Source organism: Ascaphus truei, chromosome 4 (genome assembly GCF_040206685.1).
Source record: "Ascaphus truei isolate aAscTru1 chromosome 4, aAscTru1.hap1, whole genome shotgun sequence".
Classification (NCBI taxonomy): Eukaryota; Metazoa; Chordata; class Amphibia; order Anura; family Ascaphidae; genus Ascaphus; species Ascaphus truei.
This window is the reverse complement of record NC_134486.1, coordinates 342,692,172-342,764,260: the sequence shown is the minus strand read 5'-3', so window position 1 is coordinate 342,764,260 and position 72,089 is coordinate 342,692,172. Positions and strand designations below refer to the sequence as shown.

General features: G+C 44.2%; 1 protein-coding gene across 2 annotated transcripts; it reads right to left on the bottom strand.

Annotated features, from left to right (window-relative positions):
- Positions 1 to 42,358: 42,358 nt before the first annotated feature.
- On the bottom strand, positions 42,359 to 64,773 carry KLHL31 (kelch like family member 31). 2 transcript variants are annotated; one of them, XM_075598175.1, is made up of 3 exons: positions 64,565 to 64,773; positions 47,940 to 49,143; positions 42,359 to 47,104 (listed from the first exon to the last, which is right to left on the bottom strand). In XM_075598175.1, the coding sequence occupies exons 2-3, from the start codon at positions 49,109 to 49,111 to the stop codon at positions 46,372 to 46,374; spliced, it is 1,905 nt and encodes a 634-aa protein (XP_075454290.1). In that variant the 5' UTR covers positions 49,112 to 49,143; positions 64,565 to 64,773; the 3' UTR covers positions 42,359 to 46,371. The 2 variants fall into 2 exon arrangements, with proteins under 2 accessions (XP_075454290.1, XP_075454291.1); XM_075598176.1 differs by lacking the exon at positions 64,565 to 64,773 and adding an exon at positions 62,180 to 62,314.
- Positions 64,774 to 72,089: the final 7,316 nt, after the last annotated feature.

The following is a 72,089-nucleotide window of genomic DNA, read 5'->3' as shown; positions in this document are numbered from 1 at the left end:
CCAACAGGACTTAATGATGACTTTGAGTTATCATGTTTTCTTTAAACTGTTTAGGATCTAATAAACATATTTTTTCTATTTTTTCCATATTTTCTTTTTTAATTTTCTCCCCATTTTTTTCTTATTCTTGTTTTTCTGGCTCTAATTTCAAAACAACTGTTTTATATACCTTTTTCTTTTTATGTTATTTCTTAAGTATGCTGTGTTGCCCTGCATTGCATTTTTCCATTCTGTATATCAGCATTTTGTGTATGGTGGTTATGTATTTATAGAGTTGCCATTCCCATGGTATTGATGGCTTTTTACCTGTGTAGTATATTACAATTTCTATTGTCTTATTGGGTAACAATATTCTTGATTGTGAGTTCTCAACGTTCTCTTGTTGGACCACGAGATGGATGTTCTGCTGTCTCACATCAGTACATGTTTTATTTACTGTTTTCTCTTTTACAGTGTTATGCTGTCACTGGCTACTGAGCGCTGAGCCTCGCTCTCATTGTCTAGCGGTCACTTGGTGTAGCCACTCCCCTCCCTTCGGTTGCCTGTCCGTACCTCTATCTCAAGGACCTGGCTGTGCTATCTACTCCCTGGAGCATCCTGATTGACTCGAAGTTGCCATGGAGTCGTAATGCTGTCCTGACGTATAGAAGCTCTTTGAAGTAATACCCAGTGTACCCCTGGGTTAGAAGATGCTGAGTCATGAAGTTTTACATCATGACATCACTAGGAATTCCTTTGCATTTGTTTGGTGGGTGTTGCTTGTTGGGATATGTTGATTGGACCAGCTGGAGGGAGGTGGGTGGGTGTTGTGTGGGTGTGGGGGTCACCTGCATGCTTTATAAGGGTCTGTATGTTTCTGTATTTGCATCCCTGAAGAAGGTGTTTGTTTACCGAAACGTCGGATGGTTTGTGACTGTGACTAGCCAATAAAATGATCTTTTTGTAATATATTGCATTTTCCTTGGTGTGCTCGTCTACCCCTCTTGTTCTATATGCAGTAACACTGACTAGGTTCTTTCTGCCTACAGCACCCGCATTTATTCTTGTTTATTGCTTTTGTCCCCATGTAGTTGGGGCATCCCATGTTGCATTTATCTTGACTCTTTTGTGTTTAGGGTTGTTTGCACAATTGAAGTGTATAATTCGCTATTTGGCTATTAGAGCTCTGTTAGTTATTATCACTTCAAGATGTCAGTCAGTGCAATATGTTACATACTATTAAGACAGTCATCTTGTTTATTTCTAATGAATTACTCTTGACCAATAGCGAATTAGCTACTGCTTTAGAAGTGCTGTTAGCTCTGTAGGGTATCAGCATTCCTGACGAAACTTGTCTCGACGAGCGAAACGCATAGAATCCAGGAGGACAGGTGAAAGAGAGACACCCGATCAGAGGAAGAAGGATCTCCACGGAGAGCGGTTGCTGATTCCATGTGGCTGCATAAGGAAGCAGCTCCAGTACCGACGAGATCCTATGATCCATGTGGGAGGGGTGGTGAGATTCCCGTCGCTCCACATTTGTACCACACTTTTTATGTGACCTTAAAAATTGCACTAATTGTAAGTGCACATCCTGGAGGGATTCTTTTAAACTTTATTATACATAAAAATCGTGCGTTTTCTGTGTTATCCAGGGGTTATGTTTGATCCCCTTATTTAATAAATGGAATTCTTTTTGCCACCATGAGCCTCCTCCATTATTTTTAGGCAGTGCACTGCCTTTGTTCACCCATCTTAAGCAGGTAAAAGGTCTGGAGTTGATTCCAGGTGTGGCATTCGCATTTGGAAGCTGTTGCTGTGAACCCACAACATGCGGTCAAAGGAACTCTCAATGCAAGTGAAACAGGGCATGCTTAGGCTGCAAAAAAAAAAAATCCATCAGAGAGATAGCAGGAACATTAGGAGTGGCCAAATCAACAGTTTAGTATATTCTGAGAAAAAAAGAACACACTGGTGATCTCTGCAACACAAAAAGGCCTGGACGCCCACGGAAGACAACAGTGGTGGATGATCGTAGGATCCTTTCCATGGTAAAGAAAAACCCCTTCACAACATCCAGCCAAGTGAAGAACACTCTCCAGGAGGTAGGCATATCATTATCCAAGTCTACCATAAAGAGAAGACTTTACGAGAGCAAATACAGAGGGTTAACCACAAGGTGCAAACCATTCATAAGCCTCAAGAATAGAAAGGCCAGATTAGACTTTGCCAAACAATATCTAAAAAAGACAGCCGGTTCTGGAACAGCAGTCTTTGGACAGATGAAACCAAGATCAACCTGTATCAGAATGATGGGAAGAAAAAAATATGAAGAAGGCTTGGAACGGCTCATGATCCGAAGCATTCCACATCATCTGTAAAACACGGTGGTGGCAGTGTGATGGCATGGGCATGCATGGCTTACAATGGCACTGGGTCACTAGTATTTATTGATGATGTGACAGAAGACAGAAGCAGCCGGATGAATTCTGAAGTGTATAGGGATATATTGGCTGCTCAGTTTCAGCCAAATTTAGCGAAGTTGATTGGACGGCGCTTCACTTTATAGATGGACAATGACCCAAAACATACTACGAAAGCAACCAGGAGTTTTTTTAAGGCAAAGAAGGGGAATATTCTGCAATGGCCGAGTCAATCACCTGATCTCAACCCGATCGAGCACGCATTTCACTTGCTGAAGACAAAACTTAAGGCAGAAAGACCCACGAACAAACAACAACTGAAGACAGCTGCAGTAAAGGCCTCACAAAGCATCACAAAGAAGGAAACCCAGCATTTGGTGATGTCCATGCGTTCCAGACTTCAAGCAGTCATTGCCTGCAAAGGATTCTCGACAAAGTATTAAAAATGAACATTTTATTTATGATTGTGTTAATTTGTCCAATTACATTTGAGCCCCTGAAATAAGGTGACTGTGTATGAAAATGGTTGCAATTCCTAAACGTTTCATACAATATTTTTGTTAAACCCCTTGAATTAACAGAATGCAAACGAATACAAGTGCGCAACTATATAACTCTAATGTAAAGTATTCCGTTAACCCATTAACCACCTATGTGATACAATAGTTGAAAAAACAACCTCTATATTGAAGATAGGCGTCTGCAGCTATAATGATAGGGATGGGAACACCCCTAGAACAACTGAAATACAAAGAAAACAAAAGCGCAGACGCACATAGTGAAGTATGTAAAATAAATATATATATATTGTTAGGGTAAGATATCTGCGTACATCAGATCAAAAAATATTCAGCATTTCATGTACAATGACATGGGTTACCCGACGTCACACAGCCACCGCTGGATCGAAGGATATCCAATATGCTGCCTTTAGAAAGATCTTTACCTGGGATCACACCGCCACGGCACTTGGGGAACACCCTCCACTCGTCTCCAGGGTCCAGGTAAGGAGCCCTTGCAGGTCAGGGCCGCTTACGCTACGAAACGCGTTGGATAGATTTTATAGCTCTTATGTCTATCTTGTTCATAATCTGCGTGCTGATATTTACTTTGAGTCTTTCAAAAATGTGTGGAATTTGGCAATACCGAAGTGACGCGATATTTCACTTTACGGCCATCCTCACTTTGCGGCCGGTCGTGAACTACATACGGGACACTTGACGAACAAGCCCGGCGGTGGTTTCAATAGCTCTGACCCCTGAGGGCGTCCCAACGGCGGTAAGCCGGACTGAGAGGCGGTTTCGACGGCCCTGACCTGCAAGGGCTCCTTACCTGGACCCTGGAGACGAGTGGAGGGTGTACCCCAAGTGCCGTGGCGGTGTGATCCCAGGCAAAGATCTTTCTAAAGGCAGCAAAGTGGACATACTTCGATCCAGCGGTGGCTGTGTGACGTCGGGTAACCCATGTCATTGTACATGAAATGCTGAATATTTTTTGATCTGATGTATGCAGATATCTTACCCTAACAATATATAAATATATTTATTTTACATACTTCACTATGTGCGTCTACGCTTTTGTTTTGTTTGTATCCCCTTGAATTAAATCTGAAAGTCTGCACTTCTATTGCATCTCGGTTGTTTCATTTCAAATTCATTGTGGTTGCGTACAGAGCCAAAATTATGAAAATTGTGTCAGTGTCCAATTATTTCCAGACCTAACTGTATATGTTAGTATAATGATTGAAGATTAGTGGATCTGATTATTGCATTTTATCACTAGCACTAGCTATCACTATACTCTATGTATATTTCTTATACTTTTTATATATCACTCATCCCGCTCCCTCTTCCTGTTCTACTACTTTACTGTGGTTCAAAACGGTTTAGAGTGCCTCTACTGTATGTCACAAATAGCCCACACATAATTATTATCCCAGAAGCAAGGTTTAGGAAATGTAGAGTGTCTCTCAGATAAGATTTATAATTAAACATATTTCAATGTCAGTTATCTCATCCACCAAGGCCAACATTGGTCACATGGTGCATTCCTGAGGGGTGATCTGGTATAATAGGAGTAACTTCAGACAGTTGACCCGCAAATGCTCTGCTCAGCCACCCTGATAGCCATTCCACTGGTCATCCAGGGGCATGAAGCACAGTGCAGGTGCTCCTCCAGGAGAATTTGGAGGCAGGGAATGAGCTGACCAGGACATATCAAGTGGTCGGGCGCTATGTAGCACAGAGGCTGCTGAAGCTGTGTGCCCCCTCTGTGTGTACAAAGTCACTCGTGAGTTTATCTCCATTCCATCATTTTCAAGGCTTTCGGTCAATTACCCAGTGCTTCATCTCAATATGCGCTGCAGGTTCCAGAACATGAGACAATAGGGTTCCAGGTTGATGGAGTAGTGGTTCAGCAGGATTTTTTTCACCTCTTTATAGTCGGCATACAAGTCTAAAGGGATCCCTCTATATGCTTACTTCCCAGTGAGCTGGAGCGCAGGGTACAGCACTGTACATAATATTTTAAGTACTCCACCGAGGAGATTTTTGGTGCCTCAAAAATAGGAAGATAATGGGCCATATTTACTAATTGTTATAACCCTTTAGAGCACCTTCCAATGCCGGGGGACACCTTACAGCCCATTGAAGTGCATGGAGCTTCAACATCTTCCAGTGTCCTCAGGTATCGAAAGTTGTGTTATGGCATAACACCATTTAATAAATACTTTATGGACCTAAGTTCTGTACTCTAGATTTTAATTAAATGGATCAGAGAATGCCATGTAATTTGTGTGTCTTTATCTCTGGATCACACCTATTACTTGAAGGACCCAAACTCACATCAAAAGTTCTTCTCCACATTCATTGAACTGTGGTGGAGGTTTGGTGCACAATCATCTCACTGAAAGAAAATGTACTTTAGTGTGATCTAAACCATGTGAATAAGTATTTTGTCAGCCTTTTTGTAATAATTTTTGCACTTTTTGTTAACTGCTATGAATTTGCTTGTGTAACTAGGCGAAATAGAACTTGTGGAATTAACTGATGAAATAAATAGTTGATGTCATGTACTTGCAATGTTATCTCAGGCAATAGTTAAACTGAGTGTGTTATTGTTCTCCTGGAATAGATATCCTCTTTTTGGGTGTGCCCTGGGAGTGTTTCCTTTTTTGTGTGTTACATGTGGTATAGATGGGAGATTGCGTAGCTGCTTGGACAACATCCCAGAAAGTCTGAATTTTTTTAACTGGTTTATTGGAGTGTAGTATTTGGAATTATCCCGTTCTGTGCCAGACATTACAAACTGGGAAAAATTACTTGTTTTATATTCCCTCTCTATTTGTCTCCCTCCCCCTCTTTCTTTATTTTTCTCTTTCCCCCTATCACTCCCTATTTTTCTCTCTCGTTCTCTCACTCTCTCGCTATCTCTCTCTTTCTCATGGTCTCTCTATATATAGTATGTTATAAAAAAAAGTCATGCCCATCAAATTCATTCTCAGCTACAGTATGTGTGGAGGCAAACAAAAACCGTGCAACAGTGCAACATTTCCAATTATGTCTTGGAAGGGAAAAATATATTGCTTACATTAGTAAATTTAATCATTTAATTTCATCAATACTCTCTCTGCATATTAAGTTGCTTGCCATACTGAACCCCTGTATAACTTTCCTCCCTTAAAAAGATTTCCAATATTTCCTTAATTGTATCTGCAATAATGAAAATGTTTTTAAGTATCAATTATCATTTAACCAATTTTTAATCCAGATGCAGATATTTCTATATAGATCTATTTCCTTTAATTTACACAGTTACAGTACTTTCCTTCTGGAACCATACCAAAAGCCTTTGCAAAATCTAAATAGACCCATTCACTAATAAGGTTAGTTTTGATTGAAATCCACTGCATTGTTAAGGCATCTACTGTATATATCTGTTTTTCACTACATTGTTCAACTTGATTAAGATTCTGTTAGGCCAAAATGTTATTAGTGATATGCACGTAACCCCTCTTTATCTCCATTGATGTATCAATATGTATATAGTAGGGTGGAGGCCTGAGGGCTAACTTCTGCTAGGAAGCTCCCAGCACGCTTGCTGTGCGCATAGTTCAGGGAGAAACATGAAGAACACCCATAGCATAATTTGTATAAGTTTGTATAAAAATTGATGAATGAAAGTCCCCCTCAAATAGTGTTTCAAACATGTTGGGCACATTTGGGCTTTCATTCAGACCACCGGGGACTGGGAATTACTCATTTATTGTAGCCCCCACTTAGTATGCATCTAGTGACTCACTGAAGCAGATAAGAATGTGCAGCTCCGGACTTCTAAGACATCTCGCTGGCTTGGTGCCCTGATGTCTGTAAAAGCCCGGAGTTGAAAGGACTCAGTGTCCCCAAGGTGTTAGTTGGGGAGGGGATCCTCAAGTACCCCTATCCTAGTGTAAAGTCCGGGAAGTTTAGCAAATGGTGGCTAGCCCAGACTTAGTGTCGCCAGGAAGTGGGGCTGGGTCTCATATGCTAAAAAGCAAAGGTGCTAAGTTAGCGCATGCTCTTAGCAGAATGAGAAGCCCCCAATGCAAGGTTTCCAAAGTATTGGCAACTCCAGGATAGGTGGGAAAACTTATTCCCACTGCTGCTCCAGTTAGAGATAGGGATTTGAACTCTATAAGAATCCATTCAGCCCATCGGGAATCAGATTCATGTAAGATTTCATCAAGCTTCGTAAGAAACATCCAAGATTTAGTAAGCTACAAGGATTCCAAGTGCCATTACAGCGGTGACCGAACGAAAGAAGCAGCTCCATTGGAGTACACAGCAGTTGCAGGTTGCGCTGCTGACCGCGGACCGTTTCAAGGCATTTTGCAAGCAACTCCCGCTCCTGGGAAATTGCTCCTAGAGACTCTGGTTTTCAAGATTTCGTTTTGAGAACATTTTATTTCGTTTGGCCCCGTTCCAGTAAGTGTATTTTGAGTGCAATTGTGTAACATTGTGTGTATGTCCATTCGTGAAATAAATTACAATTTATTTTATCTCCTTGCTATGCTCAATCATATGATCCCTGGGTATAAATGTGTTAAGTGCTGGTCTCCCATGACAGTGCCCGCCCAGGTCCAGAGTACCGGCAAATCTGTGATAGGCTGATAGGAAAATTCCCACGCGCTGATTGGCTGTAGCGTTTTGTGAATGGACTTAAAATCCTATAAGAAACCTAGCAGCCAAGCAGGTCAAGAGATTCTAAGCACCAAGACAGCAGTGGTAGATTTGAATTGACTAAAAGATGCTCTGAGAGATATAGACACGAGCCGGGTTCAGAAATTGAAAGGCAAGAAATTTTCTAAATCCCACTTTTCCGGCCAAGTTTTCAGAATAGAGCGTAGCGGTTACGGCTGGAACTACAAGGCGAAAAGAGTACCAGGACGTTTGGTACTATCTCCCGGTCAAGGGATTTTTGCATCTCCGGAGCAGATACAGCGATGACGTCTGGTAATGCATGCCGAGTTGAGTTCCAGGACTTTTGCCAGGACTTTTGCGGGTACATCCCGGTCAACCAAAGACTTTGTTTTAAGGAATCTCTGAGCTAGGAAAGGTTAGTTTTTTTTTAGCCCAGATCCCCCAGTAAGTGTGTTTCCCTCTGTATAATTGTAATCCACTGTGTGTATGTCTGTTTCAATGGAATAAATGACAATTTGTTTTACTCCTTGGTTTTGCTCAATGAATGATCCCGGTTTAAAGGTGTAATTTTCAAAGCGTCAGGGGAGTTCGTCTCGAAGTCATAAAAAATAGAAAAACATATCATAGTGCAAAAATGTTTAAACAGTGAAAAAAGTGAAGTTTCTTCCAAAATGACTACTCACATTTTAAGTAGTCAATTTAGACAGTCATCCAACTTAAGGGGTGGATGCGCCCTATGTGTAAACAGCAGCCACCAATCACAACCTCCAAGGGAGAAAAAAGAGAGAGACCATATAGTGTAGAGGTAATGCAATTATATTGTCAAAACATGATTCAAGGCTTACACGTCATACGGTCGATGTGGGCACTCATAGGTAGCTGTTGGTGGATAGCCCAGCGGCTCGCGATTCCTCTGGGTATCTGGTCACCTCTGCTCTCTCTGGAGACACTCGTATTCACACCGGAGCTTTCTTCCCTTCACTTCCGGCACGCCGAGGGACTCGCAGGCTCCCGCTGCGTCACTTCCGGTGCGCCTAGGACTTCCGGATCGGATGGTAACAGTGAATTGCAAGTGCCTCCCTTCTCGTGGCTGTTGGACTGGAACACTCTACGCGTTTCGTCGCTCTCTCTGGCGACTTCCTCAGGAGTGACTAATAGCTGCTAACTGAACTGTTATATACCCTAATGCCCTCCCTCTAATTAAGACCTCGTTCTACAATTAAAGTGATATTACATAAAATCGATGGTTCATATACATTCAATTGAGGTGGTATCATATGTAATAACAGAGTGGGTTGGTATAGTGTCATACACTTCATATGTCTTGTTTATCATTTATACAGTGTCAAATCAAACTTAAGAATAATACAAGGAAATATACATGGCATCATATGAAATATAAAAAATTGATAATAAAAATATAAAATTATTAAAAAACTATCTGACTTATAAATCAAGTATAAATCAAGTATAAATCAAGTAATAAAATTACGGCGATTGCGGTTGTGCTCAAAAAAGAGAAAAAAGAAAAAGAAAGAAAAACGGGATTAATACAATATCATATTATATTGCAATCAACACGTAATTTTATTACTTGAAAGCAATCGCCGTAATTTTATTACTTGATTTATAAGTCAGATAGTTTTTTAATAATTTTATATTTTTATTATCAATTTTTTATATTTCATATGATGCCATGTATATTTCCTTGTATTATTCTTAAGTTTGATTTGACACTGTATAAATGATAAACAAGACATATGAAGTGTATGACACTATACCAACCCACTCTGTTATTACATATGATACCACCTCAATTGAATGTATATGAACCATCGATTTTATGTAATATCACTTTAATTGTAGAACGAGGTCTTAATTAGAGGGAGGGCATTAGGGTATATAACAGTTCAGTTAGCAGCTATTAGTCACTCCTGAGGAAGTCGCCAGAGAGAGCGACGAAACGCGTAGAGTGTTCCAGTCCAACAGCCACGAGAAGGGAGGCACTTGCAATTCACTGTTACCATCCGATCCGGAAGTCCTAGGCGCACCGGAAGTGACGCAGGGGGAGCCTGCGAGTCCCTCGGCGTGCCGGAAGTGAAGGGAAGAAAGCTCCGGTGTGAATACGAGTGTCTCCAGAGAGAGCAGAGGTGACCAGATACCCAGAGGAATCGCGAGCCGCTGGGCTATCCACCAACAGCTACCTATGAGTGCCCACATCGACCGTATGACGTGTAAGCCTTGAATCATGTTTTGACAATATAATTGCATTACCTCTACACTATATGGTCTCTCTCTTTTTTCTCCCTTGGAGGTTGTGATTGGTGGCTACTGTTTACACATAGGGCGCATCCACCCCTTAAGTTGGATGACTGTCTAAATTGACTACTTAAAATGTGAGTAGTCATTTTGGAAGAAACTTCACTTTTTTCACTGTTTAAACATTTTTGCACTATGATATGTTTTTCTATTTTTTATGACTTCGAGACGAACTCCCCTGACGCTTTGAAAACTATCCATGAGAAGACAAGTGAAACAGTCTTTTTTCAAGGGTTGTAGTTTATTTTGAGGTTTTTTCACCTTATATATGCACTTTAAATAGGCACGTGCACTATCACTGTTTTTGCACTGTCACTGATTGTATTTATCACATTACCACTGTCACAATAGTGATCATTATTATTATCATATTTTGGGTTTGTTTTGAGCGCTATTGTTTTCCACGCACTTTAAAGGTGTAATTGCCTGGTTCCTGCGACACTGGAGACTTCTTGTTCATCTCCAGCTTGGGTAGACCGAGGGTCATCTGGTTGGGCAACGTTCGCTCGAACCCATTTAAAGTCCTTATTTATGACGGTTCCAATTTTCTTCATGCAATAGCCCGGTCCAGGATGTTTTGCCTTGTGAACTTTTAATGACTTTTCTTTAGGCACCATAGGCTTTTTGGACATCTTTGCCTTTGGCACGCAGACAGCTGCTGCATTTCTCTTTCTATTCTCTGGGACAGCAGCAGTTAGTCACTTGTTGCGTAGGTACTGTAGAATTGGGCCTGATCCATGGCAGAAGTTTAAGCACAATACAGTGTCTGAACAGAAAGCAGTTGTTTTAGATACAGATCAGCCATTGTGGAGGTCACCTTTTATGCATTGTATTCCCGATTTGATGGTACAGCTGTTAAAAGAAGGTGTAAACATTAATGGTATATGATAAATACTGTGCATACATTACATTAACTGTGTTTCGTTTAATTTCTTTTCAAAAGCAGCAATGCCAGAACAGTTATTTCAAAGAAGATCAGCATGAGAATATAGCAGATGTACTTGAAAGGACAACAAATTAGCCATATTCCAAGCCTGGTTATTCCAATAGCTTGAGCCTTGACGTCACTCATAGCTGTGTCTGCTATCATGCCCATGGAAAGACTAAAGTTATAAAGAGGATTCACATGGTCAGAACAGAGTAAGTACTGTACTGTATAGACAGTCTAACTGTATATTATAGAATGAGACTATTATTGTTTCTGTTTCCTCCTTTTTCCATTATCCCCTCTCCCTTCTTACTCCCTCATCCCGGTCCCTCTTCCCCTTCTTCCTCTATTCTTGCGTTAAGTTTTGGGACATTTACGTAGAACAAAAAATCTTTATCCATTTTCATATTTAATTTCAGTTGTGTGACAAATACGTATGCACACTTGTAATCGTTCATATTTTGGAATGATTGTAGGGAGGTAAAGCAGTTTGTGGATGAGATCAGCAATACAAATGATGAACGTTGTGGTGCCACAGTTAAAGAAGTTCTGCAGCAGGATCATAACCTGACAATGTCCGAGTCCAGTATTAGGAGGATGAGACGTGAATTGGGCTGGAAGTACAAAAGTGTCAAGTAAAGTGTTTAGCTGCAATATTATGTAACGGGTATTCCCCCCCCCCCCAATCGCAGATTTAGTGTGGGTGCAAGGAACATACGGTTACCATAGGTGTGGTGCATTACCTGTTGGCTCGCAGGAGGGCTGAGCTTCCGCCACGGGGAACCTGGGGCAATTATACTAGGGGTACTCACTTACTACGATGCAGCGCCTCCACCTGCGATGGCTCCCACCAGAGGGGGAGTGGTTCCTCGCAGGACAATCAATAATAACATACACGGTGAGGTATAATAACTAAGGACTTTACTAACATGCAAACAACATATATCACTACAATACAATAATATAACCTGTGTCCCTCTCTAGAGGAGACACCTACTGCGTCGCGCAGGACGCTTCCCCAACACCAGGTGATCCCACCCAGTGTCCAAAGAACCCCACCCAATGTCCAAAGAACCCCACCCAATGTCCCGCACTCTTGGAGAGAACGTGGGTGACTACGCAGTCACAGTTACACTAAGGGCCCGTTGGTGCACTTATGACTGTATGGTACCTGCCGAGCACTCCGGTACTCGGATCAGCAACTGGCTTCGCAAAGGGTTAGACGTGTGATGAATCCGTCTGATCCTCCAACCGAACTCCTTTGTACGCAGACCGCCAGGGCGGTCTCCCTCTGGAATAGTCTCTGCGGACCCCAACGTGGGTCCGAACCGCTTTACAGGAACCGCAGCGTCCGCTGAGTCCCTAACTAACACTTGGTACTAACGTGACAGGAACCCTAACCTAGGGCCTGTCCCTGTGGTACCGCAACCTAAAGTGGCTTTGGGGAAAACTCCTAGAGGCCTACCGGGGTTAATAACCTGCCCCACTCCCCTAACTCTTCCCAGCCTTGACTGTACTTACTAAGACCTAACGAGTCCCAGCGCCTACAGCAGCAAGCTGTAGCTCACTGGATGCTGCAGCCAACGTGCTGCGCAACAAGGTGCCTGCCTGTCAGACCTCACAGCACTAACAGCCGTGACTCTGACAAGGCAGCACTCTACACTAAGGGCAGCGTCCCTATCTTGGGCCTCCCTAAGCATTTACCCACTAAACTAGTGGGGAGTTGGGGCCTACCTGGGGTGTAGGTACCTATATGGGGCAGGAGCTGCACTCGCTCCCCGCACCCTTCCTTCCCTCACAGCTCCCTGACTCCAACTCTCTGTAACCTTTCTTTCCCAGCTCCCACTAATGTAAGTGGCAGGGTCCCTAACCTGAGGGCTGTCCCTGGCAACACTCACCTTACTGGGGAGCTGAGCTATCTCGGGCCCTGGGGGTGCTGGCCTAGTACAGGGAGTCCCTGACTCCTGTACCCTACCTCCTTCCCTGGGCTGCTCCGGTCTCTGACTGCTCCCTAACGTGCTCCAAGCCCGCCAAATGTATCTCTTCTTCAGAGGCTTCCTAAGCCCTATTGGCTCCCTGGTGTCACGTGGGGCGCGCAAAGGCTCTTGGGATATGTAGTCCCAGCTCAGAGCCTTCCCTGGTAGGCTAGGGGTTCGCGGGCTTTTCCTACCCTGCACTGCGCTTGCGCAAGCTTCCAGATGCTGCCTGTACCTTCTCTCGGCTGTCCCTACGCTCGCGCAACTTTGCCCTGTCTCTGGGGCTCTCCCTGCGCATGCGTGACCACTGCGCATGCGCGAACTAAGGGACAATGGCGGCGCCCCTATCCGCCCGGCTCCAGGAGCGCCGGGAGCCCTGAGACGCGCGTGCGGCCTTGGCAACCCGCCGCACGCGTCCCCGGCAACCCCCAAGCCGGGACCTGACCGCCCTCTCCCCTGCCATCGCCGGACAGAGCCGCCATTGGACGTGGCGGCCCCTGCGATCGGCAGTCAGGTGAGGGGGGTGCTGAAGTGCTGGGGAGACCTGGCTACATCCTCCCCTGGTGAAAAACCCAACGTCCCCGCTTGGGGAACGACATCAATCGGCATAAGAGTTATATAATCAACATGCATTGCACAGAAAATACAACTTATTTCGACTTTACACTTCGGGTTACATTGCACTTCACACCAATTAACCGAAACGTGCTGAGACCATTTGTGGGGTGCCCCTAACTGATCAGGTGGGGGTACCTCACTTTTGCGTCCGTGAGCCTCCCCGGGGTGAATCTCTCGGAGAGCACACTCTGGGATAACAGTCACTGGTTCAGTACTACTTCCTCCCCCTGGTGGAAGGAATAGCACAGTGTCTGTCAAACCGGCCTTTACCCGGTCATCCACAGCCTGGAAGCAGCAGGCCAGGCGGCCAGAACCTTTCCCGTGGTCCACTACTTGGCGGATGGGCCGCTTCTTCTTGGGTGCAAAGGAGGCAACTTCTACTAGCTCCCGTGCCACACAGTCCTTGTCCCTACGTATGTACACAGCTTCCATTGAGAAGCGAGAATAGGACACTGTCTCTTTACTCAACGTCTCTGCTTCACCTGGCAGGGGGTAAAGGGTAGATACCTTACCACTGCGGTGATTCGCGGTGGCCAACAGGTCCTCGGGGACGCTGTCATTTCCCACCTCGGCTGTATCGGGACCTGTCCACAACACTTCTGGGACAGTCCACTCACTGACTCGAAACTCGGGAGCGTTGGATCCCAGTCCTGGGACCATCATTTGGGTTAGAGCGCACGGGCTCATACTCAGTTCAGGAGCCATAACTCTGGCCTTTTTCACGGCCACCTCCATCGGAGCCTGTGGGGGGCAAGGGGGTTCCTTACTACTCTGCTGGCTTGCGATGGTTTTCTCTTCTTCTGGAACCCTGTCAGGTATCTTCTGTGCTTCACTTGACACCACTACAGAGCTGACTGTTCTCTTCAACTGAACGGTATGCGGTAGATACTGGTCCACTCGCACGGCGGGACAGCTTTCTTCTAGGGGGAACACCTCCGCCAGGATGCGATGTCGAGTGGAGCCATTCTCTCGGGTGTCCAGACTTAAGAAGCTATCATGCTCTGCGGTCACCTGGAGGCTCACACCCGACACCCCTGGGGCAGTCAACCCACCCTTGTCGTCGCTAACAGGTACTGATCCCACGCCTGGGACCAATGGTACCTCTGTAGGCCGGACGGGCCGTTGTAGGGCACACGGGCCCACAGCACCTGAATACTCTGTAACTGAAGTAGGTGATTCTTTGGCCCCAACTTCACTGCTGTGGTCCGCCGGCTGGCGCATCACCACGAGTGGCTGGCGGCTGAATTCACTGAAAGAAGATGGGGGTACAGACACCTTACCCTGTGATTCCTCTGTCTCACTGCTGGGGTGGTTTGCCGGTAGGCGCATCGCCACCAATGGTTCGTCCTTTTCCGTAGCTGGCTGGGCCTCAGTCCTTCCCTCTTGGTTGCAACGGGGGACTAGGGCAGCCTTGTCTGTCAGCTCCTCCACCTCCGTGGTTGAGGTAGAGCAAGTAACAGCATCTTCATCTCTGGGTTCTGCCATCTGAGATTCCTGCTTGGGATCTGGGACTGTAGACTGCAGCAGCACAGGCTTTAGAAACTGTGCCCCGCAGCCGGCACACTTGGGGCCCCAGGTCTGTTTGCCACCTGGGATGTCACACTGATTACAAACACATCGTATACACCCCTCGTCCTCCACCACGGCCACCCGATATTCTATTGGTAGCCTAAAATGGTTAAAATCCATACCACCAGATAGACTCAAGTCCTTTTGTAGGCACGGGCACACCAGAAAGGATATTTTCCCTCCTTTAGACCGCCATGCTCCATATAAATGAGGGTGTATTTCTCTGCATTCTGTACTGTTTTTTAATGGGAACAGCAGTTGTTGATGGCTGCTCACTTTGCTTGCTCCCCCTGGTGGAATGTAAAGGAGGGGCTCGCTCTATCACTGAGTCACTCACATTTCGGGGGCGGAGCTCTGGTTTTCCCGCCAGTCCCGGACGTATTTCTGCAACACAATTTGATGCAGGCTTGCAGTCAGCAGCACATGTGCTCTCCTGCTTTGGCGGGAAACGCCATTTTAGGTGTGACTCCCTTGATGAGGGAGCCTCCATTTTGATCACCGTTCTGGTAATCTCACTAAGGCTCTCTGAGTATGCAAGAGGGTAGCCTTCTGGTGGGGCCTCTGGGAAATGCAATGTCAGAGGGACATTTTCCCGGCATATTTCCTGATCTGTTACTAGCCATAGTCTACAACACTGGTCAGTGGGGTCGTACCGGTGCTCTATCCTCTTCCACCCTTGGTCTATGCCCAGGAGTCTCCCTAGGGCCTCACAAATTTCCCTCAACTTCACGGCACTACTGGGAACATCCCCTACTACAAGCACATGTCGCGGGGATACTTCTGTCCTCTTGGTTCGTTCGTGGGCCTCATGGCTTGCAGGCCCAAACATGGTGAAAAATCTAATTTGGCCAATTTGAAAAAAATGAAAACAGGGCACCCCAGGTCTATCTCAGCAGCGCCTCCAAATGTAACGGGTATTCCCCCCCCCCCAATCGCAGATTTAGTGTGGGTGCAAGGAATATACGGTTACCATAGGTGTGGTGCATTACCTGTTGGCTCGCAGGAGGGCTGAGCTTCCGCCACGGGGAACCTGGGGCAATTATACTAGGGGTACTCACTTACTACGATGCAGCGCCTCCACCTGCGATGGCTCCCACCAGAGGGGGAGTGGTTCCTCGCAGGACAATCAATAATAACATACACGGTGAGGTATAATAACTAAGGACTTTACTAACATGCAAACAACATATATCACTACAATACAATAATATAACCTGTGTCCCTCTCTAGAGGAGACACCTACTGCGTCGCGCAGGATGCTTCCCCAACACCAGGTGATCCCACCCAGTGTCCAAAGAACCCCACCCAATGTCCAAAGAACCCCACCCAATGTCCCGCACTCTTGGAGAGAACGTGGGTGACTGCATAGTCACAGTTACACTAAGGGCCCGTTGGTGCACTTATGACTGTATGGTACCTGCCGAGCACTCCGGTACTCGGATCAGCAACTGGCTTCGCAAAGGGTTAGACGTGTGATGAATCCGTCTGATCCTCCAACCGAACTCCTTTGTACGCAGACCGCCAGGGCGGTCTCCCTCTGGAATAGTCTCTGCGGACCCCAACGTGGGTCCGAACCGCTTTACAGGAACCGCAGCGTCCGCTGAGTCCCTAACTAACACTTGGTACTAACGTGACAGGAACCCTAACCTAGGGCCTGTCCCTGTGGTACCGCAACCTAAAGTGGCTTTGGGGAAAACTCCTAGAGGCCTACCGGGGTTAATAACCTGCCCCACTCCCCTAACTCTTCCCAGCCTTGACTGTACTTACTAAGACCTAACGAGTCCCAGCGCCTACAGCAGCAAGCTGTAGCTCACTGGATGCTGCAGCCAACGTGCTGCGCAACAAGGTGCCTGCCTGTCAGACCTCACAGCACTAACAGCCGTGACTCTGACAAGGCAGCACTCTACACTAAGGGCAGCGTCCCTATCTTGGGCCTCCCTAAGCATTTACCCACTAAACTAGTGGGGAGTTGGGGCCTACCTGGGGTGTAGGTACCTATATGGGGCAGGAGCTGCACTCGCTCCCCGCACCCTTCCTTCCCTCACAGCTCCCTGACTCCAACTCTCTGTAACCTTTCTTTCCCAGCTCCCACTAATGTAAGTGGCAGGGTCCCTAACCTGAGGGCTGTCCCTGGCAACACTCACCTTACTGGGGAGCTGAGCTATCTCGGGCCCTGGGGGTGCTGGCCTAGTACAGGGAGTCCCTGACTCCTGTACCCTACCTCCTTCCCTGGGCTGCTCCGGTCTCTGACTGCTCCCTAACGTGCTCCAAGCCCGCCAAATGTATCTCGTCTTCAGAGGCTTCCTAAGCCCTATTGGCTCCCTGGTGTCACGTGGGGCGCGCAAAGGCTCTTGGGATATGTAGTCCCAGCTCAGAGCCTTCCCTTGTAGGCTAGGGTTTCGCGGGCTTTTCCTACCCTGCACTGCGCTTGCGCAAGCTTCCTGATGCTGCCTGTACCTTCTCTCGGCTGTCCCTACGCTCGCGCAACTTTGCCCTGTCACTGGGGCTCTCCCTGCGCATGCGCGACCACTGCGCATGCGCGAACTAAGGGACAATGGCGGCGCCCTATCCGCCCGGCTCCAGGAGCGCCGGGAGCCCTGAGACGCGCGTGCGGCCTTGGCAACCCGCCGCACGCGTCCCCAGCAACCCCCAAGCCGGGACCTGACCGCCCTCTCCCCTGCCATCGCCGGACGGAGCCGCCATTGGACGTGGCGGCCCCCGCGATCGGCAGTCAGGTGAGGGGGGTGCTGAAGTGCTGGGGAGACCTGGCTACAATTATATAATGCAATAGTATGCACATGTGCATAGTTCAGTATGCACATGTGCGATTTACAGTAACAGTACCTGCACAATTTTATCTTGTCATTACGGAGTGTATCCAATGATAAGGAAGCCCAACAAGATTAAGAGAGTACAGCAAGGGCAAGATTGGATCGATATTGGGGAAACTTTTGACAATGTATATTTTTGTAATAAGATTTGCCACTTTTGCCTTTTTTACAAAAAAAGTCTATTCCTGAATCCTCGTCCCAAGCACCCACTCAAGTTTCATGTGTGGGGTGCAATCTCTAAACTTGGACCATGGTCCATAATAATATTTGACGGTAATTCTCAGTTTATCATTTTTGGTAAGGTAATTTAATGTACCGTATGAATGTACTGTATGACATTATGTCCTTTTTTTACTGTATGTAAAGGAATCATGGATAAAAAAAAATTTCAAGAGGAAAATATAGACTTCATAGCTGACCATATTCAGGCTCAGTTCCCATCTTGTCATCGGTTCTTCCAGTATAATGACCCAAAACATAGTGCCTCTACTACCCATATTCACACACGTGGAATTAACTGGGTGAAGACGCCACCAGAGTAAGTGCTGAATTGTAACTGTTCCTTGTTGATTTCTACTGTATGGATATACATCATCTTTTTTGTCCCTGATGTTGCAGATCACCCGATTTGAACCTCATAGAACTGGTGTGGCATGAGATGAGGAAAATCTGGAGAACAAGCATTGGAGAGCAGATGGCATCTTCCGTGATCGTGCCACAGATCCTGGTTCCACTATTGCTGTTAAAGATTAGGATTTTGTCCTGAAATGCCCATTTTTCTCTGCAACATTGTAAGTAATATTTGTGCTTTTGCTGTGTGGAACTAAATATACTTACTTCACCATATTGGCTATCTTTCTCGTTTTTTAGGTTCATTCCAGTTCCCGGATTTTATTTACTGGACTTTCATAGTACGTTATCCATACCGGTGTTTTTACTTTAAACATTTGTTTGCATTGGTTTGTGCCTTTTTTTCTTAGTACAATATATATATATATATATATATATTTATATATATATATAATGTACTATGTGTGTATATATATACACTGTGTAGTAATGGTTTCCCTTAGAACACGTGTATATTCAGTGAATTAATACACTTTTGACACAGTAATCCTGCACTCGAAATCCTTGTTGACTCAGATGAGGCACACACACTGTATCTATCAGTCTCTGCACTTTCAAAAAATGGCACCCTCCGTTTCCCGTGGCTCTGTTTATCTTGCCTCCTTGTTGGAGTGTTACAGAGCACACCGCTATCATTAAGCGCCGTTACAGATTTATTGGCAGTAGTGTTACCAACGCTATGTGCTTATATTAGGATACTGGTCACCTGGGTAAACTTTGTATGCAGGGACGTCCCTTACGGAGTGGTAGTTTACTCTGTTTAAAATGCTTTTTACTGCATGCTATGTTTTTTCGCCTTGTAAGCCATACGTGACCTCTTATACTCTGTATTACAAACAAAATGTTGGCATTGGTCGATGCCTGGATAGTGTTAAATCCGCCAGGGAAGGATTATACATATTTTCACACCCACATAGATTATCTTTTTATGGATCAAATGAACGTGAGTAAAATAAGGAAAGTTAATATTGGCAATATTACGTGGTCAGATCACGCACCAGTAATTTTAGAAATTGATTTGGAGGTGGGTTTTACACAGAAAGGTGAGTGGACATGGAGACTGAATGAGTCTTTACTAAAAAATAATAATGTGTTATTAGTAATTGAGGATGCTCTTAAAAACTATTTTGCAGAAAATAATGTAGGAAATATGTCCCCGGCAATATTGTGGGAGGCCCATAAAAGTGTTATAAGAGGAGTGTTTATTGAACAAGCCTCTCTTACTCTTTTCCTAAGAGAAAAATTAATTCTAGAACTAAGGAAATTAATCCAAGACCTGGAAATAAAACATAAGAGGGCAGATGATAAGGAGATATTAGCAGAACTTATAACAGCAAGAGGAAAATTTTATTTGTTAGCAACTCAAAAGTTAGAAAAGTCGCTGATTTGGCTTAAACATAAGTATTATGAGAAAGGTAACAAGATGGACAGATTGCTGGCCAACCAGCTAAAACAGAAACAGAGCCAATTTAATATCAATAAAATTCGGAAACAGGATGGAGTAGTGTCACAGGACCCAAAAGTTATTAAAGAGGAGTTCAGGCTATTCAACGATAAGTTATATAATATAGAAGCTATGCAGAATAGGAAAACGGAGCATATAGAGGAAGAAATAGAAATATTTATGAAGGATATTCAAACTAAAACAATCACACCCGAGGCGAGAGCTAAATTAGATGCGATTATAAAGTGGGAGGAGATAGAAAAAGTAATAAAATATCTGCCCAATGGAAAAAGCCCGGGGCCTGATGGTTTGCCGCATACATACTATACAACCTTTGCTAACTCCCTGATAATATATATTCAAAGAATGTTTAATACATTGAGAGATACAGGAAACCTGTCCCAGTATATGTCAGAAGCTCATACAGTATAACAGTTATCCCTATACCAGGTAAGGACAAACTAAATTGTGCTAGTTACCGTCCAATATCGCTCATAAATGTAGATGTCGAAATTCAATCCAAAATATTAGCAAATAGACTCAATGAATATCTACCGGAACTGGTAAAGAGGGATCAAACTGGATTTATATCAAAAAGAGAAGCCAAAGATAACACTACAGGCATGCCCCTGTTTAAGGACACTCACTGTAAGTACACTCGCGAGTAAGGACATATCGCCCAATAGGCAAACAGCAGCTCATGCATGCGCCTATCAGCATGTCCTGAACAGCAATACTGGCTCCCTACCCGTACCGAAGCTGTGCGCAAGCGGGGAGATTATAGAGCCTGTTACAAATGCGTTATTTACATCAGTTATGCACGTATATGACGATTGCAGTACAGTACATGCATTGATAAGTGGGAAAAGGTAGTGCTTCACTTTAAGTACATTTTCGCTTTACATATGTAGCCATGCTGTAAAATGGACTGCAGTTTCCTCTTCTGCTGGCAGTAAGGCCTGGTAAGTTACAGGGATGCCAGCAGTAATCATGGAGGTTTGCCCTCACACCCTGGTGAGGTGCCTATGTGTGGATGGGAGTGGCTACATACTCTGAGTCCACCGTTAGTGACATCAGAGATGTGCCTGCCTCCTGAGAGATATAAGGCACAGCACTGCTCAAAGTTAGTGTGTTGGAGAAGGAGCAGGTCTGCGTTGACACCTGGGGAAAAAGAGGTTCACTAGTGCTGTAACAAGTGGCCCCATTCTGATAAATCAGCATCAAGTTATTAACGCCATACTGTGTCCAGGGACCTGGCACAGGGGTGATCTCCCTGAGGGGAGAGGGGATCCCACTCCATTAGGAGGGTGTACCTTTGAAGGGATCACACGCCGAGATGTGCGGCTGAGTCAATCACTGCGAGGGGCAGCTAGCCCATACCGCAACTACAATAAAGATGCTCAAGTTCAACAAATCCTTGCTGTGTGGGTGTGAAGTTCTTGCACAGGAGGAGGCACCTCAGAGGAGTTCCTCATCAGTCACATCTTCCTGCGGACGCAGAGATCCTGATGAGGTGGAGGCGCTGCACTGGATATAGGTAGGACTCAAGCACACTACCTCAGCTGCCTGTCTGGGTTGGAAATCCCCACACAACATCATGCGGGAGACTCAGGAGACCTGTTGCCAACAGGTGCACCACCAGACACGACCATGTAATGGGGGCTGGTTAGACCACAGGGGCCAATATGAGATTGGGGGGGTCAGGCCAGTTCAGAAAATCCGTTACATTTGGAGGCGCTGCTGAGATACATGTCAACAGGACAGGCTTTTGCTAGGCACACTGGGAAACAGAAAGAGTGTATGCTGCCACTTTGTGCTGTGTTTGGACGGAGCCTAGGGGTAGTCAGGGGGCTGATGGAGTATTGTCAGCTCGCAGGGACGACCTAGGGGCCTGAGAGGAGTTGGAGGTTTGGAGAGGGGCTATAGCTGTCCTAGTCACCTTGAGGTAGCGCTAGTGGTAGGATGCCTGAAGGGATAGCATGTTAACGAGGTCAGGAATTCTGGAGAGGGTCTGCGCTAGGCTAGCCAACAGTAGGTAGACGCCCAAGTACTGAATGGAAGAGCCAGAGTACTCTAGCCCATTCCAGACCATATACCGAAGGGAGCACAGACTGGGAGGAAGGAGATACAGCAGACACAGAAAGAGTGAGCCTAGCCTGAGGTAGTGCAAACACGAGTCGAGCCTACATTAAGTACACAAGGTGGTGCATCAAGGCAATCTTTATTGTACCGGTATGGTGGCTGCCCTGCAGAGAGGAGCTCCATGTACAATCACAGTAAATACAGCAACCAAATGGCGACCGCAAGAATGGAGGATCCGCGCGGTGCGGAAGGTCCAAAATGGCGGACGGAGGCAGACGGAGGGAGCGCGTGTAGTGTGCGTTCCGCTGAAGAGCAAGCTACAAAAACGACTTTGGCGGGCCTGTTGTGGAGTGGCGCGAAAGCTGTGGCCGCGCCGTTTTGGTCCTGCCTGGGACCTAGGGGTACTACCCCTGAGGACATGGAGGAGTACATTACTGTGATATGTGGAGAAAATGATGAAGTTGCCTGTCAGTTGTCATACAAACAGTTAAACGGTACTTCAACGTTCAAAGAGACTGGGAGACCGCGTGGAGCAAGTGCAGAAAATTCTGCAGATTCTGGACTTACAGAAAGTTGGCCAGGAGTGGCGCCAACAGGAAAACCCCACCCACTGGGGTTTATGGCGCGAAACCTGAGGCCGCGCCCCCATGGACAATGACTAACTCAGCCCCAGTGCTGAGTCACCCAATTAACCAGTGGGACCGCCCCCTAATCTCAACCAGGGGGAGTGGTTTCCAATTATGCCCAGTGGGAACGGATTCAGCTGAGCGAGGAGCTGGTGAGCCGGCCGCACCCTTACAGAAAGTAGTTCCTGTAATTAGTGCTGCCTGTGGAGGAAAAGACAAAGAGGCTGAGAAAATTTGGCCGGGGATGGCACCAAATAAGGAGTGGTGCTCAGGGGGTGGTGGCGTGAAACCTGAGGCCGCGCCCCCCAGGACTGTGAAAAGTACAGCACTAATCCCAGGACATCCTATAAAGTTGTGGGACCCGCCCCTAATCTCCACTAGTGGGGGTGGCTTCCAGCTTTGTCAGATGCGGGTGGAGCTAGTCAAGGGAGTGGTTGGCAACTCAACCCCTGCTTGTCAGTCACACGGAGCCAGTACACTGAACAGACCACTGCTGCGAGTACCCCCTACCGTGACTATGGCCTGTAAGCAAGGAGAGAATACTATGGTATCCACCCAACCCGATTCGGCACCAGGAGGCTTCCTGGTGATTCGGGTGGCAGGCACCAAAAAAGTGGCAGGCCTTTGCTTACAGTGCAGACTACCCGGTGGTACCATGGGTACAGCTGCATGCTGCCCGCAATGTGGCCTCCAGTACTTGTAGCCAATGCCCACGTTTGTGCCCATCTAGGCCGTCGAAGTAGTGGGAGATTGTTACGCCGGTGCTGCCCGCAGACCAGACCCGTCCCCTGAGTTGAAGGGGGAAGTGGTAATACACGCACCCGCAGCAAAGGGAGCGTGTCCGGAGTGTGGTATGAGCGTTGCCAGGCCAGGTGTAGTAAGGTAGACAATACTTGCCGGTACCGGTTGTAGAGATAGAGTGGATGATGCCTTGCCGAAGTCAGGGAGTGGAGAGTGGAGATAGGTCGTAGTCCAAGCCGTGTTCAAGGGGTTACCAGAGTGAGCATTGTCCAAGGAGTGCCGAGATCGAGAGCCAGAGGGGGTAGTCGTACGAGCTGCGTCAGAACCTGTGAAAACACTGAGAGAATCCTGAAGTACTTCCATACAGAGACTATGTCGAGCTAAGACTGAGAGCAGAGAGGAGCTAGATAAAGCAGGAAGGTCCAATTAGGAACGGAGGCGGGACAGGAAGCGCTACAGGGAGACACTGCAGATTGGTGCAGGCATAACAGGCCAGGTGAGTTTTGTTAGTAACCTGAGTATGCCCGTGCAGTGTGCGGGGGCGGAGCCTGAGGTCCGGGGGACGGAAATAAGGGTGTGCAGACTGAGCGTGCTCTGTAACTCGTGTACGCGTGTGAACCGAGCCAGTGGATGGTGCAGGTGTGCGTGCAGGAGGGCGTGGGCGCGCATGGCGCTGAGCAGAGGAATCGCCGAGGGGAGTGAACCCGCGACGGCGGCAGGGGCGAGGAGCCGTGGAGGCCGGTAAGGCAGGATTGTTTTGTGTGTCCAGGGGCTCCCTGCGGGGAGGGAGTGCTCTGTGTGGGGAGCGAGGAGAACGCCGATTCCTGACAGTACCCCCCTCTTCAGGAACGACCTCAGGACGGTCCAAGAACGGTTTCTCTGGAAACTTTTTCCTGAAGGACTTAAGAAGGGCCAGGGCATTAATGTCCTTTGAAGGTACCCAGGATCTCTCTTCAGGGCCAAAGCCCTTCCATTGCACCAAGAACTGGAGCTGACCCCGGATAGGCGAGAATCCAAAAGAGAGTGAACTTCGTATTCCTCGTTATTTTGTACAGTAATGGGATCCGGTTTACGAGTCTGATCCGGAAAGAAGTGACTGGAGATAAATGGTTTTAAGAGAGACACATGAAAGACATTGGGAATCTTCATACTGGGTGGTAGTTGGAGCCGGAATGCCACGGGATTGATTTGTTCACAAATAGGGAAGGGACCCAGGAACTTAAGTGCCAGTTTAGGAGATGGTACCTTGAGGTGGATATTCCTAGAGGAGAGCCATACCAAATCCCCTGGTTTGTAACTGGGCGCCGAACGACGACGACGATCGGCCTGTAGTTTCGATCTGCGGGAGGAGTTGAGAAGGGTAGACTGAATCCTGGACCATGCGGTTTGGAGGGAAGAAATGCGTTCATCTACGGCTGGTACTCCAGAAGGAATGTTGGGGATGGGAAGACAGGGAGGGTGGAACCCATAATTTATAAAGAAGGGCGACTTCCGGGTGGACTCATTTTTTGCAGAATTGACGGCATACTCTGCCCAAGAGATGAGTTGAGCCCAATCATCCTGGAAATCGGATATAAAACATCTCAGGTACTTCTCCAGGGATTGATTGATTCTCTCCATTTGTCCATTGGACTGAGGATGATAGGCGGAAGAGAAGGAAGAAGAGATGCCCAATCTCTTTGTGAAAGCTCTCCAAAATTTGTATACGAACTGAGAACCTCTGTCAGAAACAATGGATGAAGGGATCCTATGAATCCGGAAAATCTGCTCCGTAAAGATATCAGCAAGGGCGGGGGAGGTGGGTATTCCTTTAAGTGGAATGAAATGGGACATCTTCGAGAACCTGTCCACGACCACCAAGATAGTGTTCATTCCTCTGGACCTGGGCAACTCCACGATGAAGTCCATAGAAATGTGGGACCAGGGGCGGTTGGGAACTGGAAGGGGTAACAGAAAACCCTGAGGCTTTTGACGGAGAGTCTTGCTTTGAGCGCACGTTGGGCAGGCGCGGGTAAACTCCAGAATATCTTGAGACATCCTTGGCCACCAGAAATTCCAACGAATGAGATCAGTAGTCTTCATAAAACCTGGATGACCTGCAGATTTAGAGGAGTGACCCCAAGACAGGACCTCTGGAACAAATTTGGATGGTACAAATAGTTGGTTGTCGGGAACAACCAAGTCCTTGGGAATGCATCTCTGGGAGTGCAAAATCTTGTCAAGATTCTTGAAAGAAGACGTGGCGAGAATCCTCTCTTGTGGAAGGATAGTCTCCAAAGATTCCTCTGGCCTCTCTTCAGAAGAATGTATTCGGGAGAGTGCGTCTGCCTTTAAGTTCTTGGTCCCGGGGATATAGGAAAGGTGAAAATCGAATCGAGAAAAAAAAAGACCCCAACGTGCCTGTCGTGGACCAAGGCGTTGAGCGTTCTCTATGTAAAGAAGGTTCTTGTGGTCCGTGAGAATAGTAAACGGCTCTTTCGACCCCTCTAGCAGGTGTCTCCACTCTTGAAGAGCCATCTTCACGGCCAGAAGTTCCCTGTTACCCACGTCATAGTTCCTCTCGGCAGACGAGAATTTCTTAGAAAAATATGCACAGGGATGTAACTTATCTTGGGGCGTGGGTCTCTGGGAAAGAACGGCACCAGCGCCGCAATCAGAAGCGTCGACCTCCAGGACGAAGGGAAGTTCGATGTTGGGATGACGGAGAATAGGTGCGGATATAAAGGCTTCCTTGAGTGTCTCGAAGGCGGAGATGGCCTCGGATGACCAAGCAGAAGGATCAGCTCCTTTTTTGGTGAGTGCAGTGAGGGGTGCCACAATGGTGGAAAAACTCTGTATAAACTTACGATAGTAATTAGCGAACCTTAAAAAACGTTGTATGGCCTTGAGAGAGTTGGGTCTTGGCCATTCAGTGACTGCTTGAAGTTTACTGGAGTCCATCATAAACCCCTCATCGGAAATGATATACCCCAGGAACGGAGTAGAGGTCTGATGAAAGGTGCACTTCTCCAGTTTGGCGTACAAATGGTGTTCACGGAGACGGGAAAAGACGTAGGAGGTGTGGCGTATATGGTCCTGGAGATCTTTGGAAAAAATCAGGATATCATCCAAGTATACAATAACAAAAATATTGAGTACCTTACGAAAGACGTCGTTGATGAAATCCTGGAAGACAGCGGGAGCATTACATAAGCCGAAAGGCATTACCAGATATTCGTAGTGTCCACTACGCGTGTTGAAGGCCGTCTTCCACTCATCCCCCTTCCTGATGCGCACCAGGTTATAGGCACCACGTAGATCCAACTTGGAAAAAATCTTGGCCCCCTGTAATTTATCGAACAGTTCGGTAATAAGGGGAAGGGGGTAACGATTTTTAATAGTGATGTGGTTTAAACCCCTGTAGTCGATGCAAGGCCTCAACGACCCGTCCTTTTTCTTGACGAAGAAAAACCCAGCCCCTGCTGGGGAATTGGAGTGACGAATAAAGCCTTTCTTGAGATTCTCCTGGATATATTCATCCATAGCGTGAGATTCTGGTAACGACAAGGGGTAGGTCTTGGACTTGGGTAGGGAGTAACCTGGAACTAGATCGATCGGACAATCGTAAGTCCTGTGTGGCGGCAAGAGGTCTGACTGTACCTTATTGAAAACGTCCCGGAATTGATGGTAAACGGAAGGTAGAATAACTTCGGGAACAGAGGTATTGGCCAGCAGTTGATGAGTGTCGTCTGACCTCGGCCTCCAGGAAATGGGAGCAGAGGAAGTCCAGTCAATGAGAGGATTGTTAAGCTGTAGCCAAGGAAGACCAAGGGTGATGGGTATCCCAGGAGCGTGAATGGCATCGAGAACTAAGATCTCCTTGTGCAGATGTGAGGACAGAAGCAAGGGAGCCGGGGTAAGATGACGTCCATCGATACCGACGAGTGCGATGGGAACCTTCTTTCTCACGAGTGGTATGCGGTTTAACCTGGCGAATTCAAGATCCACAAAGTTTCCTCCAGCTCCTGAGTCAATGAAAGCAGCGGTAGAAGTCTTGAACTTATCGCCTGAAAGGGAGACTGGAAATGTAAGTTTCTTAGGGAGTTCACCTTTAGAAAGGGGACGTGGAGACATTACACCCAGAGAGAGCCCCTCTGTACTCACTGGGTGTTCCCGTTTCCCGGACGCAGTGGACACTCCCGAACCAGATGTTCCATGGATCCGCAGTAGAAACACAATCCCCCGGCGTGGCGGAACTGCCGTATCGGTGTGCGGATGCGTTGTACCCCCAATTGCATTGGTTCTGGCAACTCCAGTGCAGGACGAAGAGGTATGGTAGCACTTGGGGGAGCAGGAGTGTGAGTACTGGAAAACGGAACTTGAAAGTTATGGACGCGAGTGCGCTGACGCTCAGAGCGGCGTACCTGGATACGTTGATCCACTCGGACTGCCAAATCAATGAGGACCTCCAATTGATCCGGCCTGGATTGGCGAGAGAGTTCATCCATGATGGGATCTGCCAGGCCTTGCCAGAACACGGAGACGAGAGCCTCTTGTCCCCAGTTAGTCTCGGCTGCTAGAGTCCGGAATTCCACAGCATACTGCGTCACCATTCGCCGTCCCTGAGTGATCTGGAGGAGAGAAACAGATGCCATCTCCCGACGAGCGGGAGAATCGAATACTTGTTGAAACTCGGCTTTAAATGCCGGGTAATCTTGGGTAAGGTCAGAACGTCGCTCCCAAACCGGGGAAGCCCAAGCCAGGGTGCTGCCAGTGAGGAGGTTATAAATGTAGGCTACCTTCTTGCGATCAGTATTGTAGAGATGGGGGGCCATTTCAAACTGCACCTTACACTGGTTTAGGAAACCCCTACAATCTTGCGGTTCACCTGCATAAGGCTTGGGGGGAGGAATCCTTACATCTGAGCTGCTAACTGCGCTTGCGAAGTGGGGGCTTACATCTGGCGGGGTCACGGTCTGTCTGAGAGTACTGCGACCTTGCGTGTAAGTGCCACAATTTGATCCGCCATGGCCTGGTTTTACTGAAGCAGATTGGAGAGAAACTGTTGAAGTTCGGTCTGGTCTGCGTCTTGTGGGCTCGACATAATGTTACGCCGGTGCTGCCCGCAGACCAGACCCGTCCCCTGAGCTGAAGGGGAAGTGGTAATACACGCACCCGCAGCAAAGGGAGCGTGTCTGGAGTGTGGTATGAAGCGTTGCCAGGCCAGGTGTAGTAAGGTAGACAATACTTGCCGGTACCGGTTGTAGAGATAGAGTGATGAATGCCTTGCCGAGGTCAGGGAGTGGAGAGTGGAGATAGGTCGTAGTCCAAGCCGTGTTCAAGGGGTTACCAGAGTGAGCGTTGTCCAAGGAGTGCCGAGATCGAGAGCCAGAGGGGGTAGTCGTACGAGCTGCGTCAGAACCTGTGAAAACACTGAGAGAATCCAGAAGTACTTCCATACAGAGACTATGTCGAGCAAAGACCGAGAGCAGAGAGGAGCTAGATAAAGCAGGAAGGTCCAATTAGGAACGGAGGCGGGACAGGAAGAGCTACAGGGAGACACTGCAGATTGGTGCAGGCATAACAGGCCAGGTGAGTTTTGTTAGTAACCTGAGTATGCCCGTGCAGTGTGCGAGGGCGGAGCCTGAGGTCCGGGGGACGGGAATAAGAGTGTGCAGACTGAGCATGCTCCGTAACTCATGTACGCGAGTGAACCGAGCCAGTGGATGGTGCAGGTGTGCGTGCAGGAGGGCGTGGGCGCGCCCGGCGCTGAGCAGAGGAATCGCCGAGGGGAGTGATCCCGCAACGGCGGCAGGGGCGAGGAGCCATGGAGGCCGGTAAGGCAGGATTGTTTTGTGTGTCCAGGGGCTCCCTGCGGGGAGGGAGTGCTCTGTGTGGGGAGCGAGGAGAACGCCGATTCCTGACAGAGATGCGGCTATGCTGTCAGCCGAGCTACCCGGTGCGCTATGGAGGGAAGCTGTGGATCCCGACGAATGGGGATCGGGGCCGGTTGCCAAATCTGAGCCCGAGGAGAGAGAAGCTATCAGTCAGTGTACCGGCCGAGAACCGAAACGGCGGTCACCACGGGGGGTGCCCCCAACCAAAGTAGAGATGGATTCCTCTGATGAGGAACCTGTGGCGTCGTCCGGTGCAGCGATCCGGCAACCATCAACCTCCTGTGGCGGTAACGGGAGAAAAGTTCCACTTACCGGGGCTGTCGGTGAAAAGAACCGGGTGTCACCAGTGCCGCAGAAGACCGAGAGACGGAGTCCTCTGATTCCGGGGACCGGTAGTTCCAGTGGTGAGGGTCGATCCACACCAACACCCAGGAGCGGTAAGAACAGCCCTTATTCTTACCAGGCTCCGACAGCGACATCGGCGGAGGAAAGGCGTTACCAGGCCCAGGCGGTGCGATCGAAACAGCGGAGCTGCCGGATGTCGTTTTGGAGGAAGATGTCCCGCTTGGAGGCCCATCCCAAGATGGCGGAGCATCCAGTCTTGTAGATGACGTCACACCGGCGGGCGTGGCAGAGTAACCGGAGAGACGACTACGCATCACGGATCGGGCAGTGCTTCCCAATCGCCCGGTCCTAAGAAGAGTTGGCAGGCGTTGAGAAAGGAGAGCGGTGAGACCCGACCAACAGAGAGCCCTTGCGGTAACTCTGGACAATGCAGTGGTAGAGAGCGGGTCGAAACCCCGCGGATACCCACCGTCCATCCTTATGCCCAACTAATGCCCTAGCTAAAGCCCCAGTCCCAGTCACGTTTTCCCGGGTGTCCTTGTCGAGTTTGGGAATGTCCGTAGGGTCCCAGGGTGCCTCCGAACAACGGACTGGGGAGAGACTGGGGAGTTTCACATCAGATGACGGGTTGGTGGGTGGGGGTTATTCGCGGGAAGTGTCAATCTCTAGCGGGTGCCCTAGCCTGATGAGTGTAACTCTAGAAAATAGGCCCAAGCGTGTGGGGCGGCCTAATTCCTGATCTACCGGGACATCTGGGGTGTCCTCCTGGGGAGAGCAAGAGGAGGGGGATTTGATAGAATCGGCTCCAGAAGAGGTTAGGGAGACCCGGTGGTGGGCCCCCTTATTCGAGGGTTACGTGGAGTGGTTGGACCGTACTCAGTTCCTGCTAGAGAAGGAGGATGTGGTCGACTACTGGTGGGCTTGTGGGGAGTTTACTGCAGAAGAGCGGAAAAGGGAAATACAGGAGCGGTGGTACCAGATCTGCCATAATAACATAGAGCCCATGGGTCCCAGTAGATTGACGGATCCGGTAGAACCGGATGAGCCCCTATCATGGGTGTTACCCGGAAAGGCTTGCAACACAAAGTTGACCCGTGTCAGTAGGGCAGAGAGGGCCATTATCACCGAATATAAGAATTCCCATGGCCTGGAATATCCTTATGTTCCTGAACCTCTCATGCAGGAGATTGAGGACAATAGGGACAGGTGGCTGAGGGAAACCATCGAACACTATATGGTGAACAAGGGTGGCGCCATTACTGGGCACAAGGCCGAGGAGAGAATTGCGCAGCTCATGCGGGTATGGAATATAGGGCGGAGCATCTATAAGCATAAAGTCGTGTATAGACCAGAAAGTGGGCTACCGCGTGAGTACAGCATTATGGTTCTGGATATGGGGGGGTCAGGAAGTTAAGAAGCCCGACCCACGTCACTACTATTAGGAGGTACAGGACAGATGTTGCGCGAGTTAGTGCCTGCTGGTCAGGGCGTGCTTTGTGTAATACTCTTTACTGAGAATGCAGTTGTTGTAACCAATTATGTGTTCCATTTTTCAGTGTTTCCCGAAGAAGGTACATAAATTTAGGTCCCAGATGGGTCGTTGGGATTCAACAGGGGGAGAATGTAGCCAAATTGTAAAATGGACTGCAGTTTTCTCTTCTGCTGGCAGTAAGGCCTGGTAAGTTACAGGGATGCCAGCAGTAATCATGGAGGTTTGCCCTCACACCCTGGTGAGGTTCCTATGTGTGGATGGGAGTGGCTACATACTCTGAGTCCACCATTAGTGACATCAGAGATGTGCCTGCCTCCTGAGAGATATAAGGCACAGCACTGCTCAAAGTTAGTGTGTTGGAGAAGGAGCAGGTCTGCGTTGAGACCTGGGGAAAAAGAGGTTCACTAGTGCTGTAACTAGTGGCCCCATTCTGATAAATCAGCATCAAGTTGTTAACGCCATACTGTGTCCAGGGACCTGGCACAGGGGTGATCTCCCTGAGGGGAGAGGGTATCCCACTCCATTGGGAGGGTGTACCTTTGAAGGGATCACACGTCGAGATGTGCGGCTGAGTCAATCACTGCGAGGGGCAGCTAGCCCATACCGCAACTACAATAAAGATGCTCAAGTTCAACAAATCCTTGCTGTGTGGGTGTGAAGTTCTTGCACAGGAGGAGGCACCACAGAGGAGTTCCTCATCAATCACATCTTCCTGCGGACGCAGAGATCCTGATGAGGTGGAGGCGCTGCACTGGATATAGGTAGGACTCAAGCACACTACCTCAGCTGCCTGTCTGGGTTGGCAATCCCCACACAACATCATGCGGGAGACTCAGGAGTCCTGTTGCCAACAGGTGCACCACCAGACATGACCATGTAATGGGGGCTGGTTAGACCACAGGGGCCAATATGAGATTGGGGGTGTCAGGCCAGGTCAGAAAATCCGTTACACATACATGCCCCGGTCCCATTGCATACATTAATGCGGGGTTATGCCTGTATAGTGTTTATAGTAATAGGCGAGTTATAAATATATTGAATCAGGTTAATAAAATACAGACTCCAACTATGATAATGTCTTTAGACGCACAAAAGGCATTTGATAGAGTGCAGTGGAATTTTACGTTTAAGATGCTGTAGCGTATAGGAACGGGTGATATGTTTAGACAGTATGTAAAAGCACTATATAGTAACCCATCGGCAAAGGTCAAGGTAAATGGACAGGTCTCAAACTCATTTAATATACTTAATGGTACGAGACAGGGCTGCCCGTTGTCCCCATTGATTTTCGCCCTAATAATGGAACCGTTATCAGAATCAATAAGGAATCATCCAGACATTTCGGGAGTTAAAGTAGGTGAGAAAGAACATAAGTTCGCATTATATGCAGATGATATTCTTCTGATAATAACTAACCCACTGGTCTCGTTACCAAATATAATGAGTGTTCTGGGTAGATATAGTTTAGCATCTAATTTCAAAATCAATCTAACAAAAACAGAGGCTCTCAATATAAATCTGTCAGCAGAGTTGGCAGCCCAAGTAAAAGAAAATTTCCCTTTCGAATGGAAGAATAGAAGTATAAAATATTTGGGTACAAATATTATGTCAAGAGAAGAGGACCAGTTCCAGGCCAATTACACCCCATTAGCAAAAGTAACAGAAAATTATTTAAAAAGATGGAATAAGAATATTATCTCATGGAAAGGTAGAGTTAACTGTATTAAAATGAATATTCTGCCAAGACTTATGTATCTGTTCCAGACTATACCGTGAAAGTCCCTAAGCAGTATACTGTATTGCTGTGCTCCAAAGTAAAATTAATACATTTATTTGGGAATTTAAAAAGCCAAGGGCTAATATTAAAACACTGCAAAGGCATAAATCGCAAGGTGGGCTTGGTCTGCCGAATATCAACAAGTATTATCTTGTTACACAGGTGAATGCTCTTTTTGAATGGTTTCATTGCACTAAAAATAAACTTTGTGTGGAAATTGAAAACAATTACTGCAAAAATATAGACAGAAATAAGATTCCATGGTTCAGGAAGATAGATCTTCCTAAAGATTTTTATGAACACCCTATTATTGGTGCAGCTCTATGTGCATGGGAGGAAATATCCAAGGATGAGAGAGTTTGTATGTTCCCATCCCCTCTCACTCCAATATGCGGGAACCCCGACTTTCCCCCAGGGTTGGACTCTGGAATATTTAAAAAGTGGAGCCGAGTGGGCCTAATTAGCCTAGGAGATCTGATGGATATGGGAGAAATTAGAAATTTTAAATATTTTCAGGAACAGTTTGATTTTAAAAAAGGGGAAAGATGGCAATATATGCAAATTCTTAACTATATGAACACCAAAAAAATACAAAAAAACACGTTGAGGAGGTTGAATTCTTTTGAAACGATGCTGGTATTGTTGGGTGCAAGGGGACACAATATATCGTATATCTACAGAACAATATTGGAAATCAAAGCTGAATCTAGGCCAGGATTTGTATTAGCTTGGGAAAAGGAGTTGAGTAAGGAACATTCTGCATGCGAATGGACACAAATGTGGAGTAATGCCAGCTCTTCCTCGATGTCAAGGAATATCTTGGAAAATGCATATAAGATAATGTACAGGTGGTATTATACACCACAAAAATTGAACGAATACTATCCAGGAACATCTGATAAGTGCTGGAGAGGGTGTGGGGAGGTGGGTACGATGCTTCATACTGTATCTGGTGGAAGTGGAAGAAAATAAAATGTTTTTGGGATAGGATAGTGGAGCAGATGTTTAATATTACCAAAATTAGAATCCCAAAAGATCCGAGTGTTTTATTGCTAAACAGTGAAGGGGTCAAGGGGCACAGAATTAGGAAATCTCTATTAATACATATGCAGATGTGCTATCGCTGCCAACTGTTAAAAAACTGGATGCACCCACTATGGGACAATGGGAGTCGAGAATATGGGAGGTTACGAGGATGGAACAGCACTCGTACATAACCACTGATACAAGGTTACATTTCAGCTTCTCTGGCAACCATGGTCAGAGTTCACTGGAAATAGATTATTATGAAAGATGTGAGAGAGGAATCATCTGCCAAAATGGGAATAATAGGGATAAATGGGTTTATTAAACACGGGTTGACTTGTTTTCAGATTTCATTTTAATCTAATTTTTTTTGTTTTATTATTGTTTCGTGATTGTTTGTATTTATTATCTAATAATCTATATATGGATATGTATAAGATAATTTTTACGTTGTATGGTATTGTACTGTAATGTACGGTTTTGTAGTGTATTATATTGTGTTGTATGTTCACTCTTATAAAAATGTGGATAATAAATAAACTAGGCACTCTCCGCAAAAGGTATGAGACAACCAAGCAAATAAGCACAAACAGATAATAGTATATGACAACCAAGCTATCACAAATAAGTGTCAAGATGTAGGATAGTAATCCACCACCTAAAACACCAGGGAACATAGAATAAAGCGCATGCAAATATGCAGTACTGACAGAATCCAAAAAAGGGGACACAGGACTAACACAGAGGGAGAAGACACTAACAAAAATAAAAGAAAGAACAAAACAGATGCTGTGTACAAGGGGGGCAACGTTAACGCTTTGGGGTAACAGGCCCCTTCAAGGCCCATTACCACATGGCCCTAATGGACAGTGGTACTTCCCTTAGTCTCCCTATTCAAGGAGTTAGGCCGCGCTTATAGTCCCGGCGACTGCGCGTCGCGTCAAAACAAGTTGATTTAATCCATCGCGTGTGCCTATAGTGGGCGCGACAGCGACGGCGCTACCAAAATCTCTGAACTTTGAAGCGACCGCCAAGTGACGTCAGCGGCACATGAACGGTTCAGCTAATGAGGGCAAACCGCTCACGGCCATGCTCCCGCCACCCCCCGGTCGCCATCTCTTGAGTCTTACACTATAAGTTGAAATCGCTATTACAATGACGACGGATGACGTCATGCTGTCGCGTCACCATAACCGAGACTATAAGTGCTCCTTAGGATAATAAACGTCCTGTAGTGTCTCCCTCTAAGATTCACTGCCCTTGCACATGTAGAAAGAGTGGCTCAGTGAGTAAAGTCACGCACTGTAAACAATGACACTGAGCCTGAATCAGAGGAGCCTTGTGACCTTGGGCATGGCACTTTTTCTCTCTCTACCTGTACCTCAGGCACCAAAAACATTGATTATAAGCTTGTCTGGGCCAGGACTGGGTGTCTGTAACAATCTTATGTGCTGCATACTATACTGTCATTCTGAAGCACTTTGAGTCTGATTGGGAGTAGTGTTATATGAAAGAAAATGATTAATATAGTTTGTTTACAATATATGGTTCCAGCACATTCCATTGCATAAAAAAACATACATGAAATCTCCCAACATGAATATATCCTGATACAATATAATCTTTTGCTGTCTTTTTGATTGATTAGAAAGTAACTATGTCAGTCCTCCTTAAACCGTCTTCCCATACAGTACGTTCATTACATTTTCTGTAGTGTATTGCAGTGCTGCAGGTTTCCACAACTACACTACAATCCAGCACTCTCTGTAAATCATTTAAGTAATTCAGCTTTTCATTAGTTGAACTTAAATGAACTGTAATATAACTGAACACGCCCATCTGCTTGTATCTCTACAACACTGGGATGAAATACTTGGACTCATATTGCTCAACAATGATATATGATCCCTTCTCAGAATCTGGGTTTGCATTTCTGCTGCAGAGCGGAAGGTCAAGGCTAAAGTCCACGCAGCTGGTTTCCTTGTAGACAGTAGACCAGAAAATTGGATTTATCCCAATGAAAACGAGGACAGGGGGGGGGGGAAATGTATTTAATTCAACAATCTCTTTTGTTGTTTTTTTGATCATCTAAACACCTTGTTCCACACAACATTGTGGACCCCTCCGGCCTGAAGAGGTTAAATATGTCCCTGCATATTTCATAGGGAATTGTTAATGTTAATCCTTCGGTGCCACAACCACCACGTTTGCATGACCACATGTGGTGGCAGCACCGAAGACAGTAAGTCTTGCAACAAGTGATAATCTGGGAATATATAGGTGTTTATGGGTGGTTAATTTCCTTTTAGTTCTTCCCTTTTGTGCGGTCAGTGTGTTGAGCAGAATGTGACTTCCCCTTCCCCTTCCTCTTGCATAACCTACCTACACTTATAAAGTGACCACCAGTTTTAGTGACTATTGCATTATTTTACAGCTCTTGTTTTTACTAAGGTGGCTCTGTCTCAAGCGCTGCACACGTGCAAATAAAAAGGATATGTTTATACTATAGTTTCTGCTGTGTCAAACATGAAACACCTGTTAGTCCCATTCATCACATTTGGTGCAGACGGTGTCACAATGCAGGTTACTCACTCCAGAGGTTTTTTGCAGCAAGTAAAAAAGAAAAAATGGTGACACAAAATAACCTATCCTATGTGGGATACGTGCTGTATCAAAGTCACCTGCAAGGATAACTGGGGTAAAAATAGGCCAAATCTTTGCACCATGTCCCATAGACCACAATGGTGCCGTTTTTTTTATACCAGTCTTGGCCCAGATTTGCAGCTGTGAGACTCTGATAAACCCCCCCCCCCTTGGGTGGCAATGTTACATATAAGGATTGTTTTTGGAAAACGAGCTAAAGAGTGCATTGCTTAACCAAACAAAATAATAATCTCCTAAAACCATTACCGGCATATGTTGGTCAATATTCATGTTCTTACATTTGGCGCCCATTTTCCTATTCTTTGAATGGTGTGCGTCATGTTCATATATATGAATGCATTAAGACTTGTTTGTCTTTACTTTAGTTTGTCTTTAACGCCAAGAAAAATTTGATGGACAATTTTGATGCATTAATGGCATATTTAGAGTGTTAGCTCTGGGGCAGAGACTCCTTTTTCTACTATTTCGTAGAAAAAGCAGAAAAGGCAGCGCACTGCCAAAAAAGCAGGAGGAGGCTCACAAGTACAATAAAAGGATCAAACATCACCCCCAGACAGCATCAAAAAGCACCACACCAACGCGTTTCGGGCCGTGTGCCCTTTATCAAGGTGCCTTTTTCTGCTTTTTCAGCTTTTTGTTCATCTTGTTGGTGGATCAGCACGCCGTTTGGAGGAACCGCAATAGGACCGCACTGGAGGATCCGAGAGGAAGCTGAACAGTGAGTTCGCCCTGTGGGTTCATGCTATTATATGTCAGCTTATGGGACAATCTATGTACTACATATGTGTGCCAGTGGGTACTAGTCCTGTCCCCTGCAAGGGATGCTGTATTAATGCCCAGTCACAGTGCAGAGGTCCGGCGGAGATACATATTTATATGGGACTAATCTGTTTTTGATGCGCCGGCCACTTACATTCTTGTTCCTACTGTTTTGTGTCCTAAGCGTTTATTCGCATTTTGTTATATATGTTATGTCACGTGCATTGTAAAGCGCTATGTACATGGATGGCACTATATTAATAAAGATGTACATACATACAAACATTGCGTATACTTTGAAGTGTAATATTAAAATCAAGTTTTTCTTTGTCAAGAAGATATTGACACACACACCACACAACAATTTGTTTTTATACATTGGTGCACGGAGATGCACTAGCTTTCTATTCTTCTGTACGTCTCTTTAACAACAAAATAACTTACAGTATAAATGACACTTTACACTGAGCCCCCTTATAGATCCACAGGGCTCTGCGAAGTGACTCAACTTCACACCAACCTACTGTAAGTTAACATCATGCTATGCCTTAACATGCATCTTCAAAGGCCAATAACCTAACGTTGAGCCAGGGGTGCTCAAGTCCACTCCTCAAGCGCCTCCCAACAGGTTAGGTTTTCAGGATATCCCTGCTTCAGCACAGGTGGCTCAATCAGTCCCTGTTTCAGCACAAGAGGCTCAATCAGTCCCAGCTTCAGGACAGATGGTTCGTCCCTGCTTCAACACAGGTGGCTCAATCAGTCCCTGCTTCAGCCTGTGCTGAAGCAGGGATAGTGTGATAACCTGACCTGTTGGGGGGGGGGTACTTGAGGACTGGAGTTGAGCACCCCCGCGTTAAATCTTGTTTTCGACTGGAAACACCATTGCATCAACTATAATGGGTAATAGTGATAATTGTTTGCACAAGTGCTGTTCCCCATAGCAGCGCATACCCACAGAGGTCTGTTACGTTACTTCCATTCAGACCCTGAAAAAGAGGGAGAGGGTGAGAGAAGGAAGAGGATAGAGAAGGAAAAGGAGAGAGAGGAAGAATGAGAAGAGAGGAAGAATGAGAAGAGAGGAAGAATGAGAAGAGAGTAAGAATGAGAAGAGAGGAAGAATGAGAAGAGAGGAAGAATGAGAAGAGAGGAAGAATGAGAAGAGAGTAAGAATGAGAAGAGAGGAAGAATGAGAAGAGAGTAAGAATGAGAAGAGAGGAAGAATGAGAAGAGAGTAAGAATGAGAAGAGAGTAAGAATGAGAAGACAGGAAAGAGAGGAAGAATGAGAAGAGAGTAAGAAGAGACCTATTTACTTGAATACCTCCAAATAAAGTAACTTGGAAAGGGACCTGTGAACACACCTGATATACCAAGTGAAATATGCTCATTTAAATCAGTTGAATGTCATTTGCATATTTTAACTTGCTTATTTGCCCAGCATGTGTAGTCCAAAAAGAACACGTTTGAAAGTAGAATGCAATAATAAAAAATGCAAAAGATAAAACACACAATGCAGTGTAGTATATTCGTGTAAGAAGAAAGGTATTAGGTTTGGGCGGTTCACAGCTCACCGTGGGGGTACAATCAAATGTGTTCACATTTGATTGTACACATTGGACACATTTGATTGTACACATTGGACACATTTGATTGTACACATTGGACACATTTGATTGTACACATTGGACACATTTGATTGTACCCCCACGGTGAGCTGTGAACCGCCCAAACCTAATACCTTTCTTCTTAACTGATTATCTGGCTGGAGCACGCTCTACAGGGCACCTGATGGACTTCCCACTTACAGTGTTTGAGGACTGAACTCGACGAGTCAAGATTGTGAGTACTCACTCTTTGGGCCTCATGCAGAGAGCAGCGGTAAGGTGAATAGCGGCATTTTTTGGAGAGAAATGCCTGTAGAACTGCAGGTACTGGCGAGTTTTAAAAAAAGCGCCATGTTTTTTTTTTTTTTTGTGATTCTCGCCGAGCTACCGGCGAGAACCTAAATTTCCCCTGTTCTAAAAATATCCATATTCAGAAAGGCGCGATCGCCATCTAGTGGCTGATCGCGCCAATAACATGGAGAAAAATTCTCTATTTACCTCCGCCAAAAAAACTTGGCTGGAAGCTGAAGGTCGGCGGCCGGTGGGGGAGAAAAAAAAAAAAACGCGTTTTTTTTCCAACACGTTTCAACAGCGCTCATATCGCTGGTTGAAACTCTCCATATGCAGAAAGGATTCTAAATGCAGTTTTCGGACCTTTCTGCATATGGAGAATAAAACTCTCCATTAAAGCTTCTTTTTATTCCCCTCTCCAATTCTAAATAGCGCTGCTCTCTGCATGAGGCCCTTTGCGGGGTTGCTTGGCTGTGCATGGGACGCCGGGACGCGTGAGGGTAGTGGCGGAGATTAGCTGTGGTTGGCCGGTCATATGGTTCCGTGCAGGGAACACGGCTCCACTGTGCGCTTGTCTCCTTACAATATTGTGGCCCCGTCCTGATGCTGAGTCCCGTGTGCACAGTCTTACGGTTTATGTTTCTAGGATTTAGGATACTTATCAGCAGCGCTTATTTCATTATTATCATCTTTATCGTGGACATTGTAGAATGTGTTTGCACACATTTGGAGCATCGGTCTTTGGAGTTTATTCTCTGCTTGCTCTAGTATATCCGTGTATCAAAAAGGAATCTAACATAGGGGGTGTGCTGCACTCACATAACTTCTTCTTGAAACTTGTATTCAGATAGCATGAATTACACTTCCCCTTTGCTTCACCTCACCATTCAGTCCTTGTTTGGAGCCATATGTCTTGTGTGTTTATAATCAAAACACAGGAAGAGAACAAAACTTGGTGTAATCTGTTTACTAATTGTATTAACGGTTAGAATGTCACACACATTTGCACAAATTAAAAGGACTTTAAACTGCTGAAAATCCAAAAGTTTATAGTGAGCGGGTATTATTTACTGACATATTTTTTGTTATGTTTTTAAAGTCCCAAGGTAAAGAGGTTAATGCATATTTGAAACAGGAAACTGCTGAAAGAACCTGGTGTTAAAATTGCAATGAGTTTGGTTACTAAACAGTGACACCTGGTGGTTTTGCTAAAATAAAACAGGCCTACTGAAAGTTAAATGTAAAAGATTTACCCCCAAATTCAAGCTCCAGTATGGGTTGTCGCAACCAAACGGGTGTTAACTCCAATTGATTTGATTGAATGGAAGTTAATGTCTGTGTCGCTGGAAAATGAGACAAACTGTGTTTACTATATATTATCTATCCCTTTTAGGGAAACAACTGTAACACTAAGTGCTGGATAAAGTTGTGTCACCCTAGAAGTTAGATCAGACAGATATTTAATATTTTATTATAATTTGACTTGCACAAGTTAATACAGGCTAATGAGCTCAATCTGTACCCTGGCTCTATCCAGCCCAAAGGCGGTGATGGATCACGGCAAATTTGGAGCTAAATTGATGCAAATTGCATCATTTTCATCTTGTGTCTCTTTGCATCAATGTATTAAGGTCTTTGCTCCAAGTTTTGCGCCGTGTGTGACTTTGAGGTTTGGGGAGTGTGAATAGGAGTTAAGGTGGAGTGAATGTGGCACAGATTGTAATAAAATGTAGCAAACTCTGCAACTTTGAGCTTCACTTTTGTAAATCGTATTTGTGTCAAAAAAAATCCGCCAGGTCTGTGGTGGCGTAAACTTTTTTGGCCAACAAATGGCGTTAAATATAAGAAACACACTTACAGAAGTGACTAACGATGCTTATTCAATCCAAGTATGTTGTTTGGATAAAGGGGATGACTGATTACCGGACAGTTATTTGTGGCAGAGACATGACAGTTGTGAGCTCCACTGGGTTTGGTGCGTCAGTCACTGTTCAAGAGGGTGATGAAGGTGAGGGTGACATTGGTGGACGTGGTGCCTATGCTAGCGAGTCTAGCGAGTAGCGTTCTGGAGAAATGGAGATGGATGTGCCCAGCAGCATCTCGAACAGGTGTTACAGGCGCAGGGCTCATTGTCCACCCAGAAGAACCACCTCATTAGTGTGGCAATTCTTTCAATTGCGTAGTGAGGTAGTCTGTAGTGTTGTACTGTAATGTGATGCAGCAGTGTAAAGGGCTTCTGATGAGGGATGACCGAATTGCAACAACATATGCAGAGCACCATGATTTCTGAGAGAGACGTCATAGGCAGCCCCCGGCGTCATCTTCTTCCTTCAAACGTGAGGAGACTGCTCCAGGTCATCGGAGCAGAGCAACCACAGTCACCCTTCTACCCCGTCCCAAGTTAGATGGGGAGGTCTCCTTCACCACTATGGTGGCACACCAGGCTCAGGCATGCTCCACGATCCGGCACATATAGTTGGAAGGCCAGATCAAGAGAGGAATCCACGTTTAAATACATAGACAATCAAACTTTTGTTGTCATTTCTCAGTTTCTTCTCACAATCCAATACATCTCCAAATGTAACCACTCTTTAAAGCAGCAGTACAGGTTTCATTTTTTTTTTAATTACGAGATTGATCAGGGAGTCTGCGGAGTTGAACTGGGTTAACTTGTGGACTGGAGTTTAGCATTCCTCCTATAACTCATATAATGTTAGTGTCTTTTCCCTGAGTATGTCCTGCTCTTCTATTTTAATGTTTTGCTTAGTTTTAACAATCATGATTTTCTTCATCTATAGCATGAGAGAGAGAGCGAGAGAGCGAGAGAGCGAGAGAGAAAAAAGAAGAATGCAAAGACATACTATCAGCATGGATTGATACTTTAACAAGAGTGCATGTTTTCTATGCCACGTTACTAGTGAAGTGAGCTTATATATGCTAAAATGATTGTATAAGTTCATATACTCGTTTTCATTCTGATATTATTATTACTAATGCATTTTGATGTCACCGCGAGTGTATGCTTGTGTATAGTCCATCCCATTTTATAAAAAAATAAATGTAAACATTTGAAAGTTTCCCAAATGTATAATAAAAGCACAGTGATAAACCTGTTATTGTGCTCTTTTTAATTTGTTTTGTCTTTGTGTACTTAGAATAAATAAATACACACACACAAACATATCTGAAAGTTCTTTTTTTTATTTTGAAATGGTCATCTGAAATTGAGGTGTTACATCCATTTTCTTCCGATGCTGCAAATATTCCATGTTTGTACCTATTGTCTTTCTCCATAAATGTGGATGTTTCCTTTAATTTGATAACTTCTTCAGCATCTTTGGACTAGAGTAAAAATTGTGTGTATTCCCTTGTTACCCTGATAGATATCTCAAACAATATTTGTTTTAGTCTGATGAAGAACACAGAATGAACCTACAAGTAATTCTGAAGATTAAGGGGCTAATTCAATATAGTGCAACCATCCATTGACTCAACTGTACAGTACAGTATATTGAAGTACCCCCTAAATCATATGTACTGACTTATGTTTCCGATAAGCTTAATAAATTACATTTATATAGGACATCAACAATGCTAATCACTATTGCCATGCTAAAAAGAATACTATAAATTAATACTATAAATTAACCATAAGAAACAACTTTTTTTTTTTTACATTTTACAACAGAATAACAGGAAACGTTATATTCCCTTGTGGTCAAAACTATTAAATATTTACTGCTTTCCAATCCAAGACAAATGATCTATACTAATCACTTTTTGAGAAACATTTTCAATCAAATGTTTTAAAGCAGGTGTGACTGTATAATATAAAATGTTCTCAGTCTTGGGCTATATCCATGTCCTGAGAGAACCGATGCAAATGTACTTCCTTACTAACTTTGTGATGGCCCTTTTTACCTGTACGAAACGTCTACATTTAGAGAGAGTATTTATAGCAGAACATTGGTTACTCCATTTCCCGGTCATTTTATTCTGACACGGACAATTATTAGCCCTTAAGTATTAATGTTTGGATACTGGATGTTCTGCTTCTTTAAATTCCCAATCAAATAACCTTAATGCATTTCAACTATATCATTATACTTCACTTGTCAATCACCAACAAAGGCATGTTACAATATTCTGCACTGCTGCCCACATTGTCCAATATATTGATTAACATGTGGTCTAGGTATTCTCTTATGGACACAGTTCAAACTCTACATTTTTATAACATTGCTACTACACAAACTTGTTTTTCACCTTGACCATTTGCATATTGCCAAACTGAGACATTCCCCCAAGTTAAAGGGGATCTACTGTATCATAGCCAACATGTTCAATAAATGAACTCATAGGGAACGTGGTTTCGATACAGTCCCAACCAACTGATCCAATATGCAACAATTGAGAATTAAAGAAAAATACTTGTACTTAGCAAAAAAACATTGACTGAGGTGTTAACTGTATAAGCACTAGCTCCTCTATCTATGTTTTATTTAAGGGCTGGCACCATCCAAATGAAAACTGAATAATATTCACATTTTTGTGGGATATTCTATACTATGTTCTGCTCTGTGTGCTAAATCTCTATATATCACGCTATGTGCTACACCAGGAAAGGCAAACTTTTTTGAGAAAGGCTCACCAGAAAAAGACGATCATGGGACATATAGTACTCTACTTGCAAAACAGACCTATTCAAAAAGAATTCAAACCCAATAACAATTAAATACACCCCACGTTTATCCATTTATGTGAGTTCTGGATATTAACAGCATCAAATGGTTAACATTAGCAATGCTCCGGAAATTAAATTAAAATATACCCCGCTTTTTCTGAAGGAGTACATTTTGTGGGTCAAATGATGTCCAACAATATCTATGAATAATTTCCACATTGGCCCAATAAAACATTATTACCTGATAATATTACATTTTGTCCGGATTCAATATATACTGTATGTTTTAGTGGATCAATTAAGATTTTTTTTCCCCTACAAATTAATGGACCAACCTGACGGAGAGCAAGCTTTAGAATGAGTTTAGCCGGGACAGTACATGTAAGTTGCACATAAGCATTTGAGACCTCGCATATCTCTTCTTCAAATGTGACAAATATTGGTGTAGATTGAACACTGTTCTTTCTAGTCTTTTTGTGTCTACAATATATGCTAAGGTTTGTCAATTTGGGGTTTAATTCACCTCCACACTCAATGTTATATATTATGAGAGGTTAAATACATCAGGAAATTATACAAAATTGATCCACAGGATTGAACAAACAAATATTTTTCACAGTTCTGATGAAACAATGTTAAGTGTTATAAATGGGTGAATTCAGTACACAACACATTGAAGTCCTGCTATCAACATTTCCATTTTTTTTCACGTTCCAAGATTTTTCCAATATCACAGGACTTAGAAATTACAATTTAAAAGTGAAACAACATACTGAACAATGTATGAATTAGTGGGCCGCTGTCCAGTAAATTTACTTCTACAACCTTGTGCTGTACAATTGAACCTAAAATGTTATTATGGCAGTTCTAATAAGTTATTTCTCAAAACATTTAAATACCATTTTACTACTTTTATTTAAATTTTAATAAATGATCATTATTTTGCATTCCATAGGACCTGGAGTAAGTGTCCAGATAGAAAATGGTTAGTTGTCTTGGTTAATTTAGTTAGAAATTATCTTGTGACTATAATCTATTAGCTCACTCGTTGATAAAAAGGAACGGCAATGCATTAAACAGCAATGAATTGCCGACTGCCTTCGAGGTCATGTCACAATATGGGAGGTCTTTAAGGTATGGGATGCACCAAGCATTGCTGATACCTTTCACAACCAAAAGTACAGTATATTAAAATATTCTAGTTATGCCACCCTGGGTTTGTTTGGGTAGAAAATTCTAGGTCTATATTGCCTTTGGTTAAAAACAACTAAACACTATCCATCGCGTTTCTTATAAATGTGGCAATACAGTGTGCATGATGCAACCTGGCATAATCCCACTATCGTATCCCTCTTCAGATTGCCAGTACTATTGGTAGAGTATTTTTAAAACCCATTACTTTTAGGCCTCATTACTAAGAAGTCTCATGAGTATCTGGGTGATGGAATTTTACATCTATAAAATAGACCCTTATATGCCACAACCCAACACCAGTTGGAGGATTTATTTTTTTAACAGGTGCTGATCTGGCGTCATTTATTACAGGAGAATAGCCTGAGCAATTGTGTCCAAAGGTTGACAATACATTGGGATTTGTCTTCAGAATTTTGCAGCCAGCGGCCACTGAAAGTCGTTTTAAAGCAAAGCATCGCATGCCTCTTTTGCACTGGAAGGGTTAACATACAGTTATAACATATTGGGCTAGCAGATGAAGGATGTATCTTTGTGCATTATTTTTTTTAGCACACAGAAAATATTAGCATGAGATTTGTATATTTTTAGCATTTCCTTTTTTGATTGCAATAGTCATATTTTAACATAAATGGGATAACAGCCAAGTCCATCTAAATGTAAATAACAGCTTCCCTACTGTACATAAGGAGAAAATAACTATGAGCATTTAAAGAAAACCAATAATGCTACAGTATAGTAACTCTCAGAAGCATTACACAACACATACTCCCTTCAGATGTAAATACACTTTAAACAAATGCTATTTTACTAGTGAAATTGTTCTGAAGAGATTCAAGGTTTAGGCTTCACTCAATGTCTGTCTTGCACTGCACTTTAATTGTTAAATGAGAAATGAACTTTTTACACAAAAAATTATCTTTCTTAATCTTATTAATAATTTGATTCCACAAGCAGCATTCATCATATTTTTGTCTTGGCTTTTGCCATTTCTTGCTCTGCATTGTGAATCCAAAGGCATCCCAAAATGCCTTGTGGATAACATAACTAATTGGTCAGCACAGGTCTGCAATTTCATTGGCAATATTCTAAATTCTAAGCTCTGTGATCACGAAATGCGCTGTGATTGTGATTTTTCTTTTAACATGTTTTGGCACCAATCAATAAAAACAAGGGATTATATAAAATGGGTTTCCAATTAACGTTATTACAGCAATTTAATTGCCAACTTTTTTTTTTATGAGGGCCAGGTGCCTGAGAAGTAGATTTTCTTATAGTAGTGGCACTGAGATTATTTTGAATTCTAATCAAAGAGCCCAATTTATATACTGACTGGTACAGAAGATGCTGAACTTGCCCTGGATTCCCGTGTTTTGAAATTAGGCATGGTAATTGTACAGCAAGACACGCCCACCGTTGCCTCTGGTAACTCGTCTTCCTCAGTCCATTCATTGAGATCGGGGTTGTAGCTCTGAATGCACTTCTTATATTTCTTTTCTACTTCATTCCAGCCACCCACCAAATAAATTTTCCCATTAAGTGTTGAAGCACCTGCTGTACTCACTCCATTCTGAAGAGGAGCTGCATAGCCCCACTGACCTGTGTGAGGGTTATAGCACTCAACTGGAAGAACGTCAACTCTCTCACCACGTCCCCCGAGTTGACTACCGCCCATTACATATACTCTATCGCCAAAAGATACAGAACAATGCCATCCTCTAGGTGTACTAAGGCTGGACTTATCTTGCCAGCTGTCAGTAGATGGGTCATACATGCACACAGAGCGAGAGTATGCATTATTTATGTATCCACCTGAGACCAAGAGCCTGCCATCAATTACTGAGCTGGCATGGCAGCATCTAGCCACTTCCAGTGGTGCTTTCATTTGCCACTGGTTAGTTGAAGGCACATAACATTCAACTGAGGCAAGGCAACCTTCAGAATTACGACCTCCAATGGTATAAAGGAGGCCATTGAATACATTCAGGCTAAAATGTGTACGTTTCTGTGTCATGTTTGCAAGATGAATCCATGTGTTGAAACGAGGATCATACCTAAAATGCAGAAAGAAAATGAAAAATACAGTAAAAGTATTCATACATTTCATAATGAAAGCAGTCTGTGGAAGGCCATATGTACACGTTCATGTATGTATTATCATGCAATGTATCAAACTGTACGTCAGTGTGGGTCACTTCTTGTCCCTTTCTTCTGCATCCAAAAATCTGCCAGAGATGAGATTGCTTACTCATGTGGGTAGAATATACACCTTGTGTGTTCTTTAATGTTGAAATAAAATGCTGACTTTTTTATCCATTAAAAATGTTATCCTGTAATATACAGTATGGAGGTCTCCTAAGTGCTGCTGTAAACATTTACTGTATCTAAGTTGGCACAAACCCCCTCGTTAACATAACCGATGTAAGAAACTTGTTTAACAGACATTTGATTAATCTTGGCTTAGTATTATAATGCAGTGAGTCAAAATACTCTTTTCTGTATATTTATTCACAAACACGAAAGAACTAAAATGATTGAGTTATTAATTGGAGATACCGTAATTAACTTACACATATTCATTTGCTGGCATTGATATATCTACAGCACCTGACTGCTATATGATATTGAATAAGTTGAAAGCAACATAGCATGTAGCTTAGGTGTCAGCTGACTGTGCAGTCCATAATTCTTTAAAATATGTCTAATTTATTGAGAAACTGGGTGGTAAATATGCAGTAGTAACAAGTGAAATTCGCAAGGATGCTTTTAATTTTTCTAACCTTCACACCTGTATTCAAATGTTGTTTAATCTGTAATGTTAGGACCATTACATGTATTATATGACCTGAAAATAGTTTATTTTACTAGGGGACAAATATAATGATATACCTGCAGAAATTGCTCACTGCATGCTTGGCTTGATTTCTGGCATCATTCTGGTCTTCTCCACCAGCAATGTATAGAAATCCATCCATCACGGTCACACATTGATTAAAACTCTTAGCAGGCAACTCCGCTAGCCTTTTCCATCCATTCTCAGGATCACGGTACATAATCTCCCTGCTGAGGGATTTTTCTGTTAATGCTGGGCGTCCTCCAATAGTTACCAGGACTCTTGAGCCTCCACGTATCTTTGTTCTTCTAGACTGCAGAGTGTTCTGATGATATGGAAGAAGATGATAATTCATGGCCTCCACTAAAAGCCTATGGCAATCTGTATCTTGCATCATTCTAGGGACTGATTGGACATAGTTGACCAAGTCTTGGGCAGAGATGGTACCAAAGCGAATATTGTTTAAGAGGTCCGAAGCATATTTAATTCTTTTTTCATCGAAGTCTAACCATCTCATTGAAATCTGGAACGCCACAATTTCAGAAGGCAACTGCAAGTCATCATCTACAAGAAGTTCATTGATTTGATCGAACGTTAGCTTTAAGAACTGATCTGTTTCAGAAAACTCTATAAAGTTCCCTCTAATAAATTTCTGTGCTGCTTCTTTTGTACTTTTAAGTTCATAGGTTTCTGCAATGTTAGCCACATACATGCAGTTTTCAACGTTGATTTCTTGCATTAAAAAGTCACAGCACATAGTTACAAGAGTTTGGATCTGAAGATAGGTGGCAGAAGATATGGTACTACCTATGGTATACAAAGAGAGGTTGATCTTTCCAGTGTAAGCATATGTGATTACAGTAGCTAAACCTAATGGAGACATATCATTGAGGTCAACTCTCTGAATTGATGGATCCTTCTTCAGGATGTTATAGAAGTATTCACTGCAAGACGCCATCACTACTTTATGAACCATGAAAGATTTTGTTTTGGTGCCAATGGTCAGGTCACAGAGGAAACTGTCTTGTCTCATTCTGCTTAGCCCTTCCATGAGGGTGGAACCATAAGAAGAGTCGGAAACCTCTGTAGAGATGTAACTGAAGCCATTTCCTCCATCCAACAGGCCACTCAAGCCGTTGAGTTTGCTGAGAGGACTGTCTTCTACAATTATGGTCATCTCATTAATGTCTGTCTTGTTTTTCTTAACATTCTTCTTCTTCGGTGCCATGACTGTAATAAGAAATCACAGCCAAGACCTTTCTGTAAAAAAATAATAAAACAAAACCATGATTAGACTTATGTAGACATATGTCTGAAACAGAACTGAAAAGCAAAGTTCACAGTATATATGTTTAATGTAAAGTAGGACGCTGTGACGGAGCGGACTTGTAGTTGTGGTCAGGAAGGAGCTCACACACCACTTTCTTGTAATGAAAGTCCTTTATTCCCCGTGCCAGGGGTTGCAGTGATTGTGTAACAAAACAAAATAGTCTTTATCTCAAATAGCATACGTCTGCAAAACAACCTGACAGTACCTAATCGCTGGTATCAAACAGGCAGTTCAGGCTCTCCCCCTGACGGTCTCTCTGCAGCCTCTTCCCTCACAGGTTGGGAGCAAAATGAGAGAGAGTGTAGGAAGTTTGCTGCCTGCCTTTTAAACATCCCCTATCCAATCAGCTTGCAGATCTAGCCAAGGTGTGGTTTTTCCTGGTCTGCTCAGATGTGATAGTTTTAACCCTATACACTCCCTCACAGAGCCCTTTTAAAATACTTATATTTAAATAAACATACCATTTTCTGAAACATTCTAATTTAGAAATTGCTACAGTAACTTAATTGTGAATTGCCTCAAAGTTAATACGAACATATTTTGACTTCTAATTACACTAGATCAGTGGTTCCCAACCTTTCTTACATTGTGCTCCCCCTGCTAGAAAATATTTGTTTTGCATACCCCTAATTAATAAATCTTATTGCCTACTCATCAGCTGAGCTCGTGAGGTGAACACACACTTAGTATGGCCCAAACTGCACCTCAGTGTGTGCAGACACCATGGGCGGTGTAGCTGTCAACTATGGCGGGAGATTCCAAACTGTAAGCATATCTTTGACTTCCAAAGTCACGCCCACAGTGCTTTAACACTGTTGGTGCAAAGCATTGTGGGTAGCGACTTTAGAAGCTCCTATTGTAATTGACAGTTATACCAATCACCTATGAACCTGACTAAGACCACAGTCCCCATCCGGACTCAGGAACCCACAATACTAACTGGGATACACTATTACATATTGTTTTGGGTGATTGGGCGAACCCCCTCTGAGACCTCACGAACCCCCTGTTAGGAATCACTGCACTAGATTGAATTCAGGTCAAGCTATGCTGTCTATAGCAGATATGTTTACAGTATATTTATTAGCAATTTGTCATAACAAGGACACCTGCTGACATGCGACAAAATATTTGAAAGAATATTAGTGAACTAATCATTTTATAGAACAAAATGCAAAAAGCTTATTATTTACCCTTTTAGCAATGTGATACAAGCTACACTAGCACTGAAAAGGTGGATGCACTAGCTCTTTCTTTGAATGATTTTGAACACTTTAAATGACAAGACCTGTCATGGAAAATATCTTACCGCCAGCTTTCCTAACACTCCTGTCACATACTATTTTTAACTCCAAAAGTCAGATGCAAAGTATACTGCAAATCCATTAATAGACATGATCTGCTATCCAACAAAAGTTAATGATAGCACTTGTTGGTTTTGCGTGCAATGCAAGAATATATATATATAATCATACACATATAAAGATATAAATATATCCATATACACTTCATTTGAGGTACTGTAAAAGAACTCATAGGCCCACATTCATAAAGCGTCGTTTAGTAACTTAGCATGATGTTAACCTAACTTTATGTCACATTAAGCCTCGCAGCACAGGCCATTAATGTAACAATAAGTCCTTTTTTCACTTATAAAGAGCAATAGTATCCAGCTATTGTAAGAACTTGCCAGATACCGCGACACCACTCGTGTACACCACGAGTTTGCTGGACTTTCTACCCTTGCGAGTGGGACTATCCAGGCTCTATTTTGGGACCGAGAGGCCGAGAGACAGGGAACTGCTTGTACCTTCGTTGATGACATCCGAATTGGCGTTCTGTCTTGTGCATGGGTAACATTAACCCCTGACATGACTGTTTAATTTTGTTTTGATGTACGCACAATACTTACTCTTATTTGTTGGTTATTTTTAATATATCTTTTAATACACTATGAGCGTTGTGCGCTGTGTTTTTTGTGTATTTTTTCTAAACATGTAGGGGGTGTTTTTGAGCCATCCCTGGTATCACAGCTGCAGACGCTCTGATTACACAGTGTCCATGAGGTCACGTATTGATTTATACATTTATCACTGATTATCACTTTACGTTGTGTATTGTTTGTAGTTGCGCACCTATTCTCACTTCTATTCACATTAATGTAACAATAAGTCCTTTTTTCACTTATAAAGAGCATTGTGTTAACTATAATATCCTTTAATGATAATGATATGGAAAATATATGCAAATTAGGCATTAACCTAAGCGCATATTCACAAAAGTGTGTTAATGCAAACGTGGGGACTTAACGATGAGTTAGTTAGGTCATACCAAAACTTGGCGCTACTTACATCCAGGTGTAAGGCTTTTACGGGGTCTGGATTAGTGTGAAGTCCCAGTTAAGCATGATATAGCTAACATAGTATCCCAGCATTATTTCCCTCTCCTCTCCTGTCTCTCTCAACTTTAGTTGCATACTTTTTTCAGGGTCTGGATTGGAGTAGCCCTAAGACATACTTAATGTCACGTTGAACTTGATACTATGCTACAATTACGTGACATTATGCCAGTCCCCAAGACCCCCCCACAGGTCCAGTTTTCAGGATATCCCAGCGTCAGCACAGGTGCCTCAATCAGAGGCTCAGTCAAAGTCTGAGCCTCTGATTGAGCCACCTGTGTCGAAGCAGGGACTAATTAAGTCATCTGAGCTGAAGCTGGGAGTGATTGAGCCATCTGTCCTGAAAACCTGACCTGTTAGGGGATCTTGAGGACTGAGTTGAGCACCCCAGTATTAATCCATAATGGAGCTTGTTGAATCTGGGTGATAGATGAGTCAGATTTAGAAACGTACACAAATTAACACCATAGGCTAAATAATGAAACATGATGTGGTTAAATCCTAGGTTATAAGTTAATCACAGGATGAACCACTATCTACAGACCACACTTAAAACCTGGTGCACTGAGTTCATTCATACACTGTAAGTACCAATAAGAAAAAGTTACTGATAAACCAAATGGTATGTAGATGATAAGATATTATATGTTGATAAATGACAACAAATATAAGAGGATATTTAGTGTATGTATGTACAGTATATCTTTATTTATATAGTGCCATTAATGTACATAGTGCTTCGCAGCAGTAATATACGTGACATAATCATATAAATAACGTATAATACAAATAACATATAATGGGAATAAGGGCTTCATACATAAAAGTGACATTTAGGAAAAGGAGTCCCGGCCCAGAGAGCTTGCAATCTAGTTGGTAAGAAGGAAGAACGTACAGTGGGAAAATGTTCTGGTAAGTGCGTCTGCAAGGGTCGATGCATGAGATGTAAAGTGTCAGCCACGGAGCTACTCATGTGCTTTGTTAAGGAGGTGTGTTATAAGAAGGGTCTTAAAGGAGGATAGAGAGGGTGCTAGTCGGGTATTGAGGGGAAGGGCATTCCAGAGGTGTGGGGCAGTCAGTGAGAAGGGTTTAAGGTGGGGGAGGGCTTTAGATACAAAGGGATGTTGTACAGTTTAATGAATGAACCCCCTCTGAGTTCCCTTACATGTAATAATGAATACTTTACATCAAATTATGAATGCTGACAATCTTACACCAGCAGTTCTCAAACGGTGATACTTTGACCATCAGTGATCCCCCGAGACTTTAGTGGTGCTCTGTGAAACCTTTCAAAATGTCCTCCCTGCGGCTCACTGTTTTCTATCAATTCTAAAAGTTGCTTTTCAGATACATGGCAAAGTGCCCTTCTATCTATCTATCTATCTATCTATCTATCTATCTATCTATCTATCTATCTATCAATCAATCAATCAATCAATCAATCAATCAATCAATCAATCAATCTATCTATCTATCTATCTATCTATCACTATGGTAAAGGCACCCCCTGAAGTCGAAGATCAAAAATAATATTCACTTAGCTGTTAAGCAGGTGCACACTGGATGGTCCGGGTTCACCTCACCAGACCAAGGGTATACAGAAACAAAAGTTCTCTACAGCACTCCGAATATAGAACAATACAAAAATCATTTATTCAATTGAATCTTTATTAAAGGCGGGGTTCCACCTAAGATTGTTTCTTTTTAGGTATGAAGTAGGGGGTCTCCGAGCGGCACCAGGTAATTTGAACTCTGCTTCCCAAGATACTTGCCTCCGAAAGGGCCCCTGGTAGCATCCCCAGCTGGCTAAACATAATGGGGGTTTAAATCTCCTGCGGCACGGGAGACAGAAGGAAACCGCCACATCATCTGCCATGGCTTCCTATTGGCCCACAGGCTACGGGAGATTTAAGAATCACGGAGCACCGGCAGCACATATGGGAGATACGTTTCTTGGGAATCAAGGGATCACCTGCGCTGAGATGAATGCAAAAAATAGCTTGGAGCGCTCCTTGCAGACAATAGTAACTAAATCTAGACGAGGGAACCATTCCATGAGTGAGTTATCGTACAATAAACTGACAAATCTCCTACAACTATAAAGAGGCAAGCACGCTAAATAAGTGGTTGCTAGGATTGTAAACATTTTGGGACAAGCACTTGGTAAGGGAACGGAAATGTTAATGCTGTTTAGGTTTCCTTCCCTGAAAAGGAACTTACACTAGAGTTCCATCTAACTTTGGGTCTGAGTTTCTTTTTCTCTAGCTGTATTACAGTGTTTCTCAACCGGGGTGCTGGGGAATCCTGATGGGCTGTGACCCGCTGCCAAGGACTCCGAAGGTCCCTGGGGAAAAACTCAGCTGCCTAAAGACATTGAGGCCGTGACCTCTCCTCTCTCAGCCCCCACGGAGGATTGAAAAAAAACCTTTTCATCTCCCGATCATAGTTTACTGTATTTATAGACAAATAAATAAAGACCTAGGTTGAATAATAATACAGTATATATTTTTTCTTATGTAGCACTCACAGTACACACAGCACTGTACACAAAGATTTGCAGGCCCAATATATTCCTGTACTATAGAACTTACAATGTATTTTTGGTGTCAGTGTTTTACGAGTCAGTGCCTTTACTCACTGAGTCACTCCTTCAGTGCTATAATTTGCTTGTGTGTTTTGTGTACTGTAGCTCAACGTCAGGGGCGTAGCTATAGTCCGGGCAGCCCAGGGTAATGTGCTCTTGGGGGGCCCACTCTCTCCCCCTGTTGGCTGCCCGGCCCCCTGCCCGCACATTAATTCCCTGCAGCGTACAGGAAGCACAGAGGGCAATCCCTTCCTCTGCAGGTGGGCGGGACCTGGGGCAGGAGGCGGAGCCCTGAGATACAGCAGGAAGGACAGAGGGGAAATTCCTTCCTCTGCAGAGCGGGGCCTAGGTCAAGGGGAGGGACCTCCAGTAGAGCAGTGTGGGGCTGGAGCTGCAGCCTGAGAGACAGGCTGGGAAAGGTGAGAGGGAGGGGAAGAGTTAAAGCACAGTGGTAAAAACAGACATGAAAAGGAAGAAGACAGAAAAGAAGAGACACAAAGAGAAAATGAAGTACAAGAGAGACATACATAAGAGAGTGAGAGCAGAGAGAAAAGAGAGAGACTAAAAAGAGAGAGACCAGAGAGAGAGAGACCCAAGAGAGAGAGAGGCAAAGAGAGGGAGAGAGAGAGAGGCAAAGAGAGGCAGAGAGAGAGAGGGGCAGAGGCAAAGAGATAGAGAGAGGGGCAGAGAGAGGGCAGAGAGAGGGCAGAGAGAGGGGCAGAGAGAGAGGAGGGCTGAGCGAGAGGGAGAGGCAGAAAGGGGGGCAGAATTAGAGGGGCTGAGAGAGAGGGGCTGAGAGGCAGAGAGAGAAAGAGACAGGGGCAGAGAGCGAGAGGGGGAGAGAGAGAGAGGCAGAGAGCGAGAGGGGCTGAGAGGCAGAGAGAGAGAGAGGCAGGGGCAGAGAGCGAGAGGGGCAGAGAGAGAGAGGCAGAGAGAGAGAGACAGGGGCATAGAGAGATAGAGAGGCAGGGGCAGAGAGAGAGAGGCAGGGGCAGAGAGAGGGGCAGGGGCAGAGAGAGAGGGGGTGAAGAGAGAGAGGGACAGAGAGGCAGAGAAAGAGGTAGGGGCAGAGAGAGAGGCAGGGGCAGAGAGAGGGGCAGAGAGAGAGAGGGCAGGGAGGCAGAGAGACAGGCAGGTGCAGTGAGAAAGAGAGGCAGGGGCCGTGAGAAAGAGAGGTAGGGGCAGAGAGAGAGGCAGGGGCAGAGAGAGAGGCAGGGGCAGAGAGAGAGAGAGAGAGAGAGAGAGAGAGAAAGGCAGAGAGAGGGTCAGAGAGAGAGAGAGGCAGAGAGAGAGAGGGGCAGAGAGAGAGAGGGAGGAAGCAGACATGAGGGGGCCCTGAATTCTTTTTTGCCAGAGGGCCCGCACATGTCTAGCTACATCACTGAAGTGATAGAAATATGCAAAGGATGCAAACAGTGGGTGGTGCAGTGATTATACATATATATATATAAAGTGTATAGAAACACAAAGTGGTGATAAGTGAAAAAATTGCAGCTCAAAACCCTTTAGTGGATGATCTGTGATTTCCACTTAGTAGCTACGCCACTGCTCAAGGTCCATTCTAAAGTTTACTATATTCTTTAGTTTGTGGTAATTCAAGCTCAAATCCAGTGACTCTGGTGAGTTTCGTTAATACATTGTTTTCAAACATACTGTAACAAAGAGACATGCCTCTATATTTATGAAATTAAAATTTCTTTAGTACTTTATAAACTATATCCTATAGTTTTGCATTATTATTTGTAATGTTAAAAGCAAAATACTAGTTGTGCCCATTTGTAATACAATCACACTTCAACTATCAAATAGTTCACCCCCCTGCCTACTCTCCCCCTGTGTCGCGCCCCTCCTGCAACGTCAAATGCCTCAGGGTCATGTGACATCACGTGACCCACAGCGTCATTTGAAGCCGCGTCTCCATGGCAATGGGCATCAAATGACGCTGCGGGGTCATGTGACGTCACATGGCCCCGCGTCGTCATTTGACGCTGTGTTGTCATGGAGACGAGTGGACATGGAAGCCGGGTAAGTGAGCCGCGCCCCCCAAGAAAAGTCTTGTGCCTCCCTGGGGGGGGGGGGGGGAGGGGGCACCCCCCAGTTTTTGCACCACTCAAATAGAAGTTAAAGTAAGATCAAATAATAATTATGAATAAGAGCTTTGCATATAAGTATGCAGGGACATCTTACAATTTAATGCCTGAGGCCCAGGGAGATAAAGTGACTTGCTCAATGTCACATGGAGAGCCAACACTTGGATTTGAACCAGGTTTACCTATGTTCAATGCAATTTTTTTACAGTTTTCTCACAGGTAAAGTTTCTACAGTCCTTTTCCACTATGCGTTGTTGAGATGAGACAGACAGCACATTATAATTTCTCCCCGACGGCAGCCTCTGCAGAAGGTGTAACTATCTAAACACCAGCTGTCTGACTGCCATCTAACATTACCATTTGTATGTGATTACATGCACAGCTAAATACAGGGGGGAAAACACATGCAAATGCCAGTGTGGTGTCACTTGTAGCCAGGACAGCATATACTTTATATAAAAAGGTTTTACTGACCACATATATGATTATACCACAACATGTATAACTTAGGCCTGTATGTGTACGATAACATGCTGGCAAATTAAACCATGTACATTTTTTTTTAAATTGGAAGAATATATTGTATTTGTTTACTGTCTGGTAAAAGAAAAATCTGATTTAAGATAATGGGAAGCAATGTGTTGACTACATCTATCACTAAGATTCAATGGTCTGATGACCATATCCATATAATGCAAACTGTTACTGCTATGCAGCAGCTCAGTGCATGATTTTTAACTAGTACTCTAAGTGAGCCATTCAGTACAGTGCAATAGTGCAGATCGGGACGCTGTTGCATGGAAGCTTCCATTGGCTTCAATCTGCACTTTCATGAATTTGACTTGTGTTCTGAAGAACCCTAGGATGTCATGGGAGCAGTGCCATTTTAAGGCATGGGCTAACTGGCCCAGGGCCTCATTCCTTCCAAGGGCCCCCAACCGTTCATTGGCTCCAAAAATACTATGGTCCAAAATGTTATTTCAAATTTGTTACTCAAATATAATTATTTTTCCAAAAAAAGACAAGAAGAGGACAAGCACAACCTTCTTAGTAAAAATAGAAAATAGGTAGGAGCGCGGGATCGATTCTTTGTTTTCCATATATACGTAAGGCCAATCCTTTTACCAGCAGCATACTTCACAAAGAGAGAAGCGCAGGTAATATGTACAGTCTTCCCAGAAATAGAAAATGTATTATATGAGCCACAACAGCCCCCAATTCTCACTTACATCTAAGGTACATCTAATGCGTTTAGTCAGAAAAAGACAGGTGAGTAATCCACACTATATATTCACCACCATCCAGGTTGGATGTAGAAAAGATAGTCCTGGAAGACTGGCGACTTGTTAAAGTCCTGCTTTAGGCATGTATTATGGTAAGAGCGTGCGCGCATGCGTGTGCAAGTGGCGCACATGTTTTGTGTTTACAGGCAAAGCTATGATGCGCACGCCTAGCAGGCATGGCCATGACATCACAAGGATAGGCCTCCCTGTGATTGGCTCACAGTGTCACGTGGCACAGCAGCCGCTCGAAAATACAAATTTCTTTGTATTTCAACCAAGCTGCCGCGCCAACGCTGTCTGCCGTACGAGCGCGCACGTTGGCAGTAGACACATTGTCATTGGGAGACAGGTATCTTTCATTGCCGCACGCGCTTAGTATAATACAAGCCTAAGTCGGCATACTGTTAGGGCTCTGAGCGGTTGCGTCCGTATCTGCGTGTATCGCTCAATCAGCTTCCGGGTTCATTTCGTTCATCTACGTCTGACGTCAAGTGTGTCTTTCGTCTCCTCAAACTAAGCACAGCATCACCAAGCGACCCTACGCGTTTTGCTGTATACCGTTTCATTTTACTTGCCGTTAAATAAGAAATGACAAAATTTACGCAGACATTTTTTGCTGCACCATGAACGTGATCTGACTCAGTTCAGATTCATGGGCAAGTACCAGAATAGTGACCACAAGGCGTCACCATAGCCCCTAAAAATTGCACTCAAAGTATATGCATTAGGAATCACATATGTGGAACAATAGTGAATGACTGAGAGTCTAGAACAACCTCAAATTTATGACATATATTTTAGAGGTAGTCATAACGAGGCCACACGGAAACATATCATACATCATAAAAATAATAAACTTTAATGAATAATAAAAACGATGAAAAACGTGATATCATGTACAGTGAGATTAAAATCCCCAGTGAAGAAACGGAGGCATGTATATATATATATATCTATATAGTAGGTAAAGTCTTCCTGCTCAGGAATATTACCTAAAGAGTTGATCAATAAACGGAGATATAAGCCCTTCAATGGACTTGTATATACTGTATATAAGTGTGTATACAAGTATAAAAATTAAATGAGTCACGCATCCTTCCTGCTAGTCACAAAATGCAAATTAGCATCAGGAAAGCAAAGCACACCAATGCACCCTGTTTGGATAGAATATAACTGTTGTCAGTATGTATCGAATTCAAATGACTATAGGTAAAGTCCAAATGTTTCGAGAAGTATAAATATTCGTAGTGTATAACCATGCCTGATAATAGAGAGTACTTGCATGGATAAGCCACATTGTGTTGTAATATAAACATTGTTGCCAGGAGATAGCTTAACGGCTAAAGCAACCTCCATGGAGGTAATCATATGACCGTGGTAGCTCCCAAATGATCAACATTCGCTTCGCACTCTGTCTCGACTGTTGTGGCTCATATAATAATAATTATTATTATTATAGCAGTTTTACAGAGACATTTTGCAGACATTGAGCTTACAATCTATGTTTTTGGTGCCTGAGGCACAGAGAGATAAAGTGACTTGCCCAAGGTCACAAGGAGTCGACACCAGGAATTGAACCAGGTTCCCCTGCTCTAAACTCAGTGCTAATCAGTGTCGTTACTCACTGAGCCGCTCCTTCTCCCCAGTTTCTATATAGAATAAGAAGGTTGTGCTTGTCCTCTTCTTGTCTTTTTTTGTAAATCTGGGGTTCCCCTGGTACGACGCTGACGAGCAGAGGGACCCGGCCTTAGAGGAAAATGCTCTAGACCCTTTATCTTATGAACTGTTTTACCTGGAACAATTGAGTAGAACACGGAATGTGTGTAATAAAAAAATATTTGGTGATTACACATCATTTTACATAGCCTAACTATTTATTAACATTTTTTAATCAAAGATAATGTTTCTACAATTTTTAATGGCATAGATAGTTTCATTGATTTGTTGGCAATGTATTTAAAAAATAACACACAACAAAAAAGCTATCACAGCACGCATAACAAACTGGAGTCAACATTTCCTAACATTGAAATAGCTTTACACATTTTCCTATCACTGACGCCCACAAACTGCAAAGGCGAAAGATCTTTGTCAAAGGTGAAACTTATTAAGCATCAGCTCCGCAGTTGCTGCTTTAGCCGAGACTGAACACTCTTTCCTTGATGACAATCGAATGAGATACACTTCATAAAACTGAATTTGATGATGTTATTTGTGACTTTACAAATACAAAAAAAACCAGAAAGAGAAAAATGTAGATAAATAAAATGTTTGTTTTTGTAGTAATATTTACAGAAAGTTGAATAAAAGTTTTACTTGTTAAGACGGCTCTGTACGGGGGAGTGTAGCAGGGCCTCCTAGAAAACAAACTGCTTATGTAGACAGTTCAAATTTTCTTTATGCCATTTTTTAAAATGTTATAAATCAGCAGTGCGCAAACTGGGGGGGCGCTAGATTTTCTGGGGGTGCGCGGCAGTTATATAGGTCCCAAGCTTCCCCCCCAGGCATTTAAATAAAATGCCGGAGGACCGCGCGTGGCCTCTATAACACACTTACCTTCCAGTGACGCGTCGTCCTGGTAACCCGGCGTCAAATTACGTCACAGGATCACGTGACATCACATTACAATGGCGACGTCACGTCGCGCAAGGGGACGGGGGTGCGAGGCGCAGAGGAGAGCAGGCAGGGGTGCGCACGTGTAAAAGTTTGCGCACCCCTGGTATAAATGATAAATAACAAAGACAGCTGTTAGTTTGCTGGGAAGTGTAAGTCTAAATACTGCTAAATTATTTTCACGTGCGGGTTCCACAGTTTTAAAAAATACGAAAACCAGTGCTCTAGGCAAATAAACTTTACAAATCAACTTTAACTGTTTGTAAGTATCACTGCTTCAAATCATTAACACATTAAACATGAGATTTAAATACAATACTAATATATACACTGTGTGCTCATTTGCATGTCATTTCCCAGAATCCCTTGCTGCAGTGGAAGCACTGTATGCTGGGTGATAATGGTGAAAATTAGGGTTGCAGACCTGTCTAAGACATGCAAATGAGCACACAGTAATATTTACATTTGCTATATATAAATCAAAACCTTTCTTGCTTTATTCATTGTAACACCGCCGGAAGAAGAGATCAGTGTATCTCGAACACTCGCACAAATAAAAGCATTACGTTAGCCACATAACGGTATTGTCTATTCATTTTTAATTTGATATATTTATATATATATATATATATATATATATATATATATATATATTTACATTTTATAGTACCAAGAAGCCCAAAGTGCTTTATAAACTGAAAATTAAAATACACGGTATTATAACGTAATGAGTGCATCAAATATAAAAGCGCATGTTATGCCCGGGACAGCTTACATATACAGTACATATATGTGTATATGTGTATGTATGTACATATACTGTACACAAAAACAAGTCTCTCTCTCTATTTATCTCTATACACACATACACACATACACATACACACAACACTAATTATGACGTATTCAGAGGTTAATTCACTTCTTTAAATCAAAGTTTGCTCATTCTTTTAAAAAATCCGAGGAAAGTCTCCAGGCTACAGAAACTTTGGTAAGATACAGTACAGTCACCATTTAATGGGATTTAAAAAAAATAATTGTATGCTTCTTTTTGCATCATTTTTCCAATTTTTGAGAGACTTTCATATATAAGTCCCTAAGGCCCTATTTAATGTGCAGTGAAACAGCTTTCCAGTGCTGGAATACAGATTAGCTCTATTAAAAGGAGTGGGACCAATATCTTCTCCATCACAGGAAGGCGACTTCATATCATATCATCGTATCGAGTTCACATTCTAAGTAGAGGCCAATAAAAGATGTCATCGATAGCATATGGAACTGAAAATATAGAGGTGCTGGCTGAAAAGATGAAACATTCATAGATTCTATAGTTAAATATAAAATTGGGCAAAGATTATGAGAGCCAACCAACATAAATAGCCATAAAATAATATACAATAAAGGCAGCTTCATACCCTATCTGTATTAACACCGACACAGAAATCTACTTCTGTACGTCTAATTTACACACCATATGAAAAACAATGTTCTCACAACCCTGTGTAGCTTCTGCTTAAAGTGCTAGATTTTCCTGCAAATCATTGCTACCCTTTCTGACAGTGAAATGGTTAATATACATAACCATACCAGCATAAAACCATGTTAGACCCTTGTAATTAAGCACTATAAGTTAGCACTATATTCTACTGCGTCCCACCTACTGTAAGCAACTGTTACTCTACCAGAGGCATATGGTACATATATTAAAGTTTGGTACCTATCCTGTATCCTGTATCCTGTATCCTGTAGCTTACCCAAATCATAGATTTGACATGACGCCTGTTTTTTTAACCCCTAAGAAGCCCATGTCTAGGATTGGGTAAAAACAGTGCTATTTTTACCCAATCCGAGCTACACGCAAGGCCCATCCTTTGTTGTACTGTTACAGTACAAAATATACCATTCTGTTCTTCCTTAAATAATAGGTTGTGCTATTACAATTTATTGTTGATATATGAGGATATACCATTAAAGCAGCACCCACCAATTAATACCTACACGTTGTAAATTTAGAAAGGAATGCCGCTCTGTTGGATCTACTTCTTTTCCATGCAAGGCTTATATGAAGGAGCACAGGAGGCCCACTTCAGCTCAGACTATCAGTGTCACTGCATGCCACTTTAGGCAAGGCCAAAACTAGAGATCAGCTGCTCACTGCCTCTCTGTGTAACATCCCCAGTTCTATGTCCCAACTCTCTGCCCTCCCTTCTCAACATTCCAGGAGCTGCATCTGTTACCAGGGATCAGAGTCAGAGCCAGAAATAGTAACACACAAAGTGGTCACATACAGAACCTTCCAAAGATAGTGTCCAACTCAATGCCCCTCAAATGGGACACATTCCATTGAATCCCCTTGAGTTTTATATCACAGCAGGAGTTTGGTTACCACTTGAGGAGAGGAGATATAGTTTATATTCTTCCAATCAAGCTCTTGAAGTAACTTGCTAATTATAATTTCAGTGGTATTAATCATTTATACCAGCATTGTGCTGGTATTTAAATACATTCTATACAGAATACTGTGGAACAATACAAACCAAATACATTCCTACCCCTACAAGTTTGCAATCTTATATTAACGGGCTCAGGAACATTGGGCAGTTTTCAGTATGGTGAATAAGTTTGGTAAGGCACACATAATAATGCATACATTTACATACAATTTAATAGAAGTTAATGTATTTTTTTAACTGTGCATTTCTCTGCTTTTCAACACACTCAATATGAGAAATAAATCACATTCAAAGTGTTAATTATAAGTGTGTTATAGTTACAGTAAATAACACTGATGTACTGAGCAGTATTTTACAGAAAAACAGATAATGTAATTTGAAGGGCACACAGCTTCACTATAGGGGTAACTGCCTAATATACTGCCCTGATATTGTGTTATTATTCCGGTCATAGTTACAAAGATGAAGTTGAAAAAAAAGTCTGAATCGAGCTTAATCTTTGTTAAATTGTAGTTGGGTTAAATACTCATCCAATTTTTATATTAAACCAGAAGAAGGCAAATAAAACACCCCTGTGAATCATTTGCCAATGATGTCTCATAAGGGGAAAAATAAATCCTTCCTGACTCCAGCAACAGCAATTAGATTTCTCCCTGGATCTTCCAATGTGTTACTTATTTGGCATAACCCTGTACTGTATAACGTAACTTTCTAAAAAAAAATAATATAATAATAATAGGTCAACCATATAACTACCTGAACATACTGGAATTCAGAGATGAACAGAAATCATTGACATTTTGAGGTTTTTGGCCAAAAATTACAATTACTGAACTGTATTGGTAAGACTCCTTTGAAGTCTATGCGGGTTATGCACTAAGCAGTGATAAGTGGGTTTTCTGGGTGCTATGCACTAAGCAGTGATAAGTGCTTTTAAGTGAGATAACTGCTTTTATAGCGTGATACTGCCTGTTGTGAGAATCACAAAGCAGTGATAACAGTGCAGTATCGCGCTATAATGGCTACTTAAAAGCACTTATCACTGCTTTGTGAATCTCGCAAAAGGCAGTATCGCGCTATAAAGGCATTTATCTATCTTAAAAGACTTATCACTGCTTTGTGAATCTCACAGCAGGCAGTATCACGCTATAATGGCTTTTTTATCTCACTTAAAAGCACTTATCACTGCTTAGTGCATGTCCCCATATGGGACTGTTGATGCTAAAAATAATCGAGACTGGCTCCAAATCAGTGAGACTCACAGCGCCCTTATAACTGCATACGTGCAACAGAACATGTTGCTGGATGTCATACAAAAGCAAACATGTATCTTGCTTAACAGGCTGATAATAATCTTATTGTTATTATAATAATACTAATGTTGTTTTCTTGTATAGCGCTGACCGTGTACACAGCACTGTACATAGAATTTTTGGAGGCACAAGTCCCATGTATGATTTTGGTGCTCACCTAACAGGGAGATAAAGCAACTAGCCCAAGGTCGCAAGGTGCTGAATTGGATTGAACCAGGCTCCCCTGCTTCACACTCAGTGCCATTGCTCACAAAGCCAGTGTCTTCACTCGCTGACTCCTCCAGCCCAATGAAACACAGACATCCCTTCTAAACATTGCAGAATATAGCATTGTCATCCTATTAATCCTAAATGTCAATAATGTATCATTATAAAGAAGTTTAACATGTATCAAAAAAAATCACATACAGGCATACTTAAATACATTGCCATGCAGAATGTTTGCCACATCTTCCACGTCTCTTCTAGTTCTATTTAGTAAAAATCATGTTACTGTAAATAGGAATCTCTGGAGCGACAAACGTTGCCCTGACTGTGACCCCAAACTAGAAATCCTAAAGAGTCTGCCTCCCACAGGCATATTAGTACACTAATAGTTCACCGAAGTTGAAGCTTACCCTCCTAGATCAGATGTGGTCCCAATCTGTGATCTTGATGCAGGGAAGCAGAGCTACCTCCAAGGGTTTAATCTATAGGCAAAGTGACAGAAGACACACACAGCCACACTCAGGCACAGACTCCTGACAGCGCAGATCAGATCTTTCACTTCCTGAAGCCTTTCCTTTCACATTGAGAAGAGACCAAAGCCTGTGCAGGTTCATCCTTAAAACTGGCTCCTCCTTTGCCCCCAAGGCACCACCTCCAGGGAGGGAATACTTTAGTGTGATGTGCTTATTGTTTCTCTTCTGAGCTCACTTCTTTTTTTGTGATTGTTCAAGGTTGACAGCACAGGCAGGCGAGCCACCCACCATTTGTATCTCCGGTTCCTAAAGCTGAAAATGTCTCACGGCTCAAATGAGTGAGAATTGGGCATATGGGCTACAAAATCACCTGTTCGTTACACAACTCTTACTATTAATAGTAAGAAAATCTATGAGAGTAATAACGCTCCATGTGACTCACGCTGTGTTACAAAGACGTCAGGAGATTTAGGCCTCGGATGTGGCAGGCACGCGCGCGTGACGGAGCGCATGGTGTCGTGCGCACCTGCTGCAGAGGCGATCCCTGGCCTGTGGGATCTGGAGAAGGAGACGCGGTGGGGAGGCGTGTCGGAGGCTTTTCCCGTGACGTCACATGAGCGGTGCGCCCTCATTGGCTGAACCGCTCACGTGACCCGCCCGTCGCACAACAAAATAAAATAATTTTGTCACGCGTAGAAATCGGCCGCGCCGACTCTCTCGTACACACGCGTGCGCACGCACATTCTATGACCGTCCTCATGGAGGTAGGCCCTTTTGTTTGCGACACGTGCAACATCGCTCGCGCCGTCGCACAGCGACTTGGCTGACACAGGTCTGCATCCTAGTAAACTTGAAATACAATGAGCTCTTTGGAAAACATTCAGTAAGTAATATATTGCATTCCTATTTAATAGGAAGCCCACAGCTCTATTTCATGGAATGTGCTATGAGAGCTACATACAGTAACCAGATCTGGAAAAATCATTTATTTGGTAAGGTTTCCTGTATAGTGATTCGTGATAACCGTGACAACTCTGTTTCTACACAATCTACGGTGACAGACGCTTACAGCAGAAATCCTTAACAGATCCCATCTGTCTGTTTCTTACCTTTGGATCAATTTAAAAGCCAAAAACTGTCAGAAATTGTGTTTTGCAGGAGAGATTTTATGGGGGCTCTAGGAGTGGCAACTGCCCCCAGCTGCTGAATAGTGCAGTCTTCATGCTACATGCCTGCCATCCTTCCTAGAGCAGAATTGGAATATTTAGTCACACCCGTTTCAACCTTGGGGAAGGGTAAGGGGTTAAGGTTAGGGTTTTTTGGGTACGGAATTAAGGTTTTTAGGGCAAGTGGTTAAGGTTAGGGTTTTTTGGGTAAGGATCTTAGGTCTTAAGGGTAAGGGGTTAATGTTTGGGTTTTTAGGGTAAGGGGTTAAGGTGTTTAGAGTAAGAGGTTAATATGTTTTGAGTAAGGGGTTATGGGTGTGACGGTAATGGGTAATCAGGCTCTCAATAAAGGTCAAATCCATGAATGGTTACCCCTGATCCGTGTATTAGGGTTCAAGAGTGTCAGCTCTTAAGCCCAGCAACTATACATGCATAATGTGTAAATGTGTGACAATATGTTTTTGCCTTTCCAGGGATGCCAGCGAGCAGGGATTGCTAGGGTATGAGTTTTAAGGGGGGTTTTGCGGAGAGACTGTTGTCAGAATGTGCCTAGGTAGTTGGGGTTCAGAGTTGTCGGTTCCCCTAAAAATGTACTCGAGAATCATGCTTGGTTCTCGGATACACGTAGGCACATTGTACCGGAAATATCTCCTCGACTCACCGCTGGGGTTCCCTGCTTCAGCACAGCCCAGAAAGGTAAATGGGGCAAAGGGATGTGAAGTTTCCCTGTAACTATGAGGGGTCTAATAGTGTATATACTGTTGTGCATTGTATATGAGCTGGGACTTTCAGAACCAATGTTCTGACAGGCTACCAGGGCTACCAAGTTTGTGCCAGTGAGTCTGCTGAACATCGGAGATGAAAGCCACCAGAGGATGCCAGGATTGTGAAAGCCATTTGGGTAGCAGGGAAGGGCTCAAGTACCCATGTCCTGGGATGAATGGAAGTTGTCCGGGCTACCATTTGTCTCACCAGACTTGGAGGAGATTTACCAGCGGGTGGCATCTGAATAGCAAGGGACTAAAGTGGCAAACTTCTGCATGTCCCTTTGCAGATTCAGATTCCCTGCTTACCCAGCTTTCCAGACTGGCATGGCTCTGATTGGCTGTGAGAAAGTTCCCACTCTCTGATTGGCTGTAGTATTTTGTGAATGAACTCCAAAATACTATAAGAAACCCCTAAGCCAGCCGTGCGCAAACTGGGTGAGGGGCGGGGGTTTACAGAGGCCCCACACGCATCACGAAGACACTTAAGTGCCAGGGAAGCGGCGAAGGCCACTGTAAACCTTACTTACCGTGGTTCAGCCGGCATCTGGAGACACGTAGCCATGGTCATGTGATGGTCACACATGGTTACACATGTGATGGTCGCCATGGTCATGCCGCGGGGTCATGTGATGTCACGTTGCTATGGCAACGTGACGTCATGATGCCCAGATGCCGGGAACTACGATAAGAAGGAGGGAGGGGGGCGCGTGGAGAGCAGGACAGCCGGCAGGGGGGCGCAGGGGAAAAAGATTGCGCCCCCCTGCCCTAAGCCAATGAACGTTGAGATTTCTGACGCAAGAAGACGGGCGGGCTTTTCAAAAGTGCTCTTGCGCGAATAGCAGAGCACCAGCATCAGAAAAATATGCCTGGGAAGTTTTCTTAAGCCCCACTTTTGGCGGGCAAGTTCTGAGAATAGAACGTAGCGGTCGCGGCTGGGATTTCAAGCCGATTTTAGTTCCAGGACGTTTGGAACTAACTCCCGATCAAGCAAAATCAAGTCCTCTGTTGAGAAGGGAGCGGTGGCGTCTGGAACTGCATGCCAATTTAAGTTCCAGGACATTTCGGGCTAAGTCCAGGTCAGGGTAAGCTTCTTATTTAGGGGTCCTTGCACCTAGGAAAGTCTAGTTTTGACCCCCAGACCCCCATTAAGCATGTCTTTTCTTATGCAGTTTGTGTTTCACTGTGTGTATGCCTTTTCATGCGAATAAATGTACAATTTATTTCACTTGACCTGTTTTGCTCAATGAATGATCCTGGTAAAAAGGTGTAAATGCCTGGTCTCCCGTGACAATGGGTAGGGGGTTAAGGTTAGGGTTTTTAGGGTAAGAGCTTAGGGGATACATTGTCTTTGGCGGGGAACTGTCTTGACAGTGAATTGTCCCGGCAGTGAACCAGCGATGCCTCAGTGGTCTCGGCTAGATGGCCGCATCTAGTTATCCTAGTAGGCCTTTAGTACAGCTGCTGAACTGTGCTGCTGCCACCTGCAACTATTTGCAGACTGCCAGACCTGGTCATCGCAACTGCACCATTGTCACATAGTGGGTGGCATGCAGCGGGGGCATGCGGATCGTGTAGGCTGCACAACTGCCAAAGGCATAAATGGGTGAGAATGAGAGGGACCAATGAAATTAGCAGCAACACAGCACAGACATTCCCTGCTTCTGTGCGTCGCGGGGAAAATGCTGTTTTCACAGGCTCCTTCAATCACTGCAATGCTAGAGTCACCGAAAACTGTATACAGTGCATTGCACATTGGAGGAGCCTACTAAAACAGCAGGAGATTTTTCCACACGTGGCAGCAGGAACATGATATATAAGGCACAGTCAAAGGTTACCTGCCAGACTACTGAGACCACATGACATAGACCACCTGGTATCCCACTTTATCTCTGTAGGGGACCATTGGTCTAGGTCAGAGAGAGCATGCTAGACTGACCCAGCTTTCTAAACACTTGGAGAAAGACAGCCTGTCGACCCCCACAGCAGTACTGCTTTGACAAGCTGCCTGGCTCCTACCCATAGAGAGAGATAGACTGCCTGACTTGGCTAGCTGGCACTCACTGAGAGAGATGGCCTGCTTTCCTGACCTGTTGCCTAGATGCTCCTGGGACAACCTGCCTGCTTTGGTGGCCCCTGAAAGACAGCGTTGAGCTCTTCCAAAAGTTAGAACATCCCCATTTATATGGAACCCTGAACTTCAGCACTCAAAGGCCCAGATCCACAAAGCTCTGTTATTGACTTAACAAGTTCATTTAAGTTAAATCCTCATTAAGTGCTAACAGGTATCTGCAAAGCTCACTAATACAGTGTTACGTGCTGTTTTCAGCAGTAGCAGGCCCTTGCGTTAGTATATCAGACATTGTAATGGTATCTAAAAGAGTCCTATTTACTAGCATCCCAAGTGCAATTTATATCAAGTGCTATATATATACCAACTTTGACATACCGAGAGATATGCTAATGTCATGTGCTTAGTACACTTTAATAAATCCTGTAAGCCTATCTCCCAGGTACAGAATTGTCACGGTGTGCTCACCACAAACTAGACGATGCCGAGGTGGGGATTTGAAAAAGGTACTTTTATGTTGGGCAGGGGGCAAAAATAGGATACCAACGTTGGGAAGGGCTAGAATTGCCTCAAGCAAGATACCATTTATTATCTTTGCTTACACATGGCCGTGTAAGTACATTAGTATCCTATTTTTGCCCCCTGCCCAACATAAAAGTACATTTGTCACTACTATATCGTTTTTATTGATGTGCTGTATACTTCTCTAATCCCATGCTCCCCCTATGCTTGTTTGTACTCACCAATGGAGAGCTGGAAGCTAGGAGGTGGGAACCAGGAGGAGACAGTGGCAGGTGTACCTATGATTTTGCTGCGGTGGGCGTGTGCCCATGAGAAGAGGCGTGCGCGCGGCTTCAGAGCACGCCCGCACAAGGAGGAGACGTCCGTCAGCACTGGTGCGTGCATGTGAGCGAGAAGAGCGGCGTCCACCCGGCTGCGCAGACAGCGGCGAAGTGCATGAGACGCGGGGGCTCCAGATTCCCCAGGGTAGAGTGTACCTTGCGCCGGTGGCGGTGCGAAATGCTGCAACCTGCGAGGAGCACGCCGTGGGCAGCGTGACTCCCCAGCCCTTACAGTATCCCTCCATCAGGAGCCACCTCTGGGCAACTCCAGAACGGCTTGTCCGGGTATCTTCGATGGAAGAGACGAAGGAGTCTGGAGGCATGAAGACAGTGGTGCGGAACCCAAGACCTTTCCTCTGGCCCGAATCCCTTCCAGTGTACTAGGTACTGAACGGATCCTCTGGAGTACCTGGAATCCAGGATGGATTGTACCTCATATTCCAGTTGGCCCTGTACGAGGCAAGGAGGAGGGGAAGCCGTGGGAGCCGAAGAAAAAGTATTTCTGGGGACTGGTTTTAAGAGAGAGACGTGGAACATGGAGGGAATCTTCATTGAAGGTGGAAGTCATAGCCGATACGCGACCGGGCTGATTTTCTCTGTGACGACAAATGGTCCAATAAACCTTGGTGCCAGTTTTAGGGATGGAACTTTGAGTCGAATGTTCTTGGAAGATAACCAGACCTCGTCTCCTGGTTTAAAATCCTGGACCTCCCTTAGGTGACGGTCCACTTGAGACTTTTGTCTAGTAGTTGCCGACTTGAGGTTAGGAAGTAAAAAGGAAGACAGCAGATTGATCTCCCACAGATCCCTTTTACCACTGCACAAACAGGCTAATTCAATAGATAGCAAGGATCTAGTGCTTCTTGATATAAATGGGAGTGAACTATAGGGGAGACCCTGGTAATCGCACCCAGTGCTAGGAATGATCAATTACCTAAAACGCCTTATGGGCAAAACAATAAACTTTTATTAAACATATATGTTCACACACATTAATACGACGCAATAAATCAGTGGGTAATAAAAACAACTAAAACACAGGTATGGGTATATAAGGAGGTAGTGATTAGACACCACAGACAGCGGCAATAGCCAATATGGTGCACAATTGAGGCCAAATAGCTAAAAATAGCAACCTCCGGTACACAGACTTGCACCCTCCCTCCCCAGTAACGGAGCGATCTCACCCGTGACCTCCGACGTCAACGCGATGACGTCATCCCGACGTACGTTTCGCGCTCGGGGGCTGGCGCTTTCTCAAGGTAGGAGGTCCCTACTGAGTCATTGTGTAACGTATATATACACGTTTGTCTAGGCGGTGCTTAGGAACTCCCCAATCGCACTCCACTATAGTGATTGACAGTCTAGAGAGCAAATAGCAACGCTCGAGGGGTGTCGAGGGCCTACATGTGCTTTAACCCCAGACATACTGTGGACGAAATATCAGCTAAAAGCAGACCTATATGAGGATAGGTAGAAGGCACAAGTATAGCTATAGCTATATGTCTAGTAGTAATGCACCTAGAGTGATACATGAATACCTAGTAGGTGGACTATCTGGTGATGCCCCAGACCGGAGCAATGACCAGAAGGTGGTTAACATGTCATCCTCCAAGTGTGCTATTTTTAGCTATTTGGCCTCAATTGTGCACCATATTGGCTATTGCCGCTGTCCGTGGGCTTAAGAGTGAGGGCTGCACTGGATACACATGGTGGCAGCGCAATCATTTGAACACTGCGACATGCAGCCACACTGACCATGGCACAGGCTGCACTACTCACGATTGATATTGACTGATGCAATCTTCTCCGGTAGTGCCACATTAGCAGCATTGTATACACCTTCACTACACCCTTCCTTGATTTTAGGTTGGTGATTTTGCCATATATTAGTTAGTACTATTCGCTACTTGTATTCAGGCATACTATCTCCACCACACACCTTCCCCATCGGAGCTATCTATCAGGAGGGCTTCATTTATGCAGTAGATTTATAGATATTTATCTAATCACTACCTCCTTATATACCAGTACCTGTGTTTTAGTTGTTTTTATTACCCACTGATTTATTGCGTCGTATTAATGTGTGTGAACATATATGTTTAATAAAAGTTTATTGTTTTGCCCATAAGGCGTTTTTAGGTAATTGATCCATCCTAGCACTGGGTGCAATTACCAGGGTCTCCCCTATAGTTCACTCCCATTTATATCAAGAAGCACTACATCCTTGCTATCTATTGAATTAGCCTGTTTGTGCAGTGGTAAAAGGGATCTGTGGGAGATCAATCTGCTGTCTTCCTTTTTACTTGCTATGCCAGTACCATCCCTTTGCACCGGCTATATTATCTGCTATCTGGTGAGCGGTATACTATCAGTTATTTTTATATGCCGACTTGAGGTTCCCTTGAATTCTCTCCCATAGCTTCTGAATACTCCTGATTCTAATGTCTGCTGCTGGGACCCCGGAGGTGGGGTTGGAGAAGGTTAGAAGAAGGGGGTGGAAACCATAGTTAACGAAAAAGGGCGACTCCGCGGTGGATCCGTTACTTAAATTGTTAAGAGCAAACTCGGCCCAGGGAAGGAGTTCGGACCAGTTATCCTGAGTATTAGACACGAAAC

Excerpts from the sequence above, each read along its gene's own strand:
- KLHL31 (XM_075598175.1), bottom strand. The coding sequence starts at position 49,111 with ATGGCACCGAAGAAGAAGAATGTTAAGAAAAACAAGACAGACATTAAT. Across the intron at positions 47,105-47,939 it reads GCAGTGAGCAATTTCTGCAG|GTATGATCCTCGTTTCAACA; the intron begins GTATATCATTAT and ends TCTGCATTTTAG.